The following is a 72,089-nucleotide window of genomic DNA, read 5'->3' as shown; positions in this document are numbered from 1 at the left end:
ATTTAGTCGGTTAAAGAAATGTGTATTTGTCAAAATATGAATTGTTGGAGTAAATTATTTTTTAATTCAATATTTTATACGTAGAATATTTTTTATGTATATATTTCAATAAAACAAATATATAGCTGCATAAATATATCTAGAGATTCGAGTGCAAACAAAGACCCTGGTGAAACTTATAAATTTTAAATGATCAAACTTAAATTTCAAAATTATATTGCATATTTGTAGTTGTTATATAAGGTAAATAATTTACAAGTAAATAGTACTCATGGTAATCATTTACATTGAGAAACATTTAAAAAAATATTTGTAACTTGATAAAATAAAAAAGTTTTCAGAAGTTGGTGTAAAAGTAAATGTTAATTAAAAATTCTAATACCAATTTCATGATCTTTTTTCTAGCTCAATCTGTTACACAAGGTAAGTTTATAAAATATGCTGACTGTGCTTAAATTAAAGATTGCTTTTTAAAATATGTTTGAGCATAACTTAAATTTATGTTAAAAGCTTTTTATGGTGAAAATGATTATTAGCTTCTGAAAAAAGTCTGTGAAAGGAACTTTAAACATTTTTGATTATGTTAGACGAAATCTTAGTATTGTAAAAAAATCTATTTGTGATTTCTTTAGACTTTATATTCAGATTTTTATCTACCAGTTATTTTAAGTTTCTCTGTAAAACAAACTAATGTTATTAAAATGTCAAGTTCTCGAGCTCTTAACGACATCTTTCTTAACAATACATTTCTAAGTTTATGAATGTTTTAAATATTAGTTCTATTATTTTGCCTAAATGTTTTTTTTTTGATCTCATGAATGTACATTATACTTATTGAGAAAATTTAAGTATTAGTTATAATTATTCAACTATTCCTTTATAGTTGCTTCATATTATTTCAAAATATTTCAGTTCTTTTTTTAATTGAATATTCTTTGTATAAGGTTTTCTTAATTTTAAAGCTATTATTTATTTAAGAATTTCACACTTTTGAGTTTTCACTTTTTGTTTCTTTGCTTGTTTGTGTAAATAGTAAAATCTAAATAGTAAAACTTATAAGATTTTTAGTTATTTTTTATCAACATTGTATATATAGACCTTTTAACTAACATTGAAATAATTCTTATACGTTGTATTAATGGTGAGTTGCAAATATTAAGTAAAAGTTAGTTTGAAAAATTTCTGCTTATTAATGACTACTTAAGTAAGTATGATAACCATTTATTATTCTATTTATCTGCTTTATCTTTTTAATAACTACTTAAATGCATCTAATGTATTTAGATGTACTAAAAGATTCTCAATCAAAAAAGTAGACTACATAAACTTCTAAAAAAGTAATAGTATGCTATTATATAGTAAGTATTTTAAACCATTAATTTGTAAATTACATTTTTAGCATGTTCAGAATGTTTATGAGTCTTAAGCTCTTAATATTTTTGATAGAAAATAAGGTTTAAAGTTAATGTTATCAACAAAATCAATTTAGCTACAAAAATATTTTTTAATGTTCTATTTTTTCAATAAAGTTACTATAGCTAGTCAAAAGGTTTTTTTTTCAAATGTTTAATCTTTGAAAATTGCTAAAACGTTTATTACTAAAGTAAAAAAAAAAAAAGTTGCATTTTCTTGAATTTTTTTTTTTTGTGAATAAAACTATAATCAACGTAAAATCCAAATAAACAAGAACCATACTGACAATTTTAATTAGTATATACTTATAATTAGATTTTTCCGACAAGGAGCGATATCACCCGCAGAGAGAGTTCGGAGATCGTCGCAAGAATGTGGTGAGCGCCAGAACTTACTTCTACAAAGGTGAAGAAAAGTGCGACCAGAACACTAAAATATTTCTCGAGTTAGTTGAGCGTATACATAACTTTTGTCAGATTAGTATGACTAACTTTTCTTCTTTATTAGTACAAAAACTACACCAAAAGATATTTAATTTTGTTTTTCTAATTAAAATTTTTCAGTATGTTGTTTTTGAAAAACTGTTTAGATACAAATAATCAGATAATTTTTTATTACCTTCTCTGATCTATCACTTGTTCATCTTACACTATTTTTAGTCAACGATTTAGCTAATTTTTTGTATGAAGTTTTCAATAAACTCGACTCAACAGCTGCATCGATTCTGCCGGTGCCACCACAGACGGAGGCTTCGCTGCAATCAAGTTGACTGCTCTGGGAAGACCGCAGTTTCTTGTTAGTTTTTTGTTATTTTAACGGGTTTGTATGTTTTTTTGATAGTTGTACATTAAGTGTATTGCTGCCAGTTTAAAATAATGATTGATTGTTTTAGTGTTTCAATTGTAACTACCTATAGTTTGATGATTTTTTTCATTTTTACAGCTGCAGTTTTCAGAAGTTCTGATGAAAGCCAGAGAGCTTTTCAAAACTTTGGCTGGAGCGAACAAAAACGCCTTGCACGAACAAAAGTTCGACTTCTCTAGGTTTCAGGTTTCCAGATTGTTGACTATTGATTTTGTTTGTAAAAGAATTATAAAAATTGAGCACAGTATTTATAAATTAGCTGAAAATAGTTTCAAACTTTTATGTATTGCGTAAACTCCATTCTTGAATACACGTATATTTGTTTAGTTGTGCGATGTTTGTGGTACAAATGTAATTTTTTCGGGCAGTCTTAATTTTCGATACGTGTATACTTCTTAATATTGTAAAGCTTAAGTTCGATTTTTAAGTGTATATAAGTTTTTAGTAATTAGTTTTTGATATCGGAAATTAATTTTTACAGTTTTTAGAAATGCAGTATAATCTATTTAGAATTTTTTGACAGATTAGAATATAAAAATGTGTTTTCTCTTAACTTTTATTGAGTATACAACACTTGCAAAATTGTATTTTAAGCTAGTAATATGATTTCTGCTTTTAAAACTTATTTCAATCAATGTTATATCTATTTTTAAAATAATTTCTTTTTCGAATATCTATTGTAAAAGTATTACAAATTTTAAAAGTTAAATTCTCTTAAATGGTAAGATGGTTTAAAAATACTGTTAAAACTGTGTTAGTAGTGTAGCAAACAAATTTATAAATACTTCTACTGTACTGCTAATTTCTAAGTTATATTTATTAACTTGAATTAAGCATTTTAGCAATAATAAAGTTATAAATAGAATTTTATCTACTTTACTCCACTAAATATATATATGCAGAGTTTTTTATATAAAAACATTAATGCAAGTTATGCTAAACAATATTTTATACTCTAATTTTTTTTTAAAGCAAAACGCTTTTCACCAGTTAAGATAACTTAAATGTTTTTATATATTTGTTTAATAGTTTATTGAATGTGTATGACTTTCATTGATAAATAAGAATTTGTAAATAACTGTCAATGTATCTATAACTCAGAAATAGTTGTTACAGCCTACATATTAAAGTTCACTTTTGATACTTGTCATGCTTGTGATAAAAATATTACCTTACCAACATTAAGGCTGTAGATATTAAATTCGAGTACCTAAGTTTCTACTATTTCACCAAGGACAATAATTCACATTAGTAAAAATTTAAACTAATGGTATGAGAGTGTTTTTAAACTAAGTTAATAGTTTTAAATGTGTGATCAAATATTATCAGCTCTTGTTATGTGAAATTTTATAGTAAATATTTAAGCAAAAGTACTGATAGCGTGCGTCTAAAAACTATTTACAATTACTTACGGAAAATTTATTGTGGTAAAAAGGGGTGGCTTCAGATTTTCACTACTGTTTTTGAGAAGCTTAAAACTCATGCAAATCATTTGCTTATATGCTCAGTCAGCAAAATTTTTTTTAATATTTATACCCTTATCGTTAACCTACCTTACCAAAACATTAAAAAAATATATCAAAAAATAAAATTTTGTAGTTAAAATTTAAAATAACATGAAAAAAAAGTGTTTTTGCTGACTCAGCAAATATGATTGTTACTATTATGCAAATAATTTGCATAATTTTCAAGCTACTTAAAAAAATAATGGAAATCTGAAGCCACCCGGCAAAAGAAATAAAATGAAGTTTTTCTGTGTTGAATATTTTGAAAAGTTTTTACGTAGACATACTTGATTAAAAAATGGTGTTGCAAAACAACACAACAAATATTTTTTTTTAACAAATATTTAATTCAATAATAATACATTCAAACAACAGGACAAGTCTCATAGGATGGGTATGCTGATGTCACGTGGCCAGAGCGAAGAGATGTTCACTTGGATGGACAGGGGTGGTGATCAGTTTGTTGATTTGCTGGATTGGAACGAATTAATATCCGATCACAGAAAGTTCTCAGACATATTCGTCGTTCCTCATCCCGAAGTTTGTTTGAATTTACATTGCACTTATTTTAAATTTGTATAATTTATTTACTAAGCTCGTCGAATTTGTATGTTATAATTTATTTACTAAGTTCGTAGAATAAATTTGTAAAAATACTTAAGTTGTTAAAATTATTTTCAAGTATTTGTTTATGTTATTGTGTTTTAGTTTCTGTGAAGTTTGCCATCTTAATCTAAAATAAAATTAGTAAAGTATGAAATGTTGATTTCTAGTTTTACTAAATCTATTATTACTTTTTAGAAAGGTATATGTTTCTTTTAATTTTGAAAGTGTTTTTGTTTTCCATAGTAATTTTATGTTAAGGAATTTAACTCATGTAGTATTTGCAAAAAAAAAAAAATTAAACAATTGTTTAATAATAACTACTTACATATTCATAATTATTCTTAAACTATTTATACTAAAAGTACCTGTATAATCAAGACAGGAGAGCCACATAAATTGCTGCCATCATTCGATGCGGAAGAAGAAGCTCAAATGAAAAGAATGCTGCAGAGAGTCGATAAACTTGCTAAACATGCAATGAAGAGAAACGTCAGGTAGGTATAATTGCTGTAAATTGATTTGTTTGGCAATTCAGTGGAAAACATAAAAATGTATTAGGTGTTTAATTACTTAAATGCTAGATAGTTGAGAAAAGAAAATAATTTTCCGACTAATTGTTTTTGTTTGCTAACATTAGAATATCTATTTTTTTATGTGTTTGAAATTTAGAGTATTAGCTTTTTAGAGATAAAAGTAATCGATGTTTATGAATTATTTTACATTCTATGATTACACATGTTCCACATGACTTACTTGGCCTGTGCAAATCACTATGTTTTTGCCCAGGCAAAAGTGTGTTAGAGATTTTTTACTTCAATTTTATAGTTCTGGTTTTCTCACTATGCGACTAAGCTAATTATATACTATAATGTAAAACATTTAAATAAATAGTTTTCAGTTGATAAATTAAATAAAAAACTATGTTTAACCAAGTGTTTTGAATTATAGCTGCTTAAATTTGTTTATTTTAACTTTTTTTTATAAACAAATGAGGTAGGTTAAAAACTTGCAATATAAATGCTTCCGTGCAATAAATCGTTAAAACAACCAACACATTTAAAAAAACGTACTAAACTACTTTGAATGTTTCGCAGCGTTTTCAAATAAGTAATGACTAAGTTCTGATAAAAAAATTGCAGTTAATAGTAAATGTCATGATGACGTAAACAAAATATTTTTACAAGCTGCAACGCTGTTTGCACGATATTTTTGATTTCGATTCACTAACTTGCAAATATTTAACTGTTAACTTTTCCCACATAAAAATATTTATTACTGGTTCGAAAGAGTAACAAGTCGCATTAATAAGAATTGCAAAATAAAAAATATTGCCAGTTGCTGCATCTTTAATCTTTTTTACAGAATTTTTTTTTTCTGCTTTTAAATTATAAAAAATAGTTATGCCATGCTAATATAACTATAGTGGACAATTCACAATCAATATCAAGATATATTGAATAATTTAGAATTGAAACATTCCTTAAGTTAAAATTGTTCAGCACAAATTTTTGAACAAAAAATAAGTAGTATGACATTACCCCTTGACCTACACGTTGTAGTTTGCTGATTCCTAGTTAAAACTTCATACAAAATATTTAAAAACAAATTTGTCAAACTTACTTTAAACATGTAAAAATTGATTTCGTTAGCCAAAATTATAGAAGAGCTTGAAAATATCAAATTAACAAATAATCGTACAGACTGATGATAGACGCGGAACAGACCTACTTTCAACCGGCAATCAGCAGGATGGCGGTTGAAATGATGAGGAAGTTCAACCGGGAGAAGGTGGTCATCATGAACACCTACCAGTGCTACCTGAAGGTGGGATTTTTGTATGATTTTACTGAGTTTAAGTGGTTCTGAGTCTTTTTTTCATCAAGTATTCAGTTTAAGTATGTGAAGTATTTGAAGCTAAAAATTATAATTTAGTGCCCTTTAAACACTTATAAACCAACTTATTAAAACTATACATAATTGTAATTAGACTTATATGAAGTGCATGCGGCTTATTTTTTTGAAATATTCTTTTAAAAACTAGCACATCTGCTTTTATGACAAATTAAAAATGAAGTAGAAATAATTTTAGTTATAAATTGCATTTTACACACAAAATTCCATATCTAAAGGTTTGTGCGACTTTATGTGATTTTGTTTCGTTTGAGTGGTTCTCTGAGTATTATGAACAATATTTTTTAATACTTTTTATTGAAATTAAGAGTATTTTTGAAGCTAAAAACTACAAAATAATGAATTAAGAAAAAACTTTTATAAATATTATTTGACTTTAATGAAGATCATACAATCAAAGTTTTTAAAATATTCTTTTAAAACAAGCACACCTGCTTTTATAATAACTTTAAAAAATAGTTGAAATATTTTAAATTAAAACTTGCATTTCTCATACAACAGAACACTGAAGAGGAGCTGCTGGTCGACTTGGCGTTGGCGGAACGCGAGAACTTTCACTTCGGATGCAAGCTGGTGAGGGGAGCGTACATGGACCACGAGAGGGAAAGATCGGAGCAGATGGGGTACCAGGATCCCGTGCAGCCCGACTACAACCACACCAACCTGTATGTTTATTGAAAAAATTTTATAAAAAAACAGTTTTCAATCAACTTAAAAGAAATTTTATAACTTATTTTTTACCAACCTGTCTGTTTTTTTTTTTGTGATAATAAAAAAGTTATTAGATAGTTGAGTTTAAGTATGAAAGGCTGATTTTTTTTAAAGTTGTTAGTTTTCCTACGCCTAAACTGTATATTACCAAAGATAACTTGACCCTTTAATCGTCTTTTTATACAGTGTATTTTTGCTTTATACGAAACAAAAGTATTTTTATATAGTATATCATAATAAAGTAGTTTAGAGTTTGACCGTTAACAATTGCCATTGTGGCCAAAATTATTAAGTTTTCAAACAAATATTTTTAAAGGAACTACCATTCAAATTTGAAGTTGTTAATTAAGTCGATGCGAGATACGAATAAAACTTCGGTGATGGTGGCATCTCACAATGAGGACAGTGTTAATTATGCGCTTGAATTGTTAGTTTGTGACTTATTGGTATCTTTTTTTTTTGTGTATATATATATTACAAATGACTTATAAATATTTTATAAGTTTGGTAATGGATAAATTACATTGAAGTAATTTTTAAAGTCTCTTAAAATATGTAAAGCGAGATAATTCCAAACAATATAAATTTACAGATGTGTTTAAGGTTTTAATAACTGACTTAACCTTTAATTTCAGCTAATAATTTTGTTTTCTATAAGAAGGAATTTATACTCAAAGCTTTTATAAGAGCCAATGTCTATTTTTATAAAGGGAATATTATTAATTAATTTAAATTGTAATACTCCCTTGTGAATATTTACTGTCAATTTTTTTTTATAGTTTGGTATTAAATTTAAATTATTACTAGTTAATTTTTTTGTTTTTAATAGTTTAATTTCCTCTTAACATAGTTTATATCAGTTTATATTAGTGTTAACTATATGAACTTAAATAACATTAGATACAAACTTTTCGACTGTTTATTTTTTTAAGTGTTATTAGTTTTAAATACGTCAGGTAACCTTAAGGTAAATAACAAAATACAGTATATGTATAAAAATATAAATAATTTACTGTAAAACTTTTATACTTTGTGTAGCTTGTAAGGTAGTACATAGTTTACTATTCATTTCACTTACTTTTAGTAAATTCAAATTTATAGGTGTTTGTTTTGTACTTGAGGTTCAAACTTTTGAGTAATTTTTAGTTAATGTAAAGTAAATATATTTATATAATTAACATTATTTTCAAAACAAAAATACAATACACAAAACAGGTTGGATAAGTACAACATATCACCGGAGGCTAGTGAATTGTATTTCGGGCAATTGCTTGGCATGTGCGATCATGTCACTTTTCCCCTCGGTAGTTTATTTTACTTTTTTTTAATATTTTAAAGTATAGCTGTAAAAAATTAAAACTTAATGTTTTTTTAAGTACACAAGTTAATATATACGTATATGAAATGAAATCAACCTTAAATTTTGTGAATTTTATTTTTTTATCAAGTTTAACAATTGTATTTGAAAGTGAGTAATGTGCTTGTACGTAAATTTGTCAAACTATTACACATAAACGTATTTCAAGTAAACACGTTTTGTAAAACGGAGATATGACATATCATGAATAATTTAATTTAGCACGCACAAGTTCATTTATATATATTACCAATGTATTTTGACTGATTCAAATCATAACTAAAAGTTTTAATTAATATTTTTGCAAATTATTTATTGGCAACTTCTGATTGAAATAAGTATAATTTATAAAAAACGCTTTAATCTAATCGTGATGTAATAAGACGAATGAAGTTAAATAATAAACACTAATAACTTTATCTAAAGTTTTCTTAGAATTAATTTCAAGAAAAAATAGAGCCAACCGTTTTTGTTAAATATATAATTATTTATTTTTTTCAAACGTATAAATACATTTTATAAAATACACCCATAAAAATTATATTTCGTAAGATTAGGAGCTTAGTTGCAAGCTGATAAATAAAGCTATATTTTCGCAGGTCAAGCAGGCCACAAAGTGTTCAAGTACGTGCCGTACGGACCCGTGAAGGAAGTTTTGCCGTACCTTCACAGGAGGGCGCAGGAGAACCAAGCCGTGCTGGGCGGCAGGGCGGAACTCGAAAGGAAAATGATGTGGCGGGAACTGTTTGCCAGGATGAACCCGCTGAAGAGAAACACTGCCTAATACGTGTGTATGCAGTGTAATATCATTAATGCAACTTTCTTTCTAATCAGTTTCTAAATACAAAAAGCACTGCCCGGGCCGTTGCAGTGTAAATTGCATTTAGAAATAATAATAGTTTAAAAAAACAATATTCAATTTTAAAGACTTCAGTGTTTATACTAATCAGTAAATTTCAACATTCCTTCAAAATCCCTTACGACACAGTTTTATGTTTTGAAGCACATTAGGTTTATACACATTTTTCAAAGCCATTTTGCATACAAATACGATGTAGTTTATTGCTGAAGCTAGATTTATTTTTTGCAAACTAGGAAATATTTATTGCTCGTTTAGTTGTCTGATATTTTTACTGCTGTTTTGTTTCGAAGCACTACACAAATGACTTATTAACACACACTCTTCTATTTGATCATGCATTTTTATGGTTACCTACGAAAGTGCTTTCATAAAACAAAAATGTTGTTCCTTTATCTACACAACAGTTCTCGTTGGTTAAATAAAAATCATTGGTTAAGTTGTAGTTTGTACTTAATTGCTATACAGCAGGGTTTCCCAAACTCATTTACTAAATCGCCCCCTTTTCAGAAATTAAAAAAAAATCGCCCCCCAGGATTTTATAAAGTAATTTTTCTCTTAAGTACGAATTTTTGAGCCAAAAGAGTTGTGTTCGAAATGTAATTTAGTCTGGTACTTCTTATGCACGCACTTTTGGGCTGTAGTTTAAAGGGCTTAAGAAAATAACTTACAGTTATTTTCTTAGAAGCCCAGTAAAGTGTATTAGAATACTTAATTATTAAAAAGCCTGGAGTAATCTGTAGTCAATCCTGTTTGAATATGTTTTATTTTGAAACTAATGAAACCTTTAGGTCAGTGGTAGACAACTTTTGTAATCAGCAAGTCATATTTAGTAAAAAATCTATTCTAGTGTCAACTCATTAAGAAACATTTACTTGCGGGTTGCATAATTTGAAAAAATATAACATATAAGAAAATTGAAAAACTCGAGCAATTGTAATAAAATTATTTAGTATATTTGTGGTCTAGGAAATACTATTGTGAATTGAAAACCAAATTAAAAGCCTTTTTCAAAATATTAAGTTTCAAAATACTTTTTTTATTTTTTGCACAAGTAGTTTTCCAGTTACTTAGCAGGTCAAAATTTGACTAGATCTGAACTGTACGTTACCCATCTGAAGTCTTAACTAGTGATGTACCGGACCCAGATCCGGACTTTTTTTTCAAACTAGGATCCGGCCGGACCCGGATCCGGACTTTTTTTTTCAAATCAGAATCCGGCCGGAACCGGATCCGGACTTTTTTTTTCAAATTAGAATCCGGCCGGAACCGGATTCGGACTATTTTTTCATATCCGGATCCGGACCCGGATAGTGAGTCCGGTACATCACTAGTTTTAACTGAAACCTTACATTATAATAATTTTTTATATAACAAATTTCGGACATTTAGAAGCTAACACTAAGTAACTTATTTAAGCCGCAGAAAGAACCTAAATTGTTTTATAAATAGGCATATTCTAAAATTACTATACCAGAGATTAAAATACTATAAAAGAATGAACAGTTTTTTACACATGATGAAATAAATATTAAAACATCATTTCTGATTTAGTTTAAGGAAGTTTGACCGACTAGTTGATTATCTCACATGAAAAGTGGTTTTATCAACAGCTTCAGTTAATGCAGTAAAATTTTTAATTTCAATGCTAAGAGATATTTTAAGCAAGTTATTTGTAAAAATCTAATTTTGAATTTTTTAATATATAAGTTTTATAGTAGAATACCATGAAATATTGTTTTACTTGGAATAATCTTTAAGAAACTAAACCTTATTTCTAACAATATTTTTTTCTCTTTACTTAAAGTCGAAAAAAAAAATTAAAAGTTTGTTAACTTTGTGAACAGCAAGTAATCAATTAAAAAAAAACTTTTAATTAGGTTTAAATTTTGTTTTGTAACTGTAGCAGCCTTTTTGATGGCTTAAATAATTCTGTTAAATTTTTTCTTTCTCGCTATTAGCTTATAATAGTTTAACAGAAAAAATAGTGAAAAACTAAAAGCTAGGGTTAAACTATTAAATAAACAACACATTTTAACTGTTAAAATATTTTGAATTAAGATAAAACAAAAAACAATTAATATTTTTTTTAATATATAGATTTTTTAACAATAATAAATCAAGTTAGAAATAAAATTGACTTTAAAATATATAAAGTGAAAAATTTGAAGTCATTTCAAATAGAGACCTCAAATCTATACTCTTTTAAAACCAAAACAAAAAATCTTCTCAAAATAAAAACTTTAATGGTTATCAAGATGTTTTTATTTATACAGATTAAACAAGTAATAACAAAAATCTGTTAAATAAGTATCTTTCAAACAAATATTTTAATCGCTACCCTATAAAAACTTTTAGTGTAATGTAAAACGACAAATATAAACTACAAAATTAACCAGGTCGAAAAAAAAATTGTTAACAGATTTAAAACTTAAATAAATACATAAACCACTTAATAAATACATTAGACTTCCGCTTGACTTTGCACTTTGTACAAAATAAAAATGTGCGAACCCAAAAAATCATTATAATTTTTTTTACAAAATGACAAATTTCAATTTCAAAACAACAAATTTACAAATTTCAATGTTTTTTGTGCAATATTGTTATAAAAAAAATCCACTAAAGCATAAAATAAACATTCATTAAATAAAAAGATCTGTATAAGGTATTAAGTATCATAATTTTTTTTGTTTTATTAATACTTGGTTAGTAATAGACTTTATTTAAGTTAAATTTAAGAAAATATAAATTTGCACATTTTTTGGGTAAAAAGTGCGAACTCAAGAGGAAGTCTACCGTAATTAAAATTTATTAGGCATTATGCAAACCTGTTGTATAATAAATAGCTTAATAAAGTTGTTATTATAAAAAGACTACTTAAATACAATACAAACCAGGTTAAATAAGAAATATTTCAAAAGATCAAATAAAATTAAAAAACTTTCATAAAATAATGTCTGCTACTGAAGTCTAATATAATGTGAAGGATGAGGTTCATGACTGCTTGCAAGTTTTTCTAATCTGATTCTTAATCAGTAAAATAGAGCTTTAAGTCACCTCCTTTATAAATATCTAGACTAGATCTTTTTCTCAAGATGTTGATAATTGAACTGAATGCTTTCCCAACAACATAGCTAGAAGGAAAAGATATAAACGACAATCTAAGTTTCTCTCAAATGATTGGATACTTTTGCTTTAGTTTTTGTTGAGTCCAAAAGCTTTCATATCGTTTTTTGGGAGAATTTACTTGAAGTTCAATTTAAGTTTGTAAGTCTGAGAAGGTTTCCTGTAAGTCGTTTACTTCAAAAGTATCTGCCTCAAAGGGATCCATAATTTTATCTAGATGATAGCTTTTTTGTGTCAAATCTAAATTTTACTACTTAATATGTTAAATTTGTTAAAAACTGCAGATTTTTTCAAGCTTTTTTTTTTGTCTAAAATGTCAAATTCCAGGTTTTTCAAGGTTTCTAGGTTAATTGGCAACCCTGTATAGTTTGTTTCTTAGTCTAACTTAGTGACTTTTCAAAAAACAACTGGAAATATCATGACATGATAGTTAATAATAAATAATATAGATTTTAACAAACCATTTATAATCCAAAATAACATATATGTCAGGTTATAAAATAGTGAGAGGGATCCAATCGTCTATGATCTATGTAATTGTTAAATAAGGAAATATATGAATGAAAATATAGTATTTACTTGAAAGTAAGAGTCATAAGCGCTTGATTTTTTTTCTATTTTTTACATAAATAAAATAAACTTTTTTGTTTAAGTTTCACCTCAAGGTCAAATTACTAATAGCAAGCTAAAATTAGTAAAATAGCATAAAAAAAATAAAAATCTTATGACAGCCCAAAATTTTAAAATCGCCCCCTTTTCGCCCCCTTACTAGTTATCGCCCACCCTTTCGCCCCCTTACTAATTATCGCCCCCCGAATTAGTAAAATCGCCCCCAGGGGGGCGATATTGCCCACTTTGGGAAACCCTGCTATACAGTCTTGATATTTTTAAAGTAAATAACTATAAATTATTTTGTTGGTGTCTAAAATAAAAAGTTGGGCGTTGAGTATAACTTGATTTAAAATAATTAAGAAAAATAAACTTTGGTTACATAGATGTGTTTCTTAAGATAAAAAAACCTTTGAAATATATAAAGTATATTAAACGATTTTTTTGAATGAAAGTATATGATAACATTTTTTAAATAATAAGAAATACTTTAAGACCTAGATTTGGATGTTCAGCAAAACAAAAATATCTGTTCAATCTTCTTACTAAAAATATATCTAAGCTAATTACACTCTTAAATGTAATTTTTTGCTATATAACATTATTTTTTATAATTTTAATACTTTTCGAGAGTTGTGTTTATAATGATAAGAACTGTTATTGATCAACTTAGATCTAATAACTTAAATGTAGTACCAAAAAACTATTAAGAAATTTAAAGATTAAGAGTCTTCGTTATAAGAACAACTTAATATTATATACTGTGTAACATTTGACTATCTACATAGCCAAAAACAATAATTAACTATATATGCTTTTGTGACTTAACACATTGACAAAGTGTTAAAAGCTTTTTTTAATCGTTCCTGCAAGAATGGTGAATTAATCGATTAAGGTAAACAATACGAATACTAAATTCCCTGTGGATTAATTTCATTTAACAACTGTCAATAATTTTGAAAATAACATAAATAAATCACAAACAATGTTTTTGATGTTTTACGTGGAGTTATAAAATATTAAAAAGTATTTATTGAAGGATTTAGAAAATACTTTTTGTATATATAGGTTTAAGTAGAAGCAATATATTGCAGTCAAAGCAATTCATTTATAACTTAAACAATTTTAAGTAAGTTAAATAAAACTTATAGGTTAGAAAAGTTTTAAAACACCTTACCGAATAATAACGAAAAATGTTGAAGTTTGTTATTAGTTTTTATTGATTGATTTTATACATCAACTTTTGAATAAGATATATTTAATTCTAGTTTTCAAAATGGAATGATTATCAACAAAAAATTAAGCCGGAGTGTTCCTTATTAATTTAATTTTTATTCGGCTAACTTTGCTTAACTCAAATTCCATTATTAAATCAAGTTTATATAGTTATCCAGTACTTAGTGATGTTAGAGCTACAGTAGAATTTTAATAAACGCATATAGCTGAATGCTTAAAAACCTGAATAAAAAAGTGTATTAATTTTTAAATAACAAAATTTATATGTACAAATATTAAATAGGCAACTACTATACGAATTGCATTAAATTTAAAAGTACTATACAGTTAATTTACAAAAAAATATAAGTAGTTTTTTTTTTGTGTTTAACAAGCATCGATCATACACCATTCAATTTTAACAGTTTTCAATGCCGTCATTACAAGTTGTTTTTTAAGCAAAGTAAACAACAAACTTTTTAATAACAAGCCTAAATACTTTTTTGAAATCGAAATGGTATTTAATTAAAGCTTGTTGAATAATTTTATTAAAGTATAGTACTAATAAAAACTAAGGTAAAAGTATATTTGTCAATATATGTAGGACTTTTTATTTCTAGTAAACATAACATGTCTAAAAGTTTAAACATGGTCTCAGTTTACAGAAGCTTGTGGTCTGATGATCAACCCTTTTGTTAAACTTGAGCTTTTCTCACGGCATACGAAAGTCCAGGCTTTTGCTCTGCAGACTTTCGTCGATGTTTTTGTTGATATGATTTTACAAATTTATTTCATAATATCCTTTTATACAAAAAATTATTAAATGATTTCCCCCATTCATTAAAAGTCCCAGGATATCTAACGTAAGTTTTAAATCTCTCGTAAATTGTACCTAAGACCATTTTTTGTTCTTCATTTTAATCCAGAAAATATCTAGCTCAAGTTAGTTTTTGTTGCTTTACTATTTACCACCCCTTATTGCCTAAAATTTTACATTTCCCTTTCTTCCATTTGCCCCTGACATTATAAAATCATAGAAATTGACGATATTGCCTCTTTTAAGGGAATCCCTGGTCTACAATTTTATAGTGTTATAACATTTTAAATATTTTTACTAGATAGGCATAATATTACAGAATGACAATTGTAAAAAATATTTTTTTTGTAATAAAATGTATATTAAAACTGTTTTTGTAACTAACCTTGTATAAAGCAAACTGTTATTTATATTGATACTCTAAACAAATATTTTCCAACAAGTTAATTCAGTTTATGTAGAATCTTTTTAAGTACAATTTATTCCCTATAAACTATTGTTTTTATAATTTTTGCTTTCCATTTGACTACAAAAATTTTTCTAAAAGTGTACTAACTTTTTTAAACTTAAATTTTTATACTAAAAAAGCTGTAACTAAAAAAGTAGCTTTATACTATGATATAAAAACCTTATTTCAGCACTTGAATGAAATACATTTGTTTGAATTAAAAGAAAAGTTTTATATAATAAAAAATTTACAAACAGTTGTGCTAATCGATTGAAAACTTATACTTCCTAAACGACACTTAAACAAATTTACTTACAGTAAGAAATTTCTAAGTTTCAATAAAATGTCAATAAAAAATATTATTTTAAAACGAATACATTTTAAGTTCTTTTAAGTTCTAAGTGAAACAAAATTTTAGACCTTTATTTTCATTTTAACAGTTTGTATAAAAAATCATAAAGTTTATTAAAACTTTGTTTAAAGACCTTAAAAGATATCTGTGGTGTGCGACTAGAAAACTGAAAAGTTTTTTCACACACCAGGTCCGAGGTCCAAATAATTTAAGCGCTTTTTTTGGTTCAATAAACTATATTTAACAATTTTGAAATTTTAACTTTGTGTTACTTTTGATTATTAATTTTTCTAATTCGTACAGTTTAATATCACTTTTTGAATTAAATACTTTTGTTATTTCGAGAAAAATAAAATAAAAATATTTACAGTACAATAAGAATTTAAGTAAATAAATATCAAGCGTTAAAAAAAATTAACATTAACTTATAAAATTTTTGGTATTAAGAAAAGAAGAAGACATTTTTTCAACATACACAAAACTGTTTTTTTGTATTTTTTGTTATTGAAAAAATGCACAGATTTTACCACATTTGAAGAATTACTCTTATAAATTAGTTTGGTTAAAGCTTATATCAAAAAAAAGTACTATGTCTAGTTTCAGTAACTTAATAATTTTTACTGTACAATGCTTTTTCGTTGCAAAAATACTAATAGTGTTGTTGGTGGAGTCTATCATTTCACTAGACCTACTTTAAATATTTTAGACGACAATATTTTATGTAGAAACTTAAGAAATTTTTTAGTGGTTTTTTAAATTGTTTACAAAATAAAATAACTTCATTAGTTTTTTTAAGCACTTTTTGTTATTATTGCAAGTTTTTTATTATTACTAAAACTGAAATTATCATTATTATATATTGCAATTTTATTGTCCATATGATGGACATAGGCATCAAAACCTAGGCCATTTAAACAGAAAGACACATAACAAAACAAATAAAATTAACACAAAAAGTTTATTTTGTTTAAAACAAAAAAATAAACATAATTTAATATAATATGTACATAATTTTAGCTTAACATAAAATGCAAAATTTTTAACCACAAACTTATACTTATTTACGCTTTGATGTAAACGATCAACATGAAATATTTAGACTCATTGAATAACAACAAAAATAGAAACCTAAAGCCCCAAGCACATTTATAATAGACTAGCCAGATAAATGAAAATGAACATATTTAAAAAGGACTCATCATTAATAGAGAAAGGCGCCACTACTAAAACTGAACTATGGACCAAGCTAAATCTCAAAATTGAATCAACGGTTGATAAAAATTACTTATTAATTTTACTAACAAACATTTTATTTATATCAAACTTTTAAAACTTTAATCAAAATGTTTTAAATTTTCTGCAAGAAAGTAATTTATTTGGAAGTTTGTTCCATATTTCAACTGACCGATAAAAAAAGATTTATGCCAATCCTCATTATTGAAGTAGTGTTTGCATGTAAATAGTTTGCTATTTCCTTTCAGTAAGTAATTAGTTCTATAAGGTTCAAAAATTGGTTGTATACTTATTGTAGTTTCACCGTTAACTAGTTAAAAAAAGTAATGAGGTCAAATTTAAGTCTTTTGTATTCTGAAGATTTAATATTAAACTTTTAAGTCTATCTAGGTAAGACGTATAAGAAATGTTGCAGCGGTTGAAGATTAATTTGGTATGTTTTCTTTGAACAGATTCTATATGGTTTATATATCTTTTAAAGTATGAAGACTATATTGGTGTGTTATATTCCAACTTAAGACGAATGTTTATGAGAAACAGCTTTTTAAAGATGTTTATATCCGTAGAACTTAAAACTTTAAACTTGAAAAGATGTAGTTGATGCAATATGGTAAAGGTAATTTAATTAATATGGTTTTTCCACTTTAAATGTTCAGCAACAAAAGATTTAAGATCTTTAAACACTTTAGTTGAAGATAAGTTTGTATTGTTTATTTAAAATCAAAAATAGAGATAGTAGTGTTTTATTGAATATTTAGAACTCGAAATTTACTAGGGTTTAAATTTGATTTTATTTCCTTTAGCCAATTGTAAATTTTATCTGTAAGTTTTTAACCAAACATATTTTCTTAACAAATGGGTTTTCATTATTAGTTTCATTTGTAAAAAGCAGTAATAAAAGGTTAAAAACCAAAACATCTGTATAATTTTTTTGTGTGTATTAAAAGATAATGTTTTATTATCCACATTTGAAGTTAACAACAATATATCAATCTGTATGTAAAGCTGTTGCAAGTTTTGGAGTGCTTTTTGGCTCTTCAACTTGCAAAAGTACTTGAACTTGACCGTAGTTCAGTAAAAACATATAAACAGTGTTTTTTTTTTTGTGCAGTAGTTTATATATTAAATCAGTAAAGTAGAAAGCATAAACTTGTTTAATTTATGTTACTAAAATACGTTATAACTTATTTTAGTAACATAAATTAAACAAGTTTATGCTTTCTACTTTACTGATTTAATATTTAAACTTTTGAAAATAAAATAGCGAAATTACTCATAGCGTTTTTAAGTTGATATACGTAGCATACGTATAAACGTATTGCTCATAGAAGTTATCAAAGTACAGTTAAGTTTATATTGCAGCTAAATATTTTTATACGAAATAAATACAAAATAAAACATAACAAAGTAAATGAAACAACCAGTTTACTTTTACTTTAGCTTTTTTCTAACCTAAATAAATTTATCATTGACAAAAATATTTACAATGCAACGTGTTCCGATAATAAAACACTTCTCTACTCCGATGCTTCGTAAATCACTATCACCATCGAAAAAATCCGGAAGAAGCATTTCAACTGCTCCGGCAAAACTTCAATCGGAAAAGTTAATTTGTTCCAAGCAAAACAGCACGTTGGATTTTTCCGACGTGGAAAAGGCGTTCAAGCAAATGAGCACTGCGGAAGTTTTGAGGGGGGCAGTTGTGTACCAGTTCTGTTCTTACAAGATCCTCGCCGACAACAGTATGAACGTTAGTTTTACATTTTCTTTTTGTTAATTATTTATATGGCGACTTTTCAAGTTTAAAAGGTAAACTTTGCATGCTCAAATTGCTAAAATTACAAACAATAAAGAACACGTTCTTTCACTCGAAATTTATTTACGTGTTTGTAACTTTCATTCTAACTTTAACGTTTGTGTGGAAACTTCGCATTTTAATAGGATTTTTAAAGTATTGTAATGATCAAAATCAAAAAAAAAATTTGCTTTGTTCACAAAACTTCTTTATAGATAGCTAGTTTAGTAGCTTGAATTGGTGTATGTATTTTACTAAATTTAAGTTTAAAAAAAACTTTAAAACTAACTTCTTGGACATAAAAAAAAACTAAACATATTTTAAATACCACAGATGTTTTTGTGTCAAAACTTTATTCCGACATATTTCAAATAAACATTTTAAAATAGATTTAAGAGCTAATAAACTTTAAAAAATTAACAAAGCTTTTTCCTAACTTTTAAGTTCTTCAACTTCGGAAAAAGATTTACGAGCAAAGACTTTTTTGAAAGTCTGATGAAAAGGAGTTTTTACGGACATTTCGCAGCCAGTGACCAGCCTGATGAAATATTAGTAAGCAAATTTTTTTGTCTTTATTATTTTTCAGCTAAATTAGTTTTCTATTAGGAAAAAACAAAGCAATTGTGGAGAAGTGGAATCAGTTCGAGCCTCGCTTATTCGGTGGAAGACGACATGACTGGTTTTTTGAATTAAATATAAAAATTAAAACAGTTCATAAAAAATAACAAGTTTACAATAATATTTTTAAGTATTAGGTTGTGTGCTTTGTTTTTGAATATTGCGTTGAAACGCAATAAGTCTTTTTACTACTGCTAAAGCTTTTTTTAAGAATATAAAAGTATTTTTTTCTAAATATAACGAGAATATTTTTTGAAAGGTGAAAACGTTGAAAATCTTCAAATGTACGAAAAAGTTTTCAATGAAACTAAAAAGTAAGTGTTTTTTTTTGTTTCTTATTTTGATATTCAGTGATAACATTATCGGCAAACATACTTTTCTTGTCAGTTAAATGATTTTTATTACTTATACGTAGTTTATTCTATATAGTATTTGCATACAAACTATTTCATCAAAAATGATATTAAGATGCATAGAATTAGCTGCTAGAAGCGAAGGAGAAACTTCTGTTGCGATAAAATTAACAGCATTTTTACCTCCATTTGTACTGGTAAGTTTTAAAAATGTAAAATAAAGTGTTGGCTGATTAGTGAATTTACTAAAATTAAATCGTATAACAGACAAAATTTTCATTTTTTTTATCATAACTCATATAAACTTTGATAAATTAACACATTTTTGTGAAACCATAAGTTATGTACGCTAAAACTTTTTATACGTTTATATAAACATTTTTCTATATTTTTGTTAAGACACGTTTTTATAAGAAACAAACTAATCAGATAAAAAATTAATAATACATATAATATTTTTAACTATTAATATAATAACTAATAATTAAAAACATTTCTTAGTTCAAGTACAACAAACTTATACACGACGCTTCTACATCAGATAGTCCTAACTTCAACGACCAACTAATAAAGGTTAAAAAGTTTTTTTTTGTTTTAGTTTGACATATACAAATTTTAACTAACTACTTTTGTTAGTAAGTTTAGTTGCAGTTAATCTCAAAACTTAATATAAAAGTTTTTAACAATCTTTAAGTTTTTTTTGTTTCATTGAAAATAAATCGAAATATTACTATATCAGTGTAAGTAGCGCTAACTTTGTATGTTTTTCAATAACTTTTCTAAAAAACTTGTTTTTAATTATATTAACAAACATGTTTGGATTTAAATGGTTTTATAATGCAAATAAAGTTTCTATTTTTAGTCACTCAAGATACATTAGTTATAAATACTTTTTAACGAAATTAAGATATTCCTTTTATGTTCTATTATTAGCATTTAATGATAAAGAATATTTTTACTGTCATACAATGTTAATATTACTATTAGTATCTTTTTTTGCTCATTTTGAAGTGTTCATACCATAACACTAACTTTATAATTAAGTACCTTAAATCTTTTGAGATTGTATTAGCTATGATAAATCTATCACTATTACGAGTAAGCCGTAAAAATTATTAACTGTAAAAATTACAGGAAAAATTAACAACAACACTAGATGATAATGAAACTTATCACATAGAGACATTAAATGAAAGATTAGAAGATTTAGCTCGTTTTGCCAACGAAAAAGATGTAGCTATACTAGTTGATGGTGAACATACTTACTTTCAAACTGCTATCCGATATGTAGCGCTTTCTTTAATGAAAAAGTTTAATAAAGAAAAGACGACAGTAATTAACACATATCAGAACTATTTGAAAGTATGTTTCAAGTAGTTATCTTTGTTTTTATAAACGCATTAAAGTTGTTAAAATTTTTACAGCTAGCTTACCTATTTTAAGTTTCCCTAGTTTAGTAACACGATTATATTTTTCAATATTTTTACTGTTACAAGGTAACTTATAATTGGCAAATAAATTTAAAGTTGGTTTTATAAAAGTGTATTTTTAATAAAACTGCTCTTATATGACAATTTTTATAATAAATAGCATTAGATTTTGATAATTCATAAAATCTACCATAATGTCCTGGATAAAATTATGATAATGGATAATATCCACAATGACGTTAAACTGTATCCAAGTGGTGTACGACTCGATAACCAAAAGGTTCCTTCGTACACCAGGTCCTAGGACTTAATATTTTAGCGCTTTTTTTGTTGTTCAATAAAAAATACCACGATCTAATAGTGTTTTAAGTATTACTCGCACAAAAAGTTTGTACAAAAACAAAAAATGTATTAAAAAATACCACTCAGAGAACGAAGCAAGATCTAGAATCTGATTTATTGTTGTCCAAACGAGAGGACTTCTACTTTGGAGTGAAAATGGTAAGAGGAGCGTACATGGATCACGAAAGAGAAAGATCTGTGAAGATGGGTTACGAAGATCCCATACATGACACATACCAAGACACTTGCAAGTATGTGATGTGTTTTAAGTTGAAAATTAATCTTAAAAAACATTTAAAAAATACAAATATAAAGTATTTAAAATTACAAATATCTTATTAAATTATTATAGTTATAGTTTATTAACTTAAAGGCTTAATTTCTTATTTTCTACGATGATACATTCAAGTAGTATAATCTTTCCTTTAGCAATATATAATTTCATTTTAAAATCAAACAAAATTAACAAAGCTTAAACAAAAATTTCATAAGTATTTTTTAAGTTTAGAATCATTTTTACATATTAGAGTTTAAGATAATTATAATCTACTTTTAGTTTATTTGTTCTAATACTTACTATCTACAATGACACTAGCTAGTACACACTTCCTTTCAAAGTACAAATAATATTGATAGTTGTTAACATAAACAAACTATACTACTAAAGAAAAAATTACTAAACAAAAATAAAAATTTCATTTTACTAAATGTTATTAAGTATAATAAACTGTTTCAGTTATTAGATAAACAAGCATTACAAAACATTGTTTAAAATTTATTTTTGTATATTTTATAGTTTCTTTTTTATCGCATATCGTTTTGTTGACAATACAGAGCCTTTTTTAAACCTTATTTTTTTCTTACAGCAACTACAATGAAAATGTTGATTTTCTACTTAAGGACTTTCGACAGAATGAAAAAATAACTCTTGTTGTCGCAAGCCACAATGAAGAAACAGTTCATCTAGCAATAAACAAGTTTCCTTTTTGTAATCTAACTAATTGAAAAACAAATATAAACATTTGTGTAATGTAATATAGTTTTAGACTGAAGTAAAGTAAGTGTTTTTGTTTCAATGTCCCTGGAAAAAATATAAAAGTCGATAGTTAATAATAACAAAAATAACCTTGTATGATAAATCATATTTAATAGGTTTCTTAACTTTTAACAACTTTTAGGTTTTAGATTAGTTTTAGAAAAGTTTTAGTGGGTATCAAATTAGCGTTATAATAAATAAGCGGATTAAGTTTAAACTAGTGATGTACCGGACTCACAATTTCGGGTCCGGCCGGACCCGGATCCGGACTTTTTTTTCAAATTAGAATCCGGCCGGAACCGGATCCGGATTTTTTTTTCAAATTAGAATCCGGCCGGAACCGGATCCGGACTTTTTTTTCAAATTAGAGTCCGGCCGGAACCGGATCCGGACTTTTTTTTCAAATTAGAATCCGGCCGGATCCGGATATCAGACGAAAATGGCAATATCCGGCCGGACCCGGATAGTGAGTCCGGTACATCACTAGAATAAACTAGCCTGAGTCAGAATGAGGTTTTTAAAAACTGAAAAAAAGAAAAGTAATCTAATAATAAGTAGAACAGCTAGCCACAAGGTTTACAAATTTAGGTATTATTTACAATTAAAAATCTGAAATCAAGTTCTTGAACAAAATACACTAGAAAACTGGATCAGCTCAAACTCATTCAAAATCTAAAAGAAAACTAGCCTGAGGCAGTCCAAGATTTTCTAAAATTCCCAAAAATTTTCAAACTAGCAGGGTTGCCACTTTTTAAGTCAATAAAACTAGCTAGAGTAAGTATAAACAAGCCTGAGTCAGAATTAGGTTTTTAAAAACTGAAAAAAATACTTTAATCTAATAATCAGTAGAACAGCTAGCAAAGGTTGACAATTTGGTAGTAAAGTTGTGGACTGATTGTGGTACACTTAACTTATTAGTACTACCCATTATAATTAAATCCTACCTTATTTAACTAATATCTAACAAATACTAAATTCTAACTGAGACTTCATTTTATAATGAGACACGACAGTTTTGACAGATGAATCTTTTATATAAAACACAACAAGAAATACTAGCATATACAAAATTATTAATTACTTTGGTAACACTTTAAAAACTGGAAGCTATTTAAATCTATATCAAAAGACTTAAAACAAAAAACTAAAAATTAAATAAAACTTTTAGTAAACAAGAACCTGTAAAATTTTTAATAAACTATTAAACTATAAACCTGGCTTATATATTAAAACAATTTTACACCTGTTGAAATATTCACTTTTAAAAAAAAACACTACTTACAATAAGCATTCACAAAAACGTTCAAGATATTTTGTTGCTTCAAGCTACACACCAAACTAACTAAATGCTTACATATATACTGCTTGTCATGTTCTGATGTTTTGTTGCATCAGTATTTAGTTTGAAACATTTCGTCATATGATTCTCATTGGCTCGTACATTCAACCGTATTAACTCTAAATATTCTCTGAACTCAACTTTAAGCAATAAATAATGCAAGTATTCATTCCAAAGTTTTCAATTTTTCAACATATGTAAAGAGTTGCATTTCAGGAAATTTTATTTCATAGTTTAAATGTAAACAAATGTAAATTAGTCACGTGTACAAAATGAGCCAATAACGGTGGGTGTTTAATTTTAACTGATGAAAATGTCTCTTATTAATTAACACAAGGTTTGTTTTTGAAAAAATACTTTTCAGTATGCTCTTTTTTACTAACTAGATCCGGGTCCGGCCGGATCTCTGTTAGGATCCGGCCGGACCCGGATCCGGACTTTTTTTTCAGATTAGAATCCGGCCGGAACCGGACCCGGACTTTTTTTTCAAATTAGAATCCGGCCGGAACCGGATCCGGACTTTTTTTTCAAATTAGAATCCGGCCGGATCCGGATATCAGACAAAAATGGCAATATCCGGCCGGACCCGGACCCGGATAGTGAGTCCGGTACATCACTAGTTTAAACCAACTAAAAATAACTTTTCAATCTGCAAATTCTTTAAAAACAACTTAAAAGTTTACTTTAATAAAAATCGGTTTTAAAGTATTTGTTTGCTTAGGATAAGCTTAACAGTATTTTGAAACTGAAAAGGTTAGAAGAGTACGGATTGAATACACAAAGTCGCGACATCACGTTTGCACAGCTGATGGGAATGTGCGATAACATTACTTACTGTTTAAGTGAGTTGCTTGATGTTTGTTAGACTGCACTCATAAACTAAAGTAAATTTGAGTATTATTTGCCCTAAAAAAATTTATAATAACATATTTAGTACTAAAAGTACAAAATAAATAAAACCCCTATACAGAATAAACTCGTTTAGTAGTGTACTAAGTTAAATAACTTGTAAGTTAATATTAGCAGCATTTTTTTTCTAAAGACAATTTGGGTTCAAATGTTATTAAGAATTTTTTTTATCCAACAGCTTTTTGATCTGTGGTTAAGGTTTTATTAAGAAAATTTTTAACATTTCATCTAAGGTAAGAGAATACTTTTGTGCGTAAAGTCTCGGCAGTGCACACAACTTATCCACTGTTTGGTTTATTTGCATACAATTTAAGGTTTTAATCTGTAAAATTTATATTTTTTTACAAAAATTGAAAAGCATTTTAAGCCGATGTAGAGACTTTAAAAGACTTAAAATGCTTTAATTTCTTCAAAAGAAGTTTAAAACATTATTGCTGCAATTTTTGCAAGTATTGCAGACGTTTCTGTTGCAGAAATAACAACTTTACTGTTTCAAATACCACAACAAATACCAAACAAATTTTCATTCACTGTTGAAACATCTTAAGTAAATACAAATTCAAACTACTACTTATTGATCAGGCAGCGCGGGTCACAGGGTGTACAAGTACGTGCCGTACGGACCGGTGGAAGAGGTGATGCCGTACCTGCAGAGGAGAGCGCAGGAGAACCAGTCAGTGCTGGACGGACGAGCGGAGCACGAGAAGAAGATGTTATGGAAGGAGCTGCGAAGGAGAGCCGTGAAGATGTAGATTTTTTTAAACTAAAATGAAATTGAGTGGTATGTATTAGAAAAGTTCTAGTGATATTTTTATGATAGTGCTTTTAATCTTAAACAAGCATAACCGAACTTCACAAAAACATCTGCTTTTTAATAGCTTTATAGTTTATTTGTGTATATTTGTTGTAAAGATTTATTAACTGTTTGTTTGCTAAAATGAAATCTATTACATTAACTGTTTTTGAATAAGTATTATTATAGTTTTAAATAAGTTTTAATTCATTTCTTTTTTTTAAAGTAGGCCGTGTGAAACTAAAGTCTAACTTTTCTTTTAAGATCTTCTTGAAAAATTATTTATTTTTTCTTTATATCATGAATTTTATTTTGAGAACAAACTAAACCTTAAAGCTAGTTTTAAATTTATGCGCCTTTGTAAATTTTATTAACAATTAAAAGTATAAAGCTAAATAAAAAAGTAAATTAGATTTTGCAACAGTTTTTAATTTTTTGCTTAAAAAGACTTAAAGTATTAAAACTAAACATCTTTTAAACACCAGAAAAGTTATGCTTATTTTTATTAGCTTTGTATAAAACTTAATAAAAAATTTCAAGTTTAAGTTGTATGTTTCTGTTCACAAATTTTCCTAGAGTCATCAATTATTTCACAGCTATTTACATTGTAAAAGTAGGAGGTAACTTAAATCATTACGAATTGTTTAAAAACTTAACACTGAAGTTAACATTCATTTAGTTGTTTTTGTTCTATTTATTTTTTCTAAAAAGCTTGCTATAGAAGCAAGTTTATATACTGCCCACACACAGTAGCTCGATAGTCTCAAGTGGGAAATTATTTATACTTTCGTTTTTAAAGCTTAAAAACCATCTGATAAATTTGACTGATTAGGAATTCTTCTCGTTAGCTTTCAGTGTATCGTTTTACTTTAAATTTGAAACGTTTCGTTTTGCTTGAGAAGTTTTAAAAACAATAAAAGGTTTTGTTAGAGTTATTTTTTAAATTTCATTTAATTTCATTTAATTTTTAAAATTTCTATTTTGTTATTTTCTACTTAATTTGTTTAGTTTTTTCCCAGGTTTGCAATTACTTTTGATTCATGTTATTTTAGAATATATATTTACATGACAGTTTCAATTAAGTTTTATAAAGATTAGCAAACATAAGCAACAGTTAATAAAGAAAATATGTTTTTGATTTGTTTTTTAGAGTTTTTAAACTTAGCAAACTTACACTAACAATAAAAAATATTTGTTTTTAAAACACAGCTTAAATAAATAAATATATATCTACAAAATTAAAATAAGTGTTAAAGTATTGATAACAGCCTTAATATCAATTTTAAATTTTAACTTGGTTTCACTAAAATTTGTTTCACCACTTTATCGAAATCCAATGTAAATTTAAATAGTTAATACGCAACTGGTTTCTAAATAAATTTAAGAAATAAGGTCGAAGTCAGTAAAAGTGTGATTTAAATTCAAATAACTTTTTATCTCGAAATATTTAAATAGATATTAAAAAAAGATAGACCAAAAGAAGTCTATTTTATTTGGAACTTAATATAACAGAGTTTATCTATAAAAAACAAATAAGTAGAACCACTGATATTTTCATTAAAATAATTATCCATAAAGAATTTAAGTTTTTTATAATTAAAAGACGTTTAACATTTGTGTTTAAAGGTATGTTAATATTATGCGTACCAAAACTTTTAGATTGTATCTTAAATTTAAGAAACTTAGTTGAAAATTAATGATTTTTCTTACCCGGGTAGAAAGAGCGTTTGGTTTTAAATCAATGCGGTTTGAAAATATATTCATGCTCATATAGTTTAGTAAAAACTTTTAAATAAAACATTATGCTTTTTGGTTAGTTATTATCACTAAGTTATTTTTATAGGTAAAATATTTTTGAAAAACTTTAAAATCATATATAACCTAAGATTGCGAAAGGTTAAAAATAATATTGTTATTAAAGTTATCGTTAAAAAAAACTATTATTTCTTTATACCAAGGTAAAACAGTTTTATTAGTTGAATAAAATTAGAACGCAAACAAAATTAAATTAAACTCATTCAACAAAATTATTTTACATTAAAACAAAATACAATTACAATTGATATCATAGTTATTTAAAAGGTAAGTGTAATTAAAACTAAAAAAAAAGCATTTTTCTAAAATGATTAAAAATTTATTAAATTTATTATCAACTATATTTTCCTATGTTGTTTACTCAAAAAGAATAAATGAAAAGTTTGATTTATAATGATACAATATTTATACAAACTCAAAGCAAACAAGTTTTCTATTAAAATTTACAAAAAAACGTTAGTAGAACAAACAGAAATATTGCAATACTTTTTATGTTGTCTTTGCACTACAAACTGTTTTCAAAACCACAAAAACAAAAATAAACAAAACACGAATGTAAAAGCATTAACTTGAGTATTCAAACAAAAATTCCTCTACTAAAAGATAATATTTGATTACATGATATTTATTAGTACGTGAGTGAAAAAAAAAACATCTACATGATAATGCAATAAAAATAACATTATTTATTAAATCGTACCTAAGAAAACTAAATAACAGTATATTAGAAAGTAGTATAAAAGCTACTGAAATCTAAAAAACAAATAATTCATTTCAAGTGCCTTTTGATTTCTTTCAATTTAGTGTTTATAACAATTTTTGTTCATTTTCAAAAACATATTCTTTTAAATTTTAAAAAGGTTTTTAAATTAACTAAATTCATATATTTTGCAAACATTTAAGTTTGGTATTATTAAACGTTCTAAAAAACAAAATAAACTACCAAAATTAAATTGAAACACAAAAATAAACTTATCAAGACGAGATGCTGTTGCTTTCACCGATGTCGTCTGGCTTCAGTTGCCTATAAAAAATAATGTATATTACTTTTTAAATAAACTTTTTCCTCAACAGTTTATACTTTTTATCAAAAAATTGATTAGAATCAAATAACTATATCTTTTTAAAGTTTGGCATAACTTAAAAAACAACAATAAAATTGTAATTACTTTTTAAAATAAGTTATTATTAATATGTTTTCAAATTTTGTTTCATTAAACTTGTTTCGTTGAAAATGGCTCGGCAAAATTTTTAAAACTGCAAAGAAAAAAATAAAAATATGTTACTGATTAAATTAAGATAGATACAAAGCTGTATTTGAAAAAAAAAACATATGTATATATATACATATACCAAATTAAAATAGACTACTGCTGACTCTACAATCTTTTTGCTTAAACAGAATTTTAATAGCAACAAAAAAAATCTTTATACATACTTATCTTTTCTCATACTGAAAAACTACTACTAAATAAAACTATCAAAATAAAAGCTTGCGTATTTACAACGAAACTATAGTCTGCAGTTTAAATTTGTTTGTTTTTCTAACACTTCAATATTAAACTTCTGCAATTATTCTATATCATTAAAGAAGTTGTTTTTGGTGAAATACTTTGTTTTATATGTGTTTTAGATAAAGTTCACTATTTATATATTTATTATTTGTTTATACGTATTTAGTACTCAACTATCCATTTTCATATGAATATCGCATGTATTACATTTATATACGTAAAACAACTTACTACAAATATTTGAAAGATTTCAAAAAATATTGCTACATTTTATTAAAAATAGGTAGAATATACTTAACTACGCATATAAAAATAACTAACGGCAGTATTGGAAAAAAAAAACACTCTACTAAAAACAACTACAAACTAATATAAGACATTTACTTATAATTCTTTTAGTTATACACTTTAAAGTAACTAAAGTTTCAATTTCTAATATCATCACCTACCTGTAAACGAGGTTGTAATACACACCCCGCTTATCCATCAAACACTTGTGGCTGCCGCACTCCGCGACCCGTCCCTTCAAGATGACCACTATCCTGTCCGCGCTCTTCACCGTGGACAGCCTGTGAGCTATCAGGATCACCGTGCGCCCCTCCTTGTTCCTCTCCAGCGCTTGCTGTACCTGCAAGATGTTTTGAGATGATGTTCGATTGGTTGGGATTTTAATACGAACGAACGATTTAGTTGACATCGGAGTTGGGCAATATTTCCAGCTAGCGACGTTTTTTTATGCAGCAAAAAACTTTTACGAGAAATATTTATTAAAAGTACGTTTTTTTTAATTCTAAAAAAAATTACAAACTTATTTTATATCAAATAGTGGTTCTTAATTCACATATTTGGTTATATGGTGGTTAGACAAAATAGTTTTTTCAAAGTACAAGTTTGATAAAAAATTGCAGCCAGCTAAGGTCTACGTTTAAAAAAATTGTGACCGCCATGTCTGGCCCACTTACTAAGGAAAACGCTAACGCTTGGTTCTAGAATCTATTTTTTACAATATACTAGTCTACAGTAAAACAAACATAAATATTGCAACACATTTTATGTTGTTTTTGCACTACAAGCTTTTAATAAAGTGTTTTTAAAACCACTAAAGTGGCAATAAACAAAAAAAAATTGAAAAAGCATTAAATTTGGTTTAACATAGAAGCATTTTATTTTAGAATATATTAATTTTGCTTACATTAAGTTGTACGAATATGAAGAACTAAGTTATACATGATATTACAAGAAAAATTTTATAAACGAAATAATAGTACATTAGGTAAAAAAGCTAAATGTATAAATAAAGTTTAAAAACAACAAAACTCAAAATTTAAAGTAATTATTATTATTATTATTATATTGTTTATTGTGCAATGTTGGACTCAGGCATCAAAACCTGAGCCACTTAAACAGGACACACAAAAAGAGAAAAAGAAAATAAACTTATATTCAAAACTTTAAGATAAATTATACATATATATATATATACAAACATAATTTAAATGGAAACACAAAGTTAAACACAATATGATAAACAAATGAACTAAATTGAAAATTCAGTTCAAAAAATTCAAATTTATATATTACTTAGTACACACAGTAAAGAAGTTTGTCTAAAATCATGGCTTATAAAACAATATTCATAACTACAAAATATATAAGTAAACTAATAGTTTGTAGGGGGGAGGCATAGGGAAACGAATATTTTTCCTTTCGTTACAGTGGAAAATTAGTTAATTTTACTGGTATTTATCGTATTTAAGTCAAATCTTTTTAGCTTTAAACGAAATTGTTCTACCCTCTCACAAGATACTATATCCTGAGGTAGTCTGTTCCACATAGCTTTTGCTCTGTGAAAAAATGCGCCTTGCCACTGACTGTTTTGAAAATCATGTTTTCATTTTATTTTCAAATTATTTCCTCTTAGTTGATATTTATTTTGGGAAAAATTAAAAAACTGGTTAAAAAAACTTTTATATTTGCCATTGATAATTTTGTAAAGAATTAATAAATCAAATTCCCATCTTCTATATTCCAGTGATTTCAATCCAAATTTAATCATTCTATCATTATATGACGTGTAAGATATGTTGCAACGATTACAAATATGACGGGTAAAACTCCTTTGCACAGATTCAATTTTGTTAATATCCTTTTTTAAATGGGGTGACCAAATTTGGGTACTAAACTCAAGTTTAGGGCGAACGTATGTTTTAAATAGTTTTGTCAGAATTGAAGCAGAATTAGATTTAAAACTTTTCAATATTTGATAACATGTAGTTTTTGCAATCTTATATAAATAGTTGATATGTTCATTCCATTTCAAATCTTTGGAAATATAAATTCCTAAATCTTTAAAAACTTTAATTTCTGGTAACTTGATGTTATTGATTAAGAGGTCAGTTGGAGAAGATTCTTTTTTGTTAATGGTTAGAATTTTACATTTGCTAGGATTTAAGTTTAGTTTTCTTGTTTTTAACCATATGTAAATATTATCTAAAGATAGTTGTAATGAAGTATTTGACTGACTAAAGATTTTGGCATCATCTGCAAATAAGCTTAACTCACTTTTAATATCAATGTTTGAACAAATATCATTAATATAAATTAAAAAGAGAAGGGGACCAACTACAATTAGATAGATATAAAACAAGATAGTTACCAATGTAGTAACTAAGAAAAAAAAATAATATAACTTTAGACTAAGGAAAATGACTGTTTTAGTTAATAAAACTAGTTTATAACTAGATTTCTTGTTTACAAAATTCAGGCTTGTTTAAGAAAGTTGCTATTGCATTTAAACTATATCACTTATATTGTAGCGTAAATACTCTAAATATAGTGATTTTTATAGTTTTAGACAAATTTTAGTTAGTTTATAAAAAGTTCTACAACAGAAGATATTTTTGCTTTTTTCAATAAAGTTTTTTTCTAGCATTTTCCTGCTAGTGAGCATTTAATTTTTTAATATTTCTAAATTGCATTTTAGGTTTTTGAAAAGTATAAAGTTGACCAATTTGTTAAGTTATGTTTTAATAATTACTCCAATGAAAATTTTTTTGTTGTTTTGTAAGAAACCTTATCTACACTCTTAACTATATAAAGTGTTATATTTACACTACTGAAAATACTTACCAGCAAATATAAACCTTTAAACTAAGACTCAAACTCTTTAACACATGCGTATCAAAACTTTCAAAAAACGTCGATCTTTAAGACAAGCATGTAACTGTTAACGCAACAAAACAACTTCATCAAAAACGAACGAGGAATTCAGATTCGGTGTCAAGCGCAGATGTGGCTTCATCTAGCAACAGAATGTTGGGCTTCCTCACAAGCGACCTGGCAATTGCTATCCTCTGCTTCTGACCACCTGACAGTTGTGCCCCCTTCTCACCTGCCTCTGTTGATATGTTGATGATTAAAATAATTAATATTTATCAGCTATATGAGTTTTTTTGTTTAACTAATCATTGCTTTTGACATAAAAATTTGAATACTTTTGGTGGTACTTTATTTTTTCATTTTTGCAAAAAAAAAATACAGTTTCAAACTTTGAAATAAAAAGAAAATCAATTAATTGACTTTTATAATAACCTTTGTGTTTTGTTTAAATAAAAAAATGATTTCCAGCTACTCAACAATCAATTTATGAGAATAATTATAAGCATATGTTAATTGCAAGTTGTCAAGTTCAACTTTAAGCTGATAAAAATATGCATTTCTATGACTTGATTTTTCAACATTAAGTTGAAATTTTTCAAGTTCATTGCACAACATATAAATTACTAATAAATCGAACTTTACTTTTTGGTTTATTGCGACCACATCAACTGGCCAAGACCACCACAAACAGAAGCTTGAATAAACATAATAAACCGTTGACCTTAATCAAACTACTTTCAAACGTTTCAAAAATTGTGTCCGTTTGTTGCAATAAACAGAAAGTACCCGGAACGCAAATACACAAAGCAACAGCAGATAAAAATAGCTGCGCAAACATTTTCATTGAAAAATCCCTGGGACGTGTCTGCAAACAAGAAAAAAAATATTGCAATGCAAATTGAAGAGAAGACAGTGGAAGTGGCTGTAAGAAATTTTCAACTTATTCAATAAGCGGGTAATGTGCAATACACGTTTCGAGCTGAAGTGCTTTAGACCGCCAGGGATTATTCGTAGTAACATTTGATGTAGTAACATGCCACATTGCAATTGGTTAAAGCCTTCTTTAAGATTGTTTTTTTGTTGAGTTGTAAGTTAACATTCTTTCAAATTTCATTGTTAGTACGTTTCAGATGAAAGTTATTACTGTATGTCAGCGATTTACTTATGCAGGTGATTAGCCTTTGTTTTGTAGAAAAAGTAAGTTATGAAAATTTAATAACTGATACACGTTTTTGTTACTTTTGGTCGACAGATTAATTTTAATAATTGTTTGATATAAATTTGTTAGTGCATTAAATACTACTTAGTAGTTTAGGTAAAGTTTTAATATTTAGTTTGTTTGTTTTAAGATAATCCTATAGTTCAAACAAACTGTACTAAATAATATATATAAATAAGCTGTGTATAGTTTAATAAAACTTTTTTGTCAACTTGAATTAAGACAAAATACTAGATCAAAATTAAGTTTTGGTATGAAAAGAATGTCAATCATCCATTTACATTTGCTACCGTGAGAAAAACTCAAGCTAGATTAAACTGTTTAATTTTTATTGAATACAAAACACATTTTATGAAAATCTGTTTGTCTTTTAGTATAATAAAAAAACTTCTTTCTTATAACAAAATATATCATTGAATACAAAAAATATATAAATAATTAACTATTAAAGCTTACATGCTTTCTATGTTTATAAAAATTCATTAAATTTCAGACGCAAAGCTAGAAAGCAAAACAAATTTGCAATTAAACAACGCTGAAAGTAAATTCAGTTAAAACTAAATTCGGTATTAAAACCAAATATTAATTTCAACAAAAAACTTAACTTAATATGTCTTAAAAATAAAACATAACCTACTCATTAAAATTTGATACGTATCCTGAAGCTAAAATTTTTGAATTTTGACTTTAGAAATTGCAAAACATCTTTATCTCACAATTGTAAAACTTTATGAGAACATTTGTCACAACTTTAAATCAATCTCTGTTCCAAACTATCAAAGCTTTAAAATAAAATAAAAATAACAAACAACATGCCTGTGTCGTACTGCTGATCCAGCGACGTGATGAAGTCGTGAGCGTTCGCCTGCCTCGCCGACTCCACTATGACGTGGTCCGTGACGTCATCGAGCCCGTACCTGATGTTGTCCTTGATGGACCTGGCGTACAGCACGGGCTCCTGTCCCACCATCGTTACCTGAAAGCGTTCAGACTGAAACTTTTTAGACTAACGCTCTGCTGTCGTGTATAAAACGGTTTAGAATAAAGAGCTTGTTGACTTGTAAGTTTTTGTGTCGATCCGAAAGACTAAAATTGTGTGTTGTTTGAACAAAAACAAAAAGAAGTCACCTTTTACACAGGTTTTGTGATTTGTTGTTGCTAGATAGTTGTTAACACAATTCACTAAACTTGTTATGATGATAGTTTGTAAAAATATTGTGAGCTAACAATAATATTAATACTGACTTTTGTAGAAGAACTCACACTAAGATTATAAGTTTTAGTAATTTAAAGTCCCTCAAATAATTAAATCAAATCTATATAATAATATTTTTTTTAATTAGCAGCTATATCAGTTAAACTTTACATGAGCATTTTAAATATATCACATTACTTCAAAGTACAAAAAATGTTTACTTTAAGGCCCTATCTAAAGGTCATTGTGTAGTTATAGTTTGCGTGATAAAACAAGTATTTTTCAATAAGTTTCTAATTTTATGCATTATAAGGAAAATTTTAAACTATAGTTTTTATAAGTAAAGTTAAAGCAACCATGGTCATTGCACAACTTTAGTTACATCATTTTTTTTTAGCTAAGGTTATAAATTTATTTCTGCATAGTTGTATTTAGTTTTGAAATCTATCAGATGGACTTTTAATTTATAATTAGAACAGTAAAAGTATAAATAGTTCAAGGCTTCTTTCTATCGCACTTTATGTGTATGTAGAAATTAGAATACTATAATATGTTCAACCTTTTTTTTAAATTACTATCCTAAGCTTTTTGTTGAATATTTTTATTAAGCAATTTCAAACTATAATTTGAAATTACTTAATATAAATTATAGTTTGTTTATAGTTAATCATTGTGTTTATAATCATTTATAATTAATCATTAATCATATAGATAAGTTTATAATTTATAATTGCAGCAGTTATTTTGCTATGAGTATTTAACATAGTACATTGAAAAACGTTATAAGAAATTGGTGTTTTTACATCTTAAGGATTTAATCAATAACAAAACTTTTTGTTTAAAATGTGGTTTAAAAAGATGAACCGGTACAGCATTTTGTTGAGTATATAAATTTATATTATTAGTTGTTACACAAATAATCAGTGAGAAAATGTTTCTATTTATTATTATTATTATTATTATTATTATTATTTTGATTTAGTTTTTTTCTTTTCTTTCAGTAAAATTTGATTTCAAATCATATTTTTTTAAGTATACATTTTTAAACTTCATTAACAAAGTGTAAGATGTATATTTATACTATATAAATGACAACATTGTTTTTAAACACCATACATTTAAGTATCACTCAAGTGGTCAAAATTTGCTAAATCAATGTCACATGAAATTAACGCAACAACAAAGTACTTAAAAATACACAACAAGTAGACATTTTTTAATTTTTATCATTACAAAACTAAAATGGCGCTGTAAAAATAAGTTGAACTCTTTACGTAAAGTTTTCTGAAACCAATGTTTTTTTTTTAATTGTAGTAAATTTTTATAAATAATTTAGTATTTAAAATAAGATTTTGGATAAATGAGATATTATTATATTCACGAACTAGCTTAGTTGAAAATATTATTTGATTGAACTTTTGACTCGTTGAGACACCATGCGATTAAATTCTAACACTTCAAATTTTGAATAAAATTAGATAAAATAAAAACCTGTTGTACTTTCAATTTAATTTCAAATGTATAATTTCGAAGCTTTTAGGTAAACGCAACATATTTACAACAATTTGTCAACGTATATTTCAATTATTAAAAAATAAGTTTTAAATAGGACACTTTAAGCAGTTTTATCATTTTCAAAAACTTTAGAACGTTATTATTTACTACAAGTTTTGTCAAATAAAAAGCAAAAAGCTTTTTGTTAAACAATTTGTCAAAGATTTTAGTAAATATATATGTACATAAAACTTTGAAATATAAAACTTCATCAAAGTAGAACATTAAAAAAACAGTTTTTTATGTCACTACGTACTAATACTTTTATTTATATTTTAAAGTTTAGGAAAGTTTTTAGAGCTGTAAGCGTTTTTACTCTAAGGCATCAAAAACTTACTAACTTTTGTTTTTAAACTAGGATATTTTTTCATAAAAAACATTGTTTTATTTAAAAATTAGGACTAAGAGGAAGGGAATATTCAATTTTTATTATTACATTTTATACTAATAACTAAGCTGGTCACTTTTTACTATTTTTTCAAGTTGAAAGTAACTTTTGAGATATAAGCGATCAACATTAGAGAGTTCATTAGGTTTTTATGTAAGGTGAAAGCAGAATAGACAAAAACTAGATTTAATTAAAAATTTATCTCACACTCCTTAAACTAAAGCAACTTATTTAGAGAGTTTTTTTTGCGTTTGTTACCTTATAAAAACTTTCAATCTAGAAATTCATTTAAAACTATGGACTTAAAATTGTTTAAATGATAGGTGGTATCAAAACAACTTTAAATTGGTCGAAAACTAATGATAACGATAGCCTTATGAAAAGTAAATTAAACCACAATAAATCTTAAAATTTTAAAACTGTAAACTAAACTTTTTTTTTTGGTTAAAGAATTTTTTTACAGACTTAGACTTTCTTTTTAAATAACATGAAAACGCAGCTTCAGCCAATCTTCAGCATCCTGTTCGGCTTCGTCGAGATTATGACGTACGGCGGCGTCATAATCGGCTGGTGCTCTCTAGAGCCCATGCTGGTGAAGGAAGGCTACTTCTCCGGCGGCTGCCGCCCGACAAACCAATCAGATCACCGGAACGGTTCCCGCCAAATATGCGAGTCGCAGGTGGAGCAGCTGAGCCTCGTGTTCACCGTCACCACCTCCGTCGCGCCCATACTCTCCCTGCTGTGCGGAATTCTGTTCGACAAGAAAGGCGGGTGGGTGGCCAAAACGGCCATGCTGGTTTTGATAGCGGGCGGCAACCTGCTCAACATTGCCAGCGACCCCCGCAAATCGCCGTGGCTGCTGTTTATCAGCTTTCCGCTGATGAGCGTGGGCGGCTACGGGATCGGTTACGTCAACATGGGCATGGCGAACTTCTTCCCGAAAGTCAAAGCGTTGGTGAGCTCGCTCATCAGCTCCTCCTTCGACTGCTCCATAGTCGTGTTCCTGCTGATGAGCCTGGCGTACGACTACAACGGCAACTTGAAAATGTGCATGGCGGCTTACAGCTGCGGGATAACGCTGGTGTTTTTGATGACGTTCGTTTTGACCCCGCGCTACTCTGTGCCCGAGAAAAACTCGCTTCAAAAGTACGAGTACGGATATAAGGAAATACGGTGTTTTTCCAACGAGCGCAAAAACGCTATTATTGAAAAAGTTTCCGCGAAAATGGACAAGAAAGTGGGCGAAACAAAGTTTTGCGAGCAGCTGAGGAAGCGAGTCACGTGGGCGAACATCGCCCACTACAGCGCCTTCAACTTCTGCATGACCTTCTTCGTGGGCAGCTTCGACTTCTGGGTGACCACCCACCTGCAACACTCCCAACACGACGCCAAGTACTACCAGCGGCTGTTCGGGGTGCTGCAGTTCCTGGGAGGGGGGCTGCAGGTGCTGGTCGGCTTCCTCAACGACTGCTACCGGAACCGGGCGAAAAAAAGAATGTCGTTCGAGCAGGCCACGTTCAGGGGCGTTTCGGTGTTCATGCTCACGGGGAACTTTTTCATGGTCGTCATGCTCGCTTGCACCCTGGTGCCGGGCGAGCTGTCCGTGGTGACCAGCATCTGTTGCCAGGTGGTGGCGAGGGCGTTCAGCTACTCCTCGATGGTGGCCTTCGTGTCCGTGCACTTTCCCGCCAACCTGACGGGCTCCATGTTCAGCTCGATGTACTGCGCGGGGGGGCTGGTGCTGCTGCTGCAGTTTCCCGCCACTTTGCTCGTCACGCGCGTTTTCGGCAACCAGTTCTACCACGTGTACCTGGTGCTTCTGGTCATTGGGACGGCGTCGATGGCCCATCCGGTGTCGCTTTTCATGGAGTCGAGGAGGAGGGTGGAGAGGAACAACAATTGCAAAGAAAACAAAGAGTATTTGATTTGAAGTTGAAGTTTTTAGGAAAAAACTAAGTTTTTTAGTGATACCAGCACGTTTTAGTCCAGAGCGCTTATGTAGGTCGTTTTGTTTTCTTTGTCTTTTTGATAAAAACACAAAGATTTGTGAACTAGTATTTTGCTATTAAACATAATTTGAAAGCTTTAAAAAAAAGTTTTGTGTGTATCAGTGTCTTAAAAAACAATATTCTGTACAACTGATCGTCTGTGTTTATTAAAACATATTTTTTAGTTTTATTTTTGTACTACTTTATTATTTCCTCTACTTTTATATAAATACAGCTCTGTAGTACATGAGTATTGGCGTGATACTGTTGAAACCTTACTTAAACATAAAAGATACTATACATTTCCTCTACTTATATACAAAAGTATCTCTCTTGTACATGAGTTTTTCTGTTAATTTTTTCTCTTAAAAAGAATAATCAAATTATTCTGTATTATGAGTTTTAGCTGTAAAATTAACGGTAAAATTTTTGTGATTTAAGTTTTTATTTTGTAATTTTTTTTTGTTTACCTGCTAATAAAACTCAACAAAAACAAAAAGTAAACAAAAGTTACATTGATATTTTTGAAGTAATAACAAGTAAAACTGATATTATAATCTTCTAACTAACCGCAGTCAATAAGTACGTTGATATAAAGCTGTAATAAAATATATATAGTTTTAAGATAAATTACAGTTTAAATACAATAAAGTACTATTATACTACCGACAAAAAATAAATCACTGTATGTTTAAAAAAAATATAATTTGTTGTTTTTTAAATTACCGCCAGTGGCGCTAGAGGATTGTTATCAAATTAGTTTATAAAAACTTTAAAAACTATGTTTTTGTGCTCACTTAGCCATCAACTTGTGTGCAAAGCACATCAAATTTAAGACTATTTTTAGGATCTATTTGTCAGTAAAATTTATTACTTCATATAAGATTCTGTTTTCTATTTTTTTCATAAACACCTATTTTTCATAAGACTTTAATTTGTTTTTATTTTTTGCAGTTGTGTTAATTCTACTAATCAATTAGCTGCTTTGTCACTTGTTAATAAAATCACTTTATTATTGCAAAATTATTTGTCTTAAGTTTGTTACTAAATTTATTAAATATAAAGTAAAGCTAATAAGTCAAGAAAACTAAACACACCTCCTAACTCAGGCCCTTGTGGAGTACAGATGTACGTACAAAAATAAGTTGTACAGACAATGTTGGTAAATAACCAACCTTTAAAAAAATTACAAAATAGTTCAACTGACCATTCTGTGAAAGAAGTCGTGCTTGTAATCTTGTATCGGTTTGCCGTCCAATAAAATATTTCCGCTAGTAGCAGTATAGAACCTTTTGAGCAGCTTGACGCAGGACGACTTGCCGCCCCCGCTCGGCCCCACCAACGCTATCACCTCCCCGGGTTTCGCCTCGAAGCTTATGTCCTTGAAAGTTTATTTTTTCATTTTACGCCTCTACAGTTTCAGGACTTTTCTATTATAAACTCTTAACATTTTTTTAAGTTGTTTACACGTTGAACTTAAGTTTTTAAGGGAATTGAAGTTGTTAAAACTCTATGGCAAGTTTCACAATTAATCAAAGTAAATCTTTGTTTGTTTAGTTTTTATCTGTAATGTTTAAGTTTTAGTAAAGTTCAGAACACTTTTAGGGTGCTTGTAAAAACGGCGACCTTTGAGTTTTCAGCTGGAAAAATTTACATTCGGAAAATATCACACTGCACCCCTTGTGAAAATCGTTAGATGTTTTGACGAAAGTTTCATGATTTAAAAATTTATATTTTGAAAAAGATTAGAAATGACTGACTTTTTTTGCTGTGAGATATTTCTTAATGTTCATTGCATTTAAATTTAAGAAAATCAAAATTGAGATTTGTAACTTAACGACGGATATAAAAAGTTTTAAAACTTATAAGCTAAAAGAAACAATTTTAAAACTTGATTAAGTAAAAATCTGTTTCAGGTACAAAGAAAGCTACAAAAAAATTAATTTATGGTTTCTAACTAGCAAGCATCCACCTCGGCATTTAAACTTATGCATCTTTGAAATTTATTTTTTAAATATAATTTCACAATAGTTGCTAAACTGCTTTACTTTTGGTTTAGTGTTTACTTTAAAAGCCTTCATTTTTAGCTAGACGTTTTTTTAAATAGTTTTAACTGCCGTACAATATGCTTATATCGTGTGAAAACCTATTAAATTTAAGTATCTGAGGATTCAAAAATAATAATATATCAGTTTTAAACTTCTTTACAAAATGTCTATTATCTGTCGATCCATTCTAAAGTATATTTTTTGATAAATTAAAAACAGTATACAGCTAAATTAAAACGTTATTACAACAAACAAAGTTCTACACATCGCAATTAAATTTAGTACTAAGACAAATATTATTTAACAGAAAATTTTGTAATTCTAACAAACACACATATATAATTTCAAAGAAAAATATTAGTATCATATATACTTGTTAGAAACCAAATTGGAAATATACAACAATTATAGGTAACAAGTATTTTTTGTGTGTTGTTTGTTTACTAGTTATGATAGGAATAAAGGAAATAAGTAGGCGACGTCTACAACTGATAAGTTGTAAGTTTAGTGAAGCTATATGCCTGAAAAAGTCAATATTAGTTTAAAATCAAAATAAGACTTTTTTATTCATTTGATAAACTCAGTGTTAATCTAACTAAACATCACTACTTGTGCAATTATTTTTTTAAACTAAAATTAAGTTATTACAATTTTATAGTAAATAGTTTTTTACACATTTTGCAAATTTAGTTCAGTTAAAGAGTAAAGTAACGTAGGAAGGACAATCTAAAAATTACATAAAAAGTGTTTGCTTTTCAAACATTCTGTGTAAGTTATTTTTGATCAAAAGGTCAGCTGTTACCCTAATAAACTTACAACATGAAAATGAGGTTTTTAGTATGTAAAAACAAATAATTAAGTCGAAATTTATATTGTTTTGTTCGCACTGTTTACTGAAAAACAACGAATACGTTTTAATAACATTTGACATATTGAAATTAAGTAAATACAAGTAATAATTATAAAATGATAGTGATTAATTGTCTTTGTTCATACATTTTACTTAACTAATATGTGTTACTAGACTTTTAAAGTTTAAGGAAAATATAATAATTACAACCTACTGACTATGAAGTCGTTTAATAATCAAACGTGTTGTATAATTTAAATTTTAAATATTCATTTAAAACCTACAACATTTTTAGCAAATCAACATAATGTATTTTTATGCTTCGAATTAGTAAACTGTTAAAGTTAAACATTAATCAAAATATAAAATGTAAAAAAAAGTAACATTAATCACAGACAGCAAATATATTATGGGACCAACAATTTTTATGACTAACAACCTATGAGTAAAAAAGCCATGTCCATTACTAAATAAAACATTTGAAACAGTGAAAAAAAAATACTAAACTAAATTCATCACTTCAATAAATAGACAAAAAACAAATGCTTGACATTAGTCAACCAGCAACAGCGCTTAATTTTTGGCAGCCGTCGTTTTCATCAATAACCAGCAACATAATTCGGTGCATTGTTGTTGCACTTGAATTTGGACGACCTTTCCGTGTTGTGTCAAAGACAAATATTTCGAATACAAACGGATTTGCACCTAATCGCGTCACTGAGGCGAACTGCACTGAAGCAGATTAATGTTTTGATGCAGAGGTCGAAATTTTACAAGTTGCAAACTAATTTCTCGCGTGCCACTTGCGTGTTGCGGCTTGAAGTATTTTAATTTTGATATAAGACTGTTTAAAGGTACAGTGCTTAGTCACTTATCCGGACAGTTTCAGTCGTGAAGAAAATTAAAAAAAAATAATATTAAACTCAAGTTATTTTGTCTGGCACAAATATTTAATCTCTCATAATGTAGTGAGGTTATACATCAAATTTACTAAATTCCGTGAATTTTCTGCTAAATAATGTGAAAAAAACTATAAAGCAAACGTCTATTCTATAATTTGTTAGGTGTGGTATGTTTCCTTTAAATTGACTTTGAATTTAGTCAAAGTTTTTCGTTTTTCTTTATGTCTGTTTTCGAATTTTTGTTTGTATAAAAAATTTTTTTTTTTATTCAGAGATATAGATTTACACATTTTTAATTTTGGTTATTATTTTTTGTTTTGAAAGATAAGTTTAATTTATTTTTCCTCTGAAACAAAAATTAAACTTTTTTTTAGTTGAAGTTAGGTCAGGTGGAATTACAAATGATGAATTTTACTTGTTTCACCCTTAAAAAACGTATATCGTTGCAAATAGTTAGTAAGTTTTAGAAAAAATAACTAAATAAATAAACCTAAAAACTAGTTTTTATTATCTATTACTCATAATTACTTTTTGTTTTTAATATAACGCCTTTAAAATTTCTTACGCATTGCGTGATATTCAGTAGTTATGTTATTTTATGAAAAAAATGGGTTTTTGTACTTATCCGGAAAAATGCTTATCCGTACATGTTTACAGAAAAATCTTGCCCAACATGTCTGGATAAGTAAATAAGCACTGTACTAATAAAAAAAAAGTTAAAACTTCTTCCATGCTTGACTATAAAAAAAATACATAAACTAAAGTTACAACAGCTATGGAACTAGTTAAAGCTGAAAGTTATATTTTAATTATTCTGTATTAGTTATACGCACTTTAATATGTCAAGTTGTACCAAAAGAATTGGTTTTTAATGTCTTTTTAATTACCATATATTTTACAAACTATTGGACGTTAGTCACAGCTTGACGATATGCTATTTTCAGCTGTTAAACATTTTTTTTTGCAAGAAATATATGTTTGTAATTAGTTTTAACTCCTTGTTTTGTTTTTACTTGTTGGTATGTTTACTAAACTGATTTCAAATCAAAAACTAACTGTAGAATATGTATTATAACAATAATTAAACGTTAAAAAAAATTGGAGAGTAGTTTTTTAGAACCTTCTTAAATAAATTTAAAAAACTTTGAAATAAAAGTATACTATAACAGTGTTATGGATATTTTAAGTAACTCATTTACTTTTAAACTAAACTTACATAAATAACTGTTTTTTTTTCAATTTCTGCACAAAACACAAAAAATTATTATATTAAATGTCTTGATAAAAACCTTAATTTAATTTTATTATACTTGCGATTTAATTAAATTACAGACTGATTAGTAAAGTATACGTAGTAGTATAACGTATTAAACAATTATTACTCGCACTTGTAAATCAAAACGTCACACTTTACATCATGATAACATTTCACGCAGTAAAAACGACAAGCAATTTACCTTCTAAACTATTTGAAAACTAATAAACGCTCGTCTAACTTGTATTATCGGTTCTTCCGGTCTGGTGGGGTAGGTGAAGGAAACATTTTCGAATTTTATGCTGCCGTTTATTTTTTCCGCCACTAATTTTCCCTCGTCCAAACTGATTTTCGGCTTTCTTTCGATCAAATCGAACACCTTATCGGCCGCACCGAGGGCTTGCATTATTCCTAGTAAATTGTTAAATAGTTTTGCAGTTGTCATAACACATTACTTGTACTTACTATTTTAATACTTTTTGAAAAATTTAAACTTGAATTTTATTTTGTAGGACATCAAAGAAACACAAGTGGTTACAAAATTTTCAGTTGTGTTCATTGCCAAACAAAGATTGTACAAATCAAAATTTTTTGAATTTCCTTTGTACTTAACAAAAAAATAACAATAATTAAAACAACTTAAATAAATGGATGATATAAAGTTAATCTTTAATTTTGAAAGGCTCTAGATTTGATGGAAATATTTGAAAAACTTATTGTTTCTAAACCTCATAAATATGGTTACAAAAAATAACCTTTTTGATTATAAAAATATATTTTCGATTAGATTTTTAGTATAATCTAAAAAAAATTAATATTTTATTTAAAAAAAAGCTAAATTACTGGTAATATTTTAAGATTTAAGAACTGTATGAGACTTTTTCATCTGTATATAATACATTATATAGAAATTAATACTTTTTAAATACTTGATAAAATAAGAAAACAATTTGAAAATAAACGAACATTGAAATCTTATTGGGTACAAACATTTTAAATTTAGATATCTTCTATTAGAAATGATGTTACGAGTTTTTAACCAAGTTAACAAAATTAGGATTGCAAAAGTGTCTTCGTGCATATTCGACCCGTCCCACATGTATATATTAGACAAAAAATTACAATTTCTTAAAAGACGTTTTTTTAGTAAACTAATACAGTTTCTTTTATATTAAATTTTCATAAAATTTATTTTTTTTCAAAACTATAATATAAAGGTTTGAAATATGTTGAAATGTAGTAAAGTGTATAAATTCTACATTATTATATTGTAAGAAAATTTTTAGAAGTACTCTTAAAAACATCAATAATAAAGCATTGTTTTAAACTAATTTCCAAGTATGACATGTGTATATTGGAAATATTAATATTACTGGCAGATTTTAAAAAAATGACGATTATTTTAGTCATTTTTATTGGGATGAAAGCAAGTATGTAAAATCATTTTTATTCGTTTATATAAATTTAATTTTCAAACTATAACGATATGTAGTGAAACTGAAATGTTTAAGTCAAAATAATATTTTAATTTTTAATTTATTTCGTAACATTCTTAAAATGTCTAACATTTGCTATGGTTCATTTTTTAATTACATTTTTTTAGTTTTGGAAAAAAATATACAATAAAAGAAACTTTAATTTTAAAAACTATATACTAGAACTAAATTAAAAAGTCTATAAAACAAAACTAAGGGTTATTTAGTTTAATTACTTTTTTTAACAACTTATTATTTGGCTATCTAATCAAATATGTTTATAAAATTTATCAAATAAAGCCTATTAATTGTTCACAAAAATAAAATACGAATGCTAAATATTTAAATATCTAAACATTAAGTGAATTTATAACCAACTTAAAAATATATTATGGGAATAAATATTTGTTTAGTGTGGTTAAACTAAATAAAAGGAAATGATACTTTGTTAAACATTAATTACTTTACTTGATTAATTTACAGAATACACAGCTTTACATGAACAAGTTAAACAAGCTTTATTTACATAAAATTTTACCTTTCGATATACTATCAACTCAAAGTTGCATTTTCTACGTGACAAATTTGTGATATTAAAGTTTGTCTGATTGGTTTTTTTTTAAACAAATATAAGCAGTTTTGAGTCAATAAAATCAATTAATGCTTTTTTTGTATTATCATATTAATTTTTTACAAAATTTAGACCAGCTATTGTTAACCTGGGGTAAATTAACTCCTTAGGGTAATTTTCCTTGTTTTAGGGGGTAAAGTTATGTAAATTAATGTTTATTAGTCGTCTTTTTAATTTATAAGTTAGTATTTTAATTGTACTTTTTTAAAGTTTAACAATTCTTTAAATTTTGAGATTTTTTATATTTAATAAGCTTAAGGTTCATAAAATCTAGATTTTTTCCTCAGAATTAAACACAATTTTGTATGGGGTAAATTTGGTAATAACATTCCAAAAAGGGGTAAAACATGAAAAAAGGTTGAGAACCGCTGATATAGACTTTTAGCTACAGTTTCAATATAAATTTATGTTGCATATTCTATAAATTCGTTTTTATGAATTATTTAAATTATTTTCCTTAGCTATTTAAAATTTTTCTTAAGAACTTCTATAGAAAAAAGTGTGCAGAAATATTGAAACAATATTTTAACTAATAATTTAAAATTTGACACTGTAAAGCATACAATGACTTAAAAATTAATCATATTTCAAGCACAGACTTTTTACATCAGGTGTCGGCAACATAAGGGCGACATTAAAACAACTTATGCAATATAAATAAGTTTAAACTCTTTACCATAAAACTATACAAATATGATAAATTTTATGATAGAATACAAATATGATCTTTTTTTTTTACTCGTTGCTAAATCGATGTCCACTTTATATTAAAATCATCACACACTTGCTTTTATTCGACTTTTTTTAAGTAAAAGTTATTTCAAATAGTGTAGCCCGCAAAGTTATTTTTATTTTTAATGTTGCCAACAAAGAACTTTTTCTAAATATAATCTACTCCTGGTCAAAGGCTCCTGCCACTGCTTTAAATTTCATAACAAAAATTTTCTAAACAAAAAAATTTTAAAGCACGTATAAACTTCGACTGACAAAAACTCCCCTTTTTAAAGATGTTTATATTTTACTAACGTATGCAATATTAAAGTCAATAAAGATAAACAAAATTATTTTACATTTTACCTACTTATTTAGGCAGTTTGATATGAATAGAAACGTTGAATTTTAGTCATACTTATATGAAAATATTTCGGTTTAAATTTCTAATATTGCTTCAACAAACTATTGATATTTTCATAACCATCAAATATACTTTCTTTTTTATTTTTTTTTCAACCATTTTTTTAATGACACAAACTAAACTTAACTTCAGATACCAAAGTATCTAACCATTTTTAAACTACCGAAGTTTATGAAACAGGCTCCTTTCACAACAACAAACAAAAAGTCACCTGTGTAAACATCAGCGATGTCGGTGAAGGAGTCGTTGACTTGCTGCTGGTAGAAAATGAAGGAGACGAAGCTCTCGGATATGAGCAGGCCCTGCGCGATGAGAAACCTTCCGTATATCAAAATCAATATCCTTGGCACCAGTTGCAGCAACTGTTGAAGTTTGTAGGTCAACTTAATAAACACATCATGGCTGCTTTTCAACGTTTAAAAATAAGTGGATATCTTAAGCTTTGTTTTTTGTTTCTACTTTATGAGTTACAAAAAATTTTAGTAGAAAAATAAGTTTTTTGGGTTAGAATAAATTAATAAAAGGCTATTTTTCATAATTTTATAATATTTTATTGTAATATGTATCATTTTTACTTCATAGTTTACAAAAACTTTATTGTGGAAATATAAATGTTGCTATTTAACTCAATAAACTTATATAACGGCTATTTTTCAGTGTATAACAACAAATTAATAAAATGAACTATAATTCTACGACACGATTTGAAACAAATTTTTTGTAAAAAACATAGTTTTTTATAGGTCAACTTTTTAAATAAATAGACTAATATTATTTGTTTCATTTTAACTTATATTTCACTGTTTTATTGAAATATCAACTTTGTAGGTCATTTTTTTATTTCTTAAGCCCTTATGAAAATTATGCTTTCATAAATCCCAATTATATAGCGTACACCATTAATAATTCAGAAAACGTGGTATTTTAGTCTAACTGAACTATATATCATAGGAGATGAAAATTTAAAGACGTTTAAACAAACCACAAGTTTTCTATTAAAACCCCACCTTAAATAACAAAAAATACATTGTGTTTATATAATCCACTGGTAAATGATATAAATTTGTAAACCAGTTTATAAAAACAACTTAAAGACTTTAAATTGCTAATACTTGCTGAGTAATAATACTTCAAAATAACTTATATAAAACTTTAGTGTACATTTATGCATAAATTAAACTACTTGAGATTTAATTGATGTTTCATTTTAACCATGCCTTAAATAACTTTAAGAAAAAAGAAATAACTAAAAACTTCACGTTTAACTTGTCTCACTACAATAAAACTAACATCATTATTTTACAAGAAATTATTTGCTTATACATAAAATCTAAACTTTTCAAACCGATTTAAAACTTGTATGATATTGTTTTTTTTTTATTAACACTATATAATGAACTAGACTAATGATCAGAGCCTTTCAAAAACACCTGAACCCCAACGTTGTTGTTAAATACCAAATGAAAAATAACTAAATTAAGTTTGGCAATTGTATAAATTGTCTAAAATAAAATTATATCAAAAAATTTGCAAAATTTTTTCAAAAACTTATTAAATGATTAATTTTCAGAACAAGAAGTTTTAAAAATACAAATAATAAACATTTCTAACAATACTTTTACATTCACATAAAAATAATAAAAATTTTAAACACTAATTTTTCATAGTTATTATTTTTATAGTGTGAAACAAGCATCTTTACAATAAATAACAGTTGCTATTGTTGTTTAAAAAAAAAATAACAAATATGTTTTTTAATTTTAACTTGAAAAAATTGTTTATCAATGAAATAAAGATGTTCTTGATTATTCTATTTTAACTAAGCCTTTATTACTTTTTAGACCGACTTGTAAAAACATTTCTTTTAAATACAAATACTTTTTATGACAAAAATACTTTTTATAAAACAAGCCATAATGAGTTGCGTGAAAAGTTTTTATAAAATGAATTGGAATTAAAGGTATCCAAGCTGCAAACGATTACAAAGCAATTTTCGTCTTTAAATTGACCACCAAATTTTACATAGATATCATTAAATGTGACCACAAAACGTATTTCGTAAATTTTTCAGTATATGTGCAATATAAAGCAATTTTTAACGAAACGAAAGAAACATTCTGAAAAATATTTTTAAAACAAACGTTCAATATAACCTTGCTAAAAGGTTTAATTGTTCAATGTAAGTCTTTACTATATAGTAGTTTAGAAATGGTTATCAACTGATTTTAAAATTTGTAAGCTACTATTATAACAGTGTAAAGTACCTTTCTCTTTCTGTCAAAATACTTTATCAAACTTTATTATTCCTACATAAATTAATTTCAATGTTAATTTTTTTTAATACTATTTATTTTAGTTCTGATTTATTACTCTATTTAATCAGCAACAATCAAGCTATTGAAAAACCCAACAAGTTGAAAACCAATCATATTCTATAATTGAAACTAAATATCTTAACACTGACGGTGGTGCCCCATATGAACACGGCGTTGAAGAAGCTCTGCTTGAGCACTGAACTGCAAGTGTCGTCCAGCCTGTCCCCGTACCTCGCCCGCTCCTGCTTCTCGTTGGCGAAACTCCTCACGGTCTGCATGGTGCTGAACACCTCGTTCGCCACCTCGTTCGACTTCGCGATCTTGTTTTGTATCTCTTTTTGGATTTCCTGTTTTTTTATATATCTTTTTAACACATGTTACTTGTTGACTGAATTATAAAAATTTAAATTGAAAAATTGCGATGCCTTTTTTTCATGTTAAAGTTGTATGAGTTGCTACGTTTCAAGAACTATTTTTAGTTATTACTGAAATATCTATTGGAATTCAAATAAAAATAATTGTAGTTAAAATTATTACTTGTTAATTTAACGATGGCTGTAACAAGAGTTAATATCGGTAAGTTTATGTTTGTTAGTTTGCTTTATTTTAAAAAGTTAAGCGCTTCGCTTAACATTAAGACAGTAATACGTAAAAAAAGCTTTCGTGAAACTGAAAGTAATATGTCGTATATAACAAATAATAATGTTGTAATAAGTAATAATATACTAGTACTAAACTATATATATAAATATATAAAAGCTGTGAGAGCTATTAAACTTATTTTTATGATCAATAAAAGCATTAAAGATACATAGTAATTTATGAGTAATAAAATGATCTTATTAACAACTGAATGATGCAATTGAACAACTATTACGATTAATGAAAAAATATATGTTTGAAATTATTTGAGTAACTTCTTTAGAATGACTTAAACTTTAGAACATAATTTGTTTACCAATAAACTTCTCATACAGTTCAATTAATAGTTATATGACATTGTCTTCATTAATTAACAAGTACATTTTATTCTTTTAAATGATATCAGATACTAAAACAACTTGAATACATTCAAGTATATGTATTGCTTATCAATTATTAAACGAAACATGCTAAAATTGGTCGAAAATTTGTTTTTTGACAAAAGTTTAACTATTTTACTCTATAAATTTGGGTGTTAAAGAAATATTTTATAAGTAAAAATTTTAATTATATTTTTGATAGAAATAATTCCAGCTTAAAAAAAAAAAAAAATTATAACTTTAGAACCGCAAAAATATTTTTAAGAAGCTATCTAAAAATAGCTCACTTAAATTTCAAAATTAAAAACACTCTTTTTTGGCAGATAGTTTTGAAAAAAGTATTTATTACAAACAACTTTTTTTTCAAATTTCTTCTTGTACAAGCACACTTATTCTAAAGACAACCAAATTCAATAGTACACACAAACCTCATAGTAATGGCCATAGACGCTGGAAACAGCGTAGATGAGCGGGATGCTCATCATGGTCAGCAGGGCCATCCTCCACGACAAGGAGAACATGAACACGCACGCCCCAACCACCTTGATGATGGTGCGCAGGAATATGTTCACGTTCAGGCCCAAGCAGTTGCCCAGCGTCGTCGTGTCCGATATCAGTCTTGACATTATGTCCCCTGTGTAATAATAATGAGTTTAAGACACTTTATTTTTCCTTATTATAACTATTTGTTTTGATTTGTACAAAAAGTTATAAATGAGTTAATTAAAACTAAACTAAAAAATATTTTTACAAGTATTAAATCAAATTTGTTTAACTTTTTTTATTGCAATGAGTTAAGTCCTAGCATTTACAAACTTTTTCAACAATATGTTTTTACAAACCGAGTAAACAAAAACTGTAGACCAACCAGTTTTGTTTTCATCAAAAAAGGCAATTTCTTGCGACGTGATAGAGTCGAAAAAGGCTTGCTGGATTCTGAACGTGGTTTTGTAGATCAGCCACTGAAAAGTGCCGCTCCTGAGGCCGCCGAAAAAAGCGGCTCCGACCGACACAAGCGCCATGGTTACGATGTTGCTGCTTATTTTGTCTACATCTTGCACCACAATTGCTGCAAGCAATAAATTGAAATGTATGAGAAAATTTTGTTACTTTGTCATACTTAGAAACTTGAAGTAAGAAAACTAAATAAAAACTGAAAAATACAAATTATTACTATACAGTATTGTTTTAGATAAAAAACTTCGAGTTTTGAATATTAATAAATAATTATAAACATTTATACTTTGTATATCAAATGTATAATCAATATTAGTTTACAACTAATGCACAAACACCTGTAACTATACCTTTGTAAAATTTAAACTTAAACCTTACTATATTAATCTAACTATACTATTTTATATGAAATTAGTTAATACTTAGTGAATCTAAAGTTTATGCATTGTAAAACTATTTGAAACAATAGTTGTCAAAATCTTAAAATGAAAAATTTTGTCTAGATTAGATATTTTAGTTTTAACTTTTTTAAAGTTTATTTTGTGCAAAATAAATTTAACTAAACAAACTTGTTAGATAATTAACTATAAACACTATTACTAAACTCATCTTTTTTGCTTTGCTTTTATCAGTAAGTTACATACATAATAATTACAAAAAATAAATACCCAAAAACATTTTTTTGTTTTAAGTTGAGTTTACTAAAAAAAAATTTTAAACATAGTAACATTACACTTCTAAACTTATATGAGTTTATTGAACTTACATGCATGTTCTAAGACTGGTTTAAACATGATTAAACTAAAGCTTTTCTAACCTGATACTATCTTACCAAGAATGAGAGGAATAAAAGACTCTCCAACAGAACAAAGGGCCAAACTGACTGTTCCAAATACTATAATTGGCCATTCTTTTTTTGTGAAAGACAGGATTTTCATAAAGTTTTTGTTTTTATCTTCTTTATCTTCATTTTCAATATCTAAAAATATAAAAATTTAACTAAATAGACATGCTTGGGTTGTTTGATAAATTTAACTTAAACTAAACAGTATCAAACAATATATCATAATTTGTAGCATGTTTTCTTAGCATGCTAATAACACATTTATGGTAATTTTAATGACAAACGTTACTTTAATAACTTCTAAAAACTTTCAAAAGAGTATTCAAAATGAATAAAACAAGTTTATAAAGGACTTCAATAAAAAATGTTACATTAAATATACTATAACTTAATATTTCATTTGAAAAACTACAAAATTGGTTGAAAAATAAATTTACAGTAACAAATTTAATATTATTACTGATAAGTATTTTACAGTATAAATATTTGATCTCTTTAAGCAGTATTTATGTAACAATGTATTGGCAAATAGCAAAACATTTTAACATCTAGCACGTACAAAAAAATTAAAAATTGAAACTAACTATTTTTATATATTTGAAACAAATTACAATGTGTAGTATAACAAATTTATCTCTACTTATTTTAAAGAAATTACTATTTTATTCCTTAATCAAAAGTAAAACACCTATAAAATTTTAAACAATTAAACTGGGTGAAAACAAAAAAATACACTTTTTTTACAAACAAATAAATTTTTTGTTTTAAAAAGTATTTTATTTGAGTTCAAACTATAAAAGTTAAAAAAAATTATTAAACTTTTAGAAAACTCAAATTTTTTTCAAACATTTTAGTTTACTTAAAGTAAATAATATTTTAAAAACATTATAATATTCTGAGTAAAACATCATAAAAACCAAATACTTAGCTAGTTGTTGTTTTTAGAGTTTACTTTTTATCAAGGAGAAACGTTTAACTGCTTATGGTTAAATAAATGGTATAACTTTAAAAGTAATTTAAACAGAAAGCAAATTTAATAAACAAAAAAAAATTGGTAGTAAATATTTTTAAAGGGGATATAAACAAGTTAGACTAAAATTTATTATCCTTTTTCAAAGATAAACAATATCATAGTAGTATACAAAAGATTATAACTAAGCTTATCAACTTAAAAAACTTTGTAAATGTAGTGAAACACATATTATAAAAGTTTTAAACTTTTTACTGGAATCAATTGTAAAACTTTACAAAAACTTTAGCATATACTTTATATCTAGTAGTTTTTTTCTTAGTAATAATAGAAAAATCACAAAAGGCTATTACACAATATACTAAATTTGTTAGAAAATAAACAGCTTTAAGTGTTAAATAGTATTTGTTTTTTAAATACTTAAAAAGGTATTGCAATCAAATATTTTAAACTTAATAAATGCTAGCTAAAACACTAAAAAAATTGTATTTTTTCTTATTCAATGAAATTTAAGAAACTTCTAAAAGTTGGAAAATTATCATTAATGTAAAATATGTAAACTTATGAAATGAAATTACTTTTCGGTATACAAAACACTTTTTTTGTAGTGAAATACATTATTTCGAATCATTTCAAATTAATTTATTTATTGAAAATACATTTGAAGCAAAATGTTTTTAATTTTGACATATTTTTTTTCTTTATTTTTAATTTTGAATAAACTAGGAATATGTTTTTTTATTTTGCTGAAGTCATTTCAAGCTTTAATATGTTACAGATTCACAAAATAAGTGTAAATTTATTTTTCTTATTAAAAATTATATTGAATTTATTTTAAACTTACAAATATAAATAATAAATTTACTCTAATACTTTTTTAAGAAACAAATCTAAAACTAACACCATTTGATGATTTATTGTCTTCTTTTACATTTTGATAACCTTGACCACAGGTATTAATGGACTCTCTGTTTTCATAGTCAGTTATTAAAACATAACTCGAATGTCTTTGTTGTGACAGCAAACTCCATTGGTAATAAAAAACTACAGATGCTAAAGCATTCCAGCCTAAAACTGTCCAAAATAGTGGATCTTTTAAATGGACATTAAAAGAACTACCATCAGAAATAATCAGAAGTTTTACTATAACATAGTAGAACTGCAACAGGCAGAATGGGGCAACAAATTTTTGTAAACGCCTGCAACGCCTTAAAGATTCATTTGGATTATATATTGTCGCAATTAAGCTGCCTGTGTAAATACTCAACCTTAACAAAGGTAAAAGCAAAAGTTCTAATGTTGAAGTTGAAAAGGTAAATGATAAAATCTCCTTACTGAACTGTAAAAGACTCCAGTTGCAAGATGCAAGCGTCAATGTTGTGCATATAGCAGCATCTGAAATGCTAAAAAGAAATGATATTGCATAAGAGACAAGTACTTTCATGCTTCAGTGGCAGTTTCAGCACTGCTTCACAACTTATTATCATTGGATAATTGCATGTTGGATAACAATTATAGCTGTAACAATCCAAGTATGGGAATTTCCCTTAGTTAGAAACTAAATTCAAAATCTAATATAATGAACAAAGCAACTCAAATATAAATTTAAGTTTAAATATTAATATTGAAATAATAACTATGTCTTTTTAAAACTATTATGTATGTAAATAGTTTATCGCAAACACCTTGTCTCTATTAAGTCTCATGAATATCAACATAGAAAACTTATTAATTATTTAACTGGTTTTTCAAAACTAATTTGTCTACAACTTAAAATATTATTTTTTTAAACACTTAAATATGTAGTTGGTATTAAAGATTTATGCTTGAAAACTTCCTATAAATTTTAAACTAACTAATGGGCACCTTTTAAAAATGTTTATAGTTCTTATACGTCCTGGACAAGACGTGTAAAGAAATCCAAGATGTGCGACTCAATAACAGGTTCTTCGTAATATTTTACCTGAATTTTTACCTGATATGTTTAGCCTCTTTTTTTGTCGTTTGATAAACTAAATTTGAAATATTTATGGAAAGACTTAAAGTAAGTTAAAAAATATACAGATTCACAGTACTAATTTTTCCATTTTTAGCTCATTTTAAATTTAGTTAAGTTGGGTATGCAACTCGATGACCGAGAGGTCTTTTTGCGTATCCAGGTCATTGAACTAAAAAATTTTGAGCAATTTTTTGTTTTTGTTCAATAAATCACTAATTAAATGACTAAAAACTCTCAACTCGATAAGTCTTTTATCAAATGAAAAACTATCATTTAAACAATGATTTATAAACTTTATCAAAAAAATTAAATATGTAAAACGATTTACACCATAGCTAAATCTATTTGAAAGTTTTTTGTCTGATGGATGGTAAGTGTTGCAATTTAACTATCTTTTATAGTCTGAAAATAAAAATGATATAACAATTATTGAAAACAGTTGCATTTTTTTAAGGTAATTACATGATATATTTTAACCTGTTAAAAGTTCATACTAAGATTTAATATTTGGCATTAAAAACAAGAAAACAGTCAAAAAGCAACTAGTATATCGTTTTTAAACATGAAGTTGCTTTAAGTTAAAATAGTTTGATGTATAAAAAACTTTACCTTCTGAAGTTAGGTTCACCTTTCAAAAGGAAATTCGCCAGCGTACATTCAAAACCAGTGTTTTTGTTGATGTGGCCCTTACATGTGTCTTAGCTTGCTAAAACAATAGTATTTAGCCATTTAAGTATTAAAGTGCATGCAATTAAGCAGAAGTACTAGTTCTGCTCTACACGTAGTGAAATTTTATTTTAATAAAATTAAATTTTTAATCCGTTTAAGTAAGTTTTTGTACAGTAACCTGCCACCTAGATGGGTGGGTGTCAGAATGACACATAATGACTTTGGCACGGTGCGTCACTTCGACACGGAGGGTCACTTTGGCACGGTGACAAAATGACACGGTGCGTCACTTTGACACAGCGACAAAATGACACGGTGCGTCACTCTGGCACGGTGCGTCACTTTGGCACAGCGACAAAATGACACGGTTCGTCACTTTGGCACGGTGCGTCACTTTGACACGGAGGGTCACTTTGGCACGGAGACTAAATGACACGGTGCGTCAGAATGGCACAGCGACAAAGTGACACGGTGCGTCACTTTGGCACAGAGGGTCACTTTGGCACAGTGACAAAATGACATGGTGCGTCACTTAGGCACGGTGCGTCATTTTGGCACAGCGACAAAATGACACGGTGCGTCACTTTGGCACAGAGGGTCACTTTGGCACAGCGACAAAATGACACGATACGTCACTTCGACATAGCGACTAAATGACACGGTGCGTCACTAACATGGATTGTATAAGTTTGCATGGATTAACAAACTTACAAGCAAAACTAAACTTCTTCAGTAATATAACTTTTAATTGTAAAATTTTGATAGTAATTAGTTAAACAAAAGATTTATTATATTTTTTCCAAACTATAGTAGCTTGATACATTTGAAACTATATATGATACATTGCTTTTAAATTTAAGTCATAGTAAAAAAATAAAAATATTCTTAAGTTTTATTTTTTACGTTTCACGATTTTTCATATTTATGTAATGAATAAAATTTAGTATTTTTTGTTAAAAGTTTAATTAATTATTATCAGGAATTGTTATAAAATATAACTAAGATTTAATTTAATACAGAGTTATTTCGTAGTAAGAATAAGTTATGCGTGTTTTAACTCTAGATTTTAAAATACAGAGTTAAGCTGCTTTTGTAGTAACTAGCCATTTATATTAAATATGTATATATAATTATATTCAACAAAAGATAATAAGTTAGGATGTTTACTTAAAACTCTGTATTGAAAATATATAATAAACTTGTCTAAAAGCAAATAATTAAAATGAACGGACCTGGAGCCTAAATTTATGAAAAAGTTAGAAATAGTATTATGAACAGTTGAGAGAAAATTAAGAGTCTGATGCAACCATTCATGCGCATTTATATATTTATCACTTTAAAAAAAATTAATCACTAGAATAGGTTATACATACAATATTGCTGCTGCAGCCTTCTAATTAAAGCTGCAGCCATTCTATTAAAATTAATATTTTAAGTCATTTTAATTTTTACAAAACTTTTTAGTCTAAAATATATAAAATTAAACTTAGAGTATGACAGATATTATAGTGTTTTATTGCATATATATTTAATACAAAATCAGTAAATAAATTTCATAACAATACAGTAAAAGCAGATTTTAATTTTCTTGTAAAACATTTCTTCTACTTTATATTCTTGAGTTTTATTACAAAGTCTAAAAAACTCGGTTTTGTCTTAACTCTGTTATGAAAATAATATTTAATTTTCTATTTTTAATCTTGCGAATAAAAAAAGGAATTTTTATGTAAAAATAAATACATTTTCTAGGATTTCTAAAAACTTTTTTCTAAAATTTTAAAACAATATTGTTTATTAATTAGGAGTCAATTTCTTTCTGATGAAAAAGAAAAAATAAATAAATTTTATTATTATGTTTTCTTCAGGGAATGCAGTATTTTAGTTCAAAATTACAACCTATTAAATCGCCAAAAGAGCGCAAGTATTAATTTTTTTAAGCATAAAAACATAAAGTAAGAACCGCATTAGAATTTAGAATTACAACAGCAGAAAAGTTGCTTTCGATAACGTCTGAGTTTTAGTTTATAAAACAAATTTTCATCTGTATTTACATCTACTAGTTTATTGTTTTGATGTACTGAATGATTGATCTAAAATGAAGATTGTATTTTTTTAATCAGAATGTTGCTGAAGTTTAAAAAATATGTTTATATGAGTTTTTATCTTTTTAGTCGTAAAATGGCAAGTCATTTTCTAATTTTCATTTCTCGTTTCAAGTTCTAGTACTAAACTGTGTTTAAGTTTTTCCGTTCGAAAGAAATCAAAAATAAATTCCCTTTAATTTTAGCAGTCGTATTTTGTTAAAAAAATAGCTGCTTTTGCATCTTTGTGAACGTTGTTTGATACAAACAACTAGTTGTTGTTTATTAAGCACAGCTTTTAAGCACACCTAACACCTTGCTACTGCTTAAAAATGAGCATGTTGTTTATAAGTACGACGCTGAGAATAGAAGGTATAAACATTACGTGTTTCACTTTTTTTATGAAGTCACGATCAAAAATTCCTGCGGTCTTTGTTTTTAAAGTTAACCAATGTGATTGTTGCTGATTCTACAAAACCGGTTAGAAGACAGGAAACCGAAAAGTTTCCTAGAAAAATAAAATCGTTGTCCATACCAATGAAGATTGAAGTTTCACAACAAATCGTTCCCTCCCTTATTAACCACCGTGTCATTTTGTCGCTGTGCTAAAGTGACCATCCGTGTCATTTGTCGCTGCGCCAAAGTGACCCTCCGTGCCAAAGTGACGCACCGTGTCGTTTTGTCGCTGTGCCAAAGTGACGCACCGTGTCATTTTGTCGCTGTGCCTAAGTGACCCTCCGTGCCAAAGTGACGCACCTTGTCGTCTTGTCGCTGTGCCAAAGTGACCCTCTGTGCCAAAGTGACGCACCGTGTCATTTTGTCGCCGTGCCAAACTGACGCACCGTGCCAAGGTGACGCACCGTGTCTATTTGACGACCGTGTCATTTCGTCGCTGTGTCATTCTGACCCGCTCCCCACCTAGGTACGCAGTTTGAACACAGCATAAAACCGGCAGTGCATACTTAAAAAAATTTGGTCTTTAATTACTTATATTCGGCCAAATACAAAGTTTACAAACGACTATTCACTCAATTTATTTAACCATAGAAATAAAACATATTCTTTAAAAGTATATTACAAGTTTAGAGTATTTATTTAAAATATGTGTTTATATGTAAGTATTTATCCATATTTTTTTATTCATTCCACATTGTTTTCTTTTATTTGTTTTCCTTTTTAAAATATACATAGTAAGTATAACTAATTTATAATTAAAATAACTAAAGATTTATTTAAACATTGATCTTTTTTTTTGTATTTGTGATTAAGTTTTTATTAACTTGTTTTACTACTTTTGTTTGACTACAGTATACTACCGCTTAAGTACGCACTTTTTTTGGTACGCACCTCGCCTTAAGTACGCACTTATTCAGAAAGACAAAAAAAAATTCTAATTTTTTTTTATGTATATGTACAATTTATTTATCAAAATAAAGGATGTTATATTAGAACTTCTGAGAAATTCCAGATTTTTTGCCTAAATTTTCAATCATCAAGTTTTTCTAGATTATTTTATTTTCCAGGTAGAATGGCCAACCAGCTGAGTTAGCCTGAGACTTTCACAACTTTTAAACTAGTGTGAGTAATCCTGAGTAGTCTAAGTGGCCTGAGATTGTGACAGTCCTGTTATTAAATGTTAATAAACTAAATATATATGTAGTGGTTGCAGAAAAGTGAAAAGAATAATGATATTTGAGCTGTAATGCTATAAAATAAACAAATCTAGATGACAAAGTTAAAAAAACCTACAAATACAACATAGTTAAGTCATAATTTAATTTAAATGTACACACCTTAATGTTTTGAAAATGTTTGGTAAACACAATGTAGTTTGGTACTTTCTAACAAAACAAAATATGGAAAATATGGCTTAACATTCTTTTATATATCATTGACTCACATTGACTTTCTATATTAAATGTATGTATTAATTATGTAGAAACTTTTTATAGAAAAAAAAAATCATTTTAAAATCTATTAAAAAATTTCGCAGATTAGAGTTATGTATTAAACTTTATTTAGAATAAAAAGACTTGTTTATTTGGCTAAATTATTTGGTTGCTAGTTGTAAGAAAGAAAACAAACAACTAAATTTCATATTATACCATATCGTCAAAAAGTACGCACTACCCGTGCTAAGTACGCACTTTTTGGTCAGGTTCAATTTGCGTACTTAAGTGGTAGTCTACTGTACTTATCTTAGTAATTTTTTTAGTGTAGAACTTCAAATATTCAAAATAAAATTATAAAGATATTGAAACACAACCTTTATGACTTAATTACTTTAAATTTTGTCTGAAATTCAAACAAAGTATATAAATATCACTATTTACTAACAATACAATTAATACTAAAAATGTGTAACTTGTCATATGTTAATCTTTTAAGATAAAGTTTTGCTATGCTTTTTTAAATTGTTGTTTTAGAGTATGTCATTTTTGAGCATTGTACTCATAATCTTTTTTAACAATTAATAAAAAGTTAGAAATTTAAACTTTTATAGTTAACAAACTTTATATTTTAACCACAGTTTTAGAAGGAAGAGTAAGACTGATGTTTTTCTACAAAAAATTATTAAATTCTATATATTATAATTGTATATAGTCAATATCTAACAACTTATTATTCACAAAGTTGTAACATTATTTAGATCATTAAAAACTGGATATTATTAAACTTTAATTTTTTTACAGATTGATAATTTGTAAACAAATTTAAAAAAAAATCATACATCACGAACTCAATCTTAGAAAATGATCACGTTTTCATTGAGTGTTGTCGCTGAGTGTCACCCCCTCCAATTCAGCGTTTTAAACAAACAAAAAAATGGATGAATCAGGTAATATTTATTCACTTCAAAAGTCACGATCAGTTGCCTAGTTCAAGCAGTCAAGCACATGTCACTAATGCACCACAACTAGTAAGAACAATTCAAATTGGTTGCCATGGTTCATTCAAGAGACGTTGCTCAAAGATAGTAGGCGTTTAAGTTATGATCAACACCACACGCGATCAATTCCCATCCCACTTAATTTTTCGTATTTTTTTTTACTTCTTTTTATCTTTAAAACCTTACCTTTGGTCGATAAGCATTTTCAGATTTGATTGGATAGAAATTTTGCGGAATAATGTAATTAAATATTACAATAGATAATATTTATAAGATCTGCAGTTAAAGTTTTTGTCTCTTGTAATGAAATGTTGCAAATTCCTTGCATTATTCATTGTTGAATGCTGAATATCAAAATAATATTTATAGCTTGCTACGGTTAGTTTCAGATGACCATATATGGAATTCTTTAAGCACCCAAATGGCCAATCAGAAACAAGGCTTTTTAATGATGCAAGGTTTCATAGAAAGAAAGCAGAGATACATTTTGATGTTTGGCAGTTACTTTGTTTGTGTGCAGCTTGGACCAACAACGAAGTTTGAACTACTACAAGACTAATTGAATATTTTAGCTTATAATTGTAAGTTTTTTTTAGATATAAAGTTTAATTTAAATTGTATGTTAACTGCTTTAAATTATCCAAGTTAAGTTTAAAGGTTTAATAGTTATTAAATATGTTTATAGTTTTTTGCTCACTAAAAGTTTTTATTAAATTTTTAATTAATTGGTTTAAACCTTTTCAAATAGATTTAATAGTTGCCAGTTCTTTAATTGTGTTATAGTTTACTGCACAACTTGGTTTATTATTAAGTTGTACTTTTGCCAAGCGATTTATAAAAGTTTTAAGAGTAATTTGTACTTTTTAATATTTTGCTTGTATTTCTTTATTTTTCTTTTGTATAAGTCTAGAAAAGCTTTAAGTATTGATAGATAAAGTCCACTGATAAGTTGTAAGTTTTCACAAAAGTATGATTAGTTATGTCCAACCTAAGTAACATAAATTAAAAGCTTCCTGCAGCAGGTCCTAAGCATAAGCGTGTTGGAAAGTCACCTCGTCTACAGGAGAAGTATGAACAAAAAGGTTAGGTTGACAATCTGCCCACAGACAGTCAACAAGACCCAAATGAGACTTTGGATGTTGGCCAACCAACATCCTCAGATCAAACTCCTCTTATAGCGTAATTTCGATTTACTAGTTAAATATTTGAAGTTTAATGATCCCCTACTTTTATCCCTGATATGACAATTTTAATTTATATAATAGGGGATTTCCGTTACAGCTACAAAAAGACTCATTTTTCTAGGGTCAGATTGATATATAACAGCGTTTCTCCTAATATTTGCTGAGTCAACAATTTTTTTTTTTATTATTATCCTTATCCCTAACCCACCTTACCAAAACATATTAAAGACTTATCAAAAAAAATAAACTTTTAATAATTAAAAACATAAATTACAATTTTTTTTGTTGACATAGCAAATATTAGGGGAATTACCGTTAAATTACAACAAGACTAATTTTTCTATGAGCTTTAGCATCAGCCATACTGCCGCAATATTAAAAAAAATAATAGCTTAGCAACTATGTACATTAAGCTAAAAGATAATGTATAAAACATTGTTGTAAAAAAAACAAGGGTGCTAGTGAGCGTGAAAACTAAAGAACTTTAATAAAAACCAAAAAGTTTATACCTTAAGTAGAATGACGCTCGTGTGAATACATTGGCTTGTATTAAAAATTAATGTTTTTAAACGATGAAAAGTTATATTAAACATAAAAACGTTGTTTCGCAAAACGAGCTTAATGTTTTAAATTATAAAAAACTGGGGTTAAGTATAAAGTTTGTTTATTATAAAGGTTTAAATTTCTAACTTTCTACTAAAATTTAAAAAAGATTATGAGTACAATGCTTAACAATGACATACTTTAAATTCTAAAACAACAATTTTTAAAAGCAAAGCAAAACCTTATTTTAAAAAAGATTAACATATAACAAGTTACACATTTTTAGTATTAATTGTATTGTTAGTAAATATTGATATTTAAATTTTGTTTGAACTTCAGACAAAACTTAAAATAATTAATTCATAGAGGTTGTGTTTCAAAATCTTTGTAATTTTTTTTTTTGATATTTAAAGTTCTACATAAAGAAATTACTAAGATAAGTAGTCAAATAAAACAAATAATTGCATAATAGCAAGTATAGCTTAAGGTTTAGAAAAGTAAATTCAAAATGCTAGAGAAATACTGACATAACTAAAGATACTTGACTTTATATTGGTACTGGCTACCTACAAGCAGACTAAAATTTGAGTAGCTTTTGAAAACTGAACATAACAAATTACATACTTAGCAGATTGCTTTTAAGTAAATAGGTCAGCATGCGCAGAATAACGCTAGAATGGACTCCTCTGAAAAACGCCATACCCGACTATGTGTGCGAGAGAGGCCTCACGACGCCAAGAGGAAATTTTATTTTCGTCACCCACGATCACGCGTTCAAAAGCGAAGCGGTAAAGCGCTGCAACGAAATGGGAGCCATCCTGGCGCCGATCACCGAGAGGGAGGACTTCGACGAGCTGATCGAGTTTGGGAACAAGTGCGAGCGCTACAGGATGCCGGAAACTTACTGGATCGGCTACGAGGCTGTTCTCCAACGGGGAAGCGTGGGATTGGGAGAAGCACACGAAAATATACAACACGATGCACGATGTCGGCAAGAAATGCACCATGCACATTTTCAGCACCTCTCAACCTAGCCACGTGTTCGTTTCGGGCTCGTACAACGGCGATTGCGATCAGTGCAAACGGGACTTCATCTGCCTGAAGCCTGCAGTCCAAAAGTGTGCTGAGAACAACGCCGTAGTGCAGCACGGCAGGTCGTACGGCAGAGAGCTCGCGTGTTCGATGCTGGCGACGCAGCTTTCTTTGTGTTGGTTTGCGTTATGGCAGCGTTTAAGATTAGAAATGGAAATTAAACAATCAAAATGTTCTAAAACTTTTACTTTTTTTGCTGTGTCTAGATCAGAGATGGTAACAAGCGTCGCAAATTAAATATATCACTATCGAAAAATCCCCGACAATAGGATTTTTTAATCTCAAATGTAAATAAACATTTAAAAATAGTTATAAAAGTTTATTTTTAATCTTGTGATAGGTTTTCTCATTTTGAAGATACCAAAATTAATTTAAGCTAAAATATATTTAGTTACATCATTTAAACCTTTGGATTTTTTTTATAGCCACAAATTTTAGTATATAGTTGTTTCTTTAGAACAATTCAGCCTATAGTTTACAACTCTCATTTGTGGAGAAAGCATGCACAAAACAAAACTTAATTTTTTATACTGTAAATAAAACATTTAAGTATTTCTCTAAAATTGTTGTTTCTAATTTTTAATGATTAATAAAGATATAAAACATTAAAGTCTAATGTACCTTATAGAACTTATGTATTTAACTTAATAAAAAGATTATACAAAAGAATATAAAAGTTTATAAATAATAATGTTAAAAAAAAGATTAAACTACAAAAAAACACCTTATATTTAAAAGTTTTTTTTTTAAGCTAAAAATATTTTAAGAAGAACCTGATTTTTTGTTATTGAAAAAAAAAATTAAGGTATTTTTAAAAATATCATTATAATCTGCTTTAGTTTTACAATAAAGGTGTTAAAAATGTTTTAGTACATTTTGAATTAAAACTTATGTAATTTAACATTATAGTAAGTTTATAACAACAAAAGTAATAAAGATAAACTTTAAAATTTAACCCAATGTAAAATATAAAAACAAAAAGCTATATTCTGTTACTTTAGCTTTCTAGTTACTCTAGCGATAAAACAGCTATAATTAATGGTTTTTAAGTTTTACCATGACTGGTCTAGATTCTATAAAACTAAATCTTAATCAGTTTTTATAACAGTTGTTTTCTTCACGTTGTGTACATATTCTATTTTAAACTTTGACAGCAAAAATTTGTTGGATCAAAAGATATGGTTTTTCAAAAAAAAATCTTATTGTGTAAAATAGTTTATGTTTCTTGCTATAATCAGAATAAAACAATTTCTATACTTAATAAAAAAGCTTTATCTGAAATAAATATTATTTGTAAACAACCTTGAAGTTTTCTGATCTTTAAGTTACCATTTTAGTTTCTTAAAGTAGATAACAGAGATTTGATAAAAAATAAAAACCTTTGTAAAAGCATAGCGTCATTCAATTTGAAAAAAAAAATTGTTAGCTTTAGAACTACTCTTGAATCAAGTTTAAAAGATTTAGATGAGCCAATATAATGTTTTATAGATAAGAAGATTATACTGTTATGTTTAAAAAACTTTGTTTGAACTAAAATTGCGTTTTTAGCAAACTTTATAAAATACTCGTTAGGTAATCAAAAAAATGTACCTAAGCTTTTTTTTTACAAAGTGTTCTAATGATATAGATAGTGTTACAAGAAAAGTTAAAAGTTACTACTGTGTTGTTGCGACTTATTTTAGAAATATTAAATTGTCTTTTCCAAAACTTTTGTCTCTGACCATATTTAGTAAAAAAAAACAATTAAGTACAAACAAAGTTTACTTATTTATAAAAGTAGTTGTTTAAATTGCAAAAGAACAAAATTTTAAGTTTGAATAAATTGAAATGGTAAAAACATACCATTCAAGTAGCCGTATAGAAAGGCAAGATATCTGTATTATTGAAATTAAGCTTATAAAACAAATAAACCATTAACTGCAAGAGAGCTAACATAACATATAGATTCATTTTTATAATATTTTTAAAACGTAGCGTTACTTCAAAAATTAATATTTCTATTTTTTTTTTATGTCAAAAATTCTAGCAACCGATGACCATTAATTCAAAATTTGATTTATATTTTTTTTCGAAAAACCAAAATGACTAATATTTGCTTAAACTTTCTATTTATAGCATTGTGCAGTTTAGCTTTTGAATTTGAAACTATGCAGTTTCTTACTAAAGGTACTTTTATTTTATTTCCAAGTTTAAAACAACAATTACTTTTAATTAAATTTACTTAAAAATATCACAGAAAGAATAAAGCTTGTTATAGTTTACTGAAAGACAAAAAAGAAGAGCACAAAATATTTCGTCCTAGGACCTTGTGCCTACAGAAAATTTCAGTTTTCGAGTTGCACACTACATAGCATTCAACATAGTCCACAATAGGGTTAAGTATAGCCATTAGTCTTGGACATGACATTAAACTGTTCTGGTGTATGACTCAATAACCAAAAGATTTTTTTGTGCACCAGGTTCTTGGACCAAACTTTTTAAGCGTTTTTTGTTGTTCAATAATACTTAAGAAAACATGTATAGTTGATAAAAAAGTTTACAAGGCTTTAGTTTTTTTTTTATATGTGTCAATTAGTTGTTTTCCCTCTGACAAGTATAACAGTTTTCATTAGAATCTGTATACCTCCAATCCACACTAATTTAGTTTCTGTAACTAATACATAATTTTCAAAGTATTTGTTAGTCTAGTTTTTTGTTTGTACAACTGGTTAATAAAGTATAGATTTCTTATCATTGTCCTGGACATTGCGTGAAAATGTTCTGTAGTACAGGGTTGCCACAAAGTCAGAAAAATTAGGTAAAGTCAGGAAATTAAAAAAAAAACAGACAAAAGTTAGGAAAAAATGAGGGTTTTTGAAAAAGCTTCAGGAAAAGTCAGAAAGTTTGATATAAATATGCTCTTTTTGGGAAATTTTGTCATCTATTAAACTGAATTTTGCTAATGTTGTTTACAAAAAATTTGGCGTTTGCAATTATTTTTATTTTGAGGATTCTTTTGCATAACTTAGACAAGTTTTTATGAGTTAAGGTCTTGTCATTATTGAAAAAATTTTCAAGTTTTTGTATTGATATTTTGGTATTAAGAAGTATCTAAGCTTGAATGATTGTTATGTTTTATTAAGTATTTAAGAAGAAGATAACTGTATATAAACTGTATATTGTTTAAAATGTTATTTATAATATAAATTTCTTTAAAATACTTTGCCCTATCTATAATGCTCTTGTATTAAAATTGTTACATTAAGCAGTTAAGTTTTATATAATTTCTTATAGTTTGAAAAATTAGTGTGGTACAGTAACCTCTTGCTTATTTACGCACATTGTGTCCACAGAAAAAGTGCTTAAAAATATGAGAGATTGTAAAGAAACAAGAGGTACCAAATATACTCACTATAATGGCTGTTTTTTAATATTGCTTCTAGTTAAAAGCAGACTGGGCACTTTCCCACTTTTAAGTATTTATTTACTTCATTTATAGATATGAAAACAACAGATAAAACTATACATATATTAAAAAAAGGATTTGAATTTCTATAAAATAATAATAGAACGAGTAGAAATAATTTTACTATTTTAATAATAAGTAGAAATTATCTTTATCTTTATTTATATGTGACATTTATTTTCTATTCTACTTAGCAAATTCAATTTGTAATTAAGCATTTCTTTACAATTATAAAATGGTGTTTATTAATATATAGGGCAAGACTGCTGTATTATTTCTTTGTGTTTTAAACTCTCATTATTTCATTATACTTTCATTATTAAACACAGTCATGTTTATTTCAGACTTTTTATTTAATCTTTTATTGTTAACAAAATTTCTGATATACTGAGGTATAACTAAATGTTTATCAATTAGTCAAGGAACATAAATTTACAAAGTCTAAAGATATAGAGAGGTGTGTTAGCATTCAAAAACATATTTTAATTTAAAAATATACATTAAACCTGATTTGTGCAATATTAAAAAAAATTAAGATTTTTATTTTCTGAATTTTATAGAATTCTGAAATGCGTAACTAAACAAGAGTGCGTAACGTCACGAGTGCGTAAAGATCCGAGAGGTTACTGTATTTAGTTAATTTTTTTTTTAAATAGGTTATTTATGATGACATTAAAATTAGATAAATGCAAAATTAAACAAATTGATTGCTAATAACAACTTTTTTAACAGATATTTTTGTTACATAGTTTTTGTAACATGAGAAATTGCCTAAAATGTCAAAGTACAAAAGTAATGTTTATTACTTTGATAGTTAACTTTAAGTTTTGCTTTGGTCAATCAGGTTTGTATTTTGTTGTAACTTGTTGAAATAAACGTTTGTGGATTTTTCATGAAGTTTCAAAAATTATAATTAAATTAATACTTGATTTTAAACAATTTTTTTTAAATTAAAAAAAAAAAAATCTGTATTATCTAGTAACTTATTTTTCAACGTAAGTTTAAGTAGAATCGCAAAAAAAAACTATCTTTAAGCTTAGTGTGTTAAAAAGTTTTACAATGCTTATAGAATTATAACTATGGAAGGTCTTAAAAGTAAAGCAAACTAAGGGTTTATAAGTGGTTATTAAGCTGTGGGCGGCACTGTAAATTAATTTCAACTAATTTGATGTGTTTAGGTTTAGAAATATTTATTTAAAGTTAGTCAATCCCAATTTTTTCTGAAAAAGCTAGTATAAAATAATTCTTTTTAAGTATATCAAACGCCTAAAAACATAGTAAAAATAAATTATTTTGTAAATGATGGTTTAAAATCAACACATAGTTTTTTTTATTTTTAAATTACGTTTAATTTTTGACTAAGGTGACTTTTTTCACCTGAAAATACTTAAATTTTTTTTTCAAGAAGAATTTAATTTAAAACTTTTATTCAATAACTCATCATTTGTAACTTGTGCTTAAAGTATTTTTTCGTCTTAAGTAAACTAAGTGCTGATTAAAAGAACTAATAGTTTTAATTTCTGTAATGACAGACAGTCCTGGTTTTATTATTTTTGTTTAAAACTATAACTTTTATAAATCAATAAATAAGAAAAAATTAATTCCATTTATTCTAAGCTGATGACAATTTATTAAAGTTTTAATGTATTTGAAATTATTTAAATATACTTAAGCTATATATAATTTTTAAGTAGGCAAATTTTAGTTGCATTATAATTATGTTTTTTTAAAACAATTTTTTTTATGTGAATTTAAAAACTATCTTTGTTTTATTTTTTAATCTTAATAACTTAATTAAAAATCTCAATTACTTTGAGTTAGCAGAGTGTCAACTATATTTGTAATCATTTTATTATTATTGTAAAAATGCATTTTTAATGGTATTTTATTTTGTAGATAATACAAAATTGGATAATAATCAGCTTGGAATGAATAAACCACTGGTATGCTGATTTTAAACAGTAGTAACAATAATTAATTTTTATAATGTGTATATTTTATTTTTTTGTAATTTAATTTTGGTAAAAACTTGGTAATTGTTTTAAGTTTGTACTGATTTTTATTTTAAATCCATTAAATCTATAAAAAGCTATTAAAAAAATTTGTTATTAACTGTAATTATATCAGCATTTTAAGTTTATAACATAGATTATTGTTACATGATAGCTTAATAATTTTACAGATGAATAAAGAGCCCACAAAAACATTTATGTTTGAAGGTTTGTTGTATGTAATGCATTAATGTATGTAAAATTTTTAATTATTAATGTTATATTTTATTTTTTCTGTTTAAGAGTTTATTTTTGTAATTAAAATATTAATTTTAAATGAAAATTGTAAAAGTTTTTACCTAGCTATATCTGTGAACTGTAGAATTGATTTACTTTTATATTTATTTTTAAACAAGCTGCTTATAATAAAAGCGTACTTGATACCTTAACTTTTATTTTATTACCATTTTTTAATTATGAAAAACCTTACAGTGGAAGCTGCAGAAAAATGTATTTCAACATCTTCTAAAACATGCAATTACAATAAAAGTGAAAGCAGTCCTTCTGATGAAGACCTTACCCAATGTGAATGTTCCTGTAATAAGGGTTTTTACCAAACAGAAGATGGCTGTATTTTAAGTATGATTTTCCTTATAAATTGTTGTATGGTTGTTGTTTTAATATTTTTCACTATGTTTAAAGTGTATTTATATTATCAGTGGGTAATAAAATAGTTTAAATTTTTTGAAAACAATCAAAATATTTGCATCAAGTAAAAAATAAGTTCAAGTTGTATAAAACACTAAAATAAATAATTTAAAATTTATACTAAATTCTACTTATTTAGTTTTTTTTTTTCTGCTATAGCTATTAGTGAAAAAATTAAGTAAACATTTAAGTAAAATATCCAAAAGTATTGTAAGAAAGTATTGTTAATAGTTCTATTTTTTTTCACCCCACAATTTTATTCACTGTATTATTTCTTAGTGAAAGTGTTCAGTGGGGGAGTTGTTTTCAAAAATGTTTCTGCTGCAAACAGTTCGATTTCTGCTGTTGCTGAACGTTTTGTAAGTTTCTTTTAAAAGTGATGGTTGTACAGTTGAAACTAAATTAGTTTTTATTGTTTGCTTAATACAAAAACTTTTGAAGTTTTTGAGTTATGTTACAATTTTTGTTCGAAATAAGTGCTGTTGTGTGTTTTTAGTTTTAAAATGATTTAAAGTATTTTTAATTTACTGATAATTTAAAAACTTAAAAAAAGTTCAAAGTTTAAAATTATTTTTTTAAATCCAAGTAATAAGACTTGATTTGTATTTTCAGCTGAACAAGACGTATGGTGGAGATGATTTGTTGCAAAAAATAAAAGTGATTGATCATTATACTGCTAAAAACACATCAAACAGTTCATCCACAGTAATTTTTGAACTTATATATGATGCAAGTTCTTTGCTTACTGATTTCGAAGTACTAGAAAAATTAAATGCAAGTGTAAGTGTTTTGTTTTAGTAAGTTAATGTTGTTAGTATTGTAGTTAAGATTTAAATTTTTACATATGTTTATTTTAAAAGATATATAATATAATAAAAGTTGTTTATTATGTATATCCTATAATAAGTTGTTTACAAACGTTTTTTTTTAATATAAATCAGTAATTTTATGTGTAAGGATTTTTACCATAGTTTTAAATTACTTCAAATTTATCAACATTGTTTTACATGTGTTTTTGTTGTAGTTATCCTATTATTATAAATCGAAAGTCTTAATATTAAATTTAAGAACTGTTGTAGGAGTACACTCTACATAAATCTGAAGAAGAAAAAAGTAAATAGTAATACACTATATAATGTATAATTATTTTTTTTATTTCTTTCTCATACTTTTAAGTATTTTGTACAAAATATTGTCTTTGTAAAGCTTTTACTCATGCAATTATACTTTTAATATTCAAACTACATTTTGTAGTATTAAAAAGTTTAAAAACAATTTAATACTTTTTTCCAGCAACATTTAAAACTGAGAGTAAACATTCCTGTTACAAAGTGTATTTAAATATCAAATTAAATTGTTTATGCTTTCGTTTAGTTAACATTTGCAGTAAGTTGCTTTGAAATAACTTGTTTCATACGTAAAAAAAACTTAGTTACTTTGAAAACATTAGTTATATATGTTAGTGAACATTAGTTATATATATTTTTTTGTTTTAGTGCATTGAAAAGTCAATTACGAATCCAAACTTAATCTGCGAATTAAGCCTGAACAAAACGGAAGGTATTTATTTTACATTGTTATTTTTGGAAAGTTACGTTTTTAAAGATAGTTATTTTACTGCTTAACAACAGAACTGCTCGGGAAATGCGCCGATGAATTTTCAGGATACTGCAGCGAGAGATCCACCACATGTCATGTACTGAACGGTGAGGCTTATTGCAGGTGCAAGCCGAATTACTACAACACCAACCACTTCTATACCTCGTGTACAGGTTTGTTCACTTTAAATATTTTGACTTCATCTTCTTTTTAGTTGATAAATTCATTCGTGAACTAAGTGTATCTAATTAGTAATTAAAACTTAGCTCCATGTTTGTTTTCGTATGTCACATGTAAATATTATAAACAAGGTTTTAAATCATTTTTTAAACAATTGGTTTTAAGTAACTATTATTTAAAAAGTTAGGTTTTAATCATGTACACCTGTTTAACATGAATACATTTTAATATTAAGTAGATAACTTTTAGTTTTTACTTGATTCAATAAATAAAGAGCAAGAAACAACGAAGTGAATTTAGGTATATTGTTTAATCTACGTGTCTGGGGGAGAGCACTATGTCTTTACTAAAAACAATAAGCTAAATTTGTTTATACATATATAGCTGAATTTTTATTTAGCTGTATTTTTGAAACGAAACAGTAGTTCCGCTTAGGTTTTAGTAAAATTAATTTAATAGGAAGTTATTAAATGTTGAAAACATTTATAAAAACAAGCTTGTTCTTGTTAACAAGTTTTAACTTATTTTAGTTTGAAAGAAATATGTATACGTCAAATTTTTTACAATTTATGAATCATTTTAACTTTAGAATTAAAAAGAATCAACTGTATAATAAGTTTTTTTTAAGTAAATGACTGTTTATTAGTAACTAGGTCAACACAAGTTATATTTTTAAACACATTACTAATGCGTGATTAGTGACACCAAGTTACATGAATTTGTTTTATTTATATTACCTTCACATGCTTTTTAAGTTAAAACTCTACTGTTTATGTTATAAAACTTGTTACAAAATGCAAACATGTTTACAGTTCTTACAATAAGAAA

The 72,089-nt window shown here is 26.9% G+C and overlaps 5 protein-coding genes across 8 annotated transcripts in view; 4 read left to right on the top strand and 1 right to left on the bottom strand.

The window, feature by feature from the left end:
• Positions 1-9,665, top strand: part of LOC145848835 (proline dehydrogenase 1, mitochondrial-like) — a 12,470-nt gene extending 2,805 nt beyond the window's left edge. Inside the window, exons 4-14 of one of the 2 annotated variants that reach the window (XM_082954070.1) lie at positions 406-423; positions 1,729-1,858; positions 2,127-2,208; positions 2,356-2,463; positions 4,158-4,322; positions 4,767-4,882; positions 6,089-6,212; positions 6,801-6,964; positions 7,327-7,437; positions 8,226-8,314; positions 8,967-9,665. In XM_082954070.1, the coding sequence (XP_082810196.1) occupies positions 406-423; positions 1,729-1,858; positions 2,127-2,208; positions 2,356-2,463; positions 4,158-4,322; positions 4,767-4,882; positions 6,089-6,212; positions 6,801-6,964; positions 7,327-7,437; positions 8,226-8,314; positions 8,967-9,151 (1,292 nt within the window). In that variant the 3' untranslated portion in view covers positions 9,152-9,665. The remainder of the gene's footprint in view (positions 1-405; positions 424-1,728; positions 1,859-2,126; positions 2,209-2,355; positions 2,464-4,157; positions 4,323-4,766; positions 4,883-6,088; positions 6,213-6,800; positions 6,965-7,326; positions 7,438-8,225; positions 8,315-8,966) is intronic. The other variant, XM_082954074.1, reaches the window with a different exon arrangement.
• Positions 9,666-18,449: 8,784 nt separating this feature from the next.
• LOC145849223 (proline dehydrogenase 1, mitochondrial-like) lies at positions 18,450-26,780 on the top strand. Of its 2 annotated transcripts, none has more exons than XM_082954360.1 (11): positions 18,450-18,779; positions 19,269-19,376; positions 19,431-19,503; positions 19,702-19,756; positions 19,911-19,992; positions 20,297-20,368; positions 20,930-21,157; positions 21,655-21,818; positions 22,434-22,544; positions 24,696-24,784; positions 25,434-26,780. In XM_082954360.1, exons 1-11 carry the CDS (start codon positions 18,516-18,518, stop codon positions 25,601-25,603), a joined length of 1,416 nt encoding a protein of 471 aa, XP_082810486.1. In that variant the 5' UTR covers positions 18,450-18,515; the 3' UTR covers positions 25,604-26,780. The 2 variants fall into 2 exon arrangements, with proteins under 2 accessions (XP_082810486.1, XP_082810485.1); XM_082954359.1 differs by having other exon boundaries at positions 19,872-19,992.
• Positions 26,781-28,104: 1,324 nt separating this feature from the next.
• On the bottom strand, positions 28,105-54,324 carry LOC145848014 (ABC-type oligopeptide transporter ABCB9-like). Its single transcript, XM_082953796.1, has 12 exons — positions 53,784-54,324; positions 51,884-52,045; positions 50,978-51,178; positions 50,538-50,743; positions 49,237-49,434; positions 46,984-47,134; positions 43,773-43,942; positions 39,684-39,857; positions 34,168-34,327; positions 32,234-32,370; positions 29,423-29,601; positions 28,105-28,483 (listed from the first exon to the last, which is right to left on the bottom strand). Exons 1-12 carry the CDS (start codon positions 54,322-54,324, stop codon positions 28,435-28,437), a joined length of 2,328 nt encoding a protein of 775 aa, XP_082809922.1. The 3' UTR covers positions 28,105-28,434.
• On the top strand, positions 36,946-38,952 carry LOC145848027 (equilibrative nucleobase transporter 1-like). The gene has a single exon (XM_082953801.1). The coding sequence runs from the start codon at positions 36,976-36,978 to the stop codon at positions 38,416-38,418; it is 1,443 nt and encodes a 480-aa protein (XP_082809927.1). The 5' UTR covers positions 36,946-36,975; the 3' UTR covers positions 38,419-38,952.
• Positions 54,325-67,519: 13,195 nt separating the features above from the next.
• The window catches only part of LOC145844069 (uncharacterized), a 7,984-nt gene continuing 3,414 nt past the window's right edge, over positions 67,520-72,089 (top strand). The window contains exons 1-8 of one of the 2 annotated variants that reach the window (XM_082951420.1): positions 67,520-67,627; positions 68,680-68,726; positions 68,966-69,002; positions 69,267-69,359; positions 69,762-69,841; positions 70,095-70,262; positions 70,979-71,042; positions 71,114-71,254. In XM_082951420.1, coding sequence (XP_082807546.1) covers positions 67,543-67,627; positions 68,680-68,726; positions 68,966-69,002; positions 69,267-69,359; positions 69,762-69,841; positions 70,095-70,262; positions 70,979-71,042; positions 71,114-71,254 — 715 coding nt within the window. In that variant the 5' untranslated portion in view covers positions 67,520-67,542. Of the gene's footprint in view, positions 67,628-68,679; positions 68,727-68,965; positions 69,003-69,266; positions 69,414-69,761; positions 69,842-70,094; positions 70,263-70,978; positions 71,043-71,113; positions 71,255-72,089 lie in introns of both variants that reach the window. The other variant, XM_082951412.1, reaches the window with a different exon arrangement.

This window comes from Thalia democratica, chromosome 1 (assembly GCF_965202585.1).
Source record: "Thalia democratica chromosome 1, ktThaDemo2.hap1.1, whole genome shotgun sequence".
NCBI classification, from domain to species: Eukaryota; Metazoa; Chordata; class Thaliacea; order Salpida; family Salpidae; genus Thalia; species Thalia democratica.
This window is presented reverse-complemented; position numbering and strand designations above follow the sequence as displayed.

Coding starts and splice junctions, on each gene's coding strand:
- LOC145849223 (XM_082954359.1), top strand. CDS start 18,516: ATGCAACGTGTTCCGATAATAAAACACTTCTCTACTCCGATGCTTCGT. Junction 19,993..20,296: donor TTTTACCTCCATTTGTACTG/GTAAGTTTTAAA, acceptor AACATTTCTTAG/TTCAAGTACAACAAACTTAT. Junction 20,369..20,929: donor TCAACGACCAACTAATAAAG/GTTAAAAAGTTT, acceptor TAAAAATTACAG/GAAAAATTAACAACAACACT.
- LOC145848027 (XM_082953801.1), top strand. CDS start 36,976: ATGAAAACGCAGCTTCAGCCAATCTTCAGCATCCTGTTCGGCTTCGTC.
- LOC145848014 (XM_082953796.1), bottom strand. CDS start 54,324: ATGAAAGTACTTGTCTCTTATGCAATATCATTTCTTTTTAGCATTTCA. Junction 49,435..50,537: donor TCTATGGCCATTACTATGAG/GTTTGTGTGTAC, acceptor ATAAAAAAACAG/GAAATCCAAAAAGAGATACA. Junction 47,135..49,236: donor TGTTCATATGGGGCACCACC/GTCAGTGTTAAG, acceptor AAACTTCAACAG/TTGCTGCAACTGGTGCCAAG.